General features: G+C 48.9%; 1 protein-coding gene across 1 annotated transcript; it reads left to right on the top strand.

Moving 5' to 3' along the window:
* Positions 1–25,840: 25,840 nt before the first annotated feature.
* Positions 25,841–41,791, top strand: LOC124742866 (eukaryotic translation initiation factor 3 subunit A-like). Its single transcript, XM_047248812.1, has 2 exons — positions 25,841–25,900; positions 38,792–41,791. The coding sequence occupies exons 1-2, from the start codon at positions 25,841–25,843 to the stop codon at positions 41,789–41,791; spliced, it is 3,060 nt and encodes a 1,019-aa protein (XP_047104768.1).
* Positions 41,792–72,089: the final 30,298 nt, after the last annotated feature.

The raw sequence follows: 72,089 nt of genomic DNA, 5'->3' as shown, positions 1-72,089 counted from the left end.
GGAGTGACAGCAGACTAGGCAGATTGGCAGGGTGCTGAGGACAACAGCTGATAAATCAGATGACAAACCAAAGCAGGAACATAAATGGTTAAAAAAGCGCATTCTAGCAGAAAGTGGTGGACAGTAAAAATTTGGGCACAATGTGTAAAAAGTGGTGCGGTAGCGCCACTTAGCAAATGACGATGGCTAAAAAGGCAGTGCCCAGTATGCAGCCGAATTAAAGTGATCTCCTCCCAGCAGGTGGGCCAAGAAGAAATCGTTCAAGGCACTGGGAGAGGCTTAATAAGCCGAAGCTTATTCCCATGAACAGAGGACCATTGGCGGTGCCAAAGGGACACCACCTCCTGACAGACGGCAATGCAGAGATCATTGGAAGGAACATAGGTACATGTGGGCTGAGGCGCGAGGACTGCAACCTTGGTAATAGCATCAGCAGCCTCATTTCCTGGCACATCAACATCACCAGGGACCCACAGAAACATCACACTGGCTCCACCAACAGGAAGCAGTTGACAGTTTTCCTTGACCCGCTGCACTAAGGGATGAGTAGTGGACAGCGCACATAGACTTTGGAGGGCACTTAGAGAGTCTGGGCAAAGGACACAATTGGAAAGGCTATGTTACTGGATGTACTCTCTGGCCTGATACAAGACAGAAGCTCGGCTGTAAATACTGGCAATATAAAAAAAAACCCAAGTGGCAATGACAAAGGCACACACGACCTCAGTCAGAGTCATCAGTTTATATAAAGGAACTATTGCGAAGTTCCATGAGAAAGTTGTGAACTGGAGGTGATAGACCAAGGCTGAAATAGTGTCGAGGTTAACATGGGCTGCTTTGCGAAGTGAAGGTGATGAAGGGTTCACACCAACTGGGAAAGTTGCAGGTAGTCTGAAGTTGAGCCACCAGACCAAGAGGCGAGAGCAGACTCCAGTGGATAACAGAAGTGGGCAAGCCCCATACTGACAAAGAAATCACCAAAGGAGGCATAAAGGAGTTGCCACACATGGTTGACAAATGGCATTCATTCATACCTGCTGACGAGAATGTTATGGCAGAAAGAGAGAGTGGTAGTTCAGCAGGTTCAGCATACAGACTCTCAACCGGGCTGGTGTAAAGGGCACCCATGACTGAACGGATGCCATGATGGTGGATAGTGTTGATTTACTTAATGTTGCTGTTCAATTTTACTTCACCTGCAAAGTGCTGATTGTATAAAGCAGTTTTTGGAGGAGAAGTCATTTACAGTCACACTCAAAGTACTCATTTATCAACTTTATTGTTAAATTTAGATTTCTTACTCTGTATTAGTTAATTTTCTTATAACTGAAAGCTATTACACACTAAAAGAAAGTTCATATTTTTGAAAAATATACTTCTGTATCACAGCAACCTTTGGCAAAGAACATGCTTTGGTCAGAAAAACAGAAGATAAGCAAATTACTGATGTAAACAACTTACCCATGGTAATTTGTGTTAATGACAGTACTTCTCTTCCTGTATAAAAAGAAAAAACAGAATTAATGTAAATCAACTGAATTCATACAGAAATCAACTGAATTCAAAGAGAAAACAACTGAATTCAAACAGAAAACAACAGCTGTTACAAATTGTGATAATTTTCAAAAGAAACAACAACAACAGACAGGAAAAGTTTAAACTTAATTTTTTTCCAGTTTGTATTACAGGAGACCTAACTATTTCTGTACAGATGAGGTGTTGAACAGTGGGCAGATGTTTAATAACTATGTTAACTACAAGTGCTGGAGCTGGTAAAGAGAGTTTTTCGTATGTTCACAGCCTACATCTCAGTTTTATGAAGTGTGCAGACAGAGGAGATGGTGACAAAATTGGTGCACTTACCAAAAATATAATCTGTTACCAATGGAATTAGTGGTTGTAGTGTCCAGTACCAGTTTCTTGCACCACATGTGACAAGGTATATGACACCAAGGTGGCAAGTTAAAATCTTGTAATTGATGATAGATGTACAGAAGGCGATCCTTTTAATGAATGAGCACCACACACCACAGGATAAGTTCATGAGGAAAGATAGACATCTCGATCTACAAAGCATTTGGGTCTGAATCGCAGACAAAATGGCGAACTTAACACAAGGGGAATATGGATGCGGGGCGAAACCCTCAACTAAGAATTACTGCACTACAAGCAGTTTAGGACTTGCAAGCTGTGAGTGTTGTATAGTTTTTGAATGAGCACTTCAAATTTATTTTATGTTATGCAGATTTTTGCAACTTACTCATACTAGTGAGCCCTACTTCTGCAAACAAAGTTTCTCAGTATCTGAATGTTAAGAAACCATGTAAAATTCGATCATTCCAAAGTTATATGCAGTTTCACAAATTACTTTTCTGCTCTATTTCTCAGGTTTCCTCAATGCAATCCATCAACATTGTACTCTTGAATGTTTAGCCAAGTAGTTTGTTTCGTGCACATTTCTCCTTCCCATGCAATGGGTTTAGTCATCATGCGTTCTTGCTGTAAGATAATGACAGGCTGGGTCATCAAAATATCCTGCTCTAAATGTATTGGCCAAACACACAGAAATACACTGTTTTCTCTGCCCATAAATCAATCATTTGCAGCTTCTTGTAATACCAGAGCTCAAGTAGCCTTCCAGAAGACAGCTTATGATAGGGCAGCATTAGCTCGAAATGGCTCTGTGATGATGTGATGCTTTATGCGGAAACATATCCTTCACAGGTGGTAAGAGTCACCTGAACTTCCAAGGGCTACAATGAGCTGCCAGCCAACAAAGCTGTTCCTATTTGCACGACACTCTAATGAGGAATATGAAAAACTGTTTCATTCTTTCACTATGGTACTTCTTGTAGCCAAGTGACTAAAATGCTAAGCATTTGGCTCTAGGAGAATGTAGAATGTATCACATACAATGACTCACAAAGTATCCTCAATAAATTTTCGACTGTCTAATAGGAAGTCCCACTGCTTTTTTGCTTACGTTTTGCAGCAAAACTTCTGCCTGGTAAACATAACTGTACCACTGTCTCTAAAAGCCACACAGTACTGTCTACTCTGTGTCTACAGTGGAGTCCAACAGTTGTCACTTATAAAGAACTTCTGACTATAGGAACTAGCAGTTACACATTTAATGTAGGTGCAGCAGCATGCAGTGCCCATCACGTTTATTGAATGTATGCAGGAAAATTCGACCAATACTTATTTCGAAGTAGAATCTGATGAGAAGGTGCCAGATGCTGCCATCGGCACAGGTTGGGCAGACTGTCATCTGACAGAGCCTGCTTGCACTTCGTCAATGGAACCACACAACAGCAGCTTCAAACAATATTAAGAGTAGCATCATTGTTCACAGCCACAGGAGACACAAAGTATACATGGCTCATTCTCTTGTTCCGAGCATACAGTTTTAAATAACTTAACCTGCAGGGAACAAAAACATAAGCATTAACTCAAACACACACCTGCCTGAGGGAGCAACCAGATGTAGAAGGTGGAGTGGGAGCAGGGAAGCGGATAGAGGGAGATGGGGATGAGAATTAGAGAATATCTAGGCTGGGAGGACAAAGAAGAATTTCACCTTCCCAGTTCAGAAAAGTTGCTGTCAGGAGGACAAATCACAATGGCACACATCGTGAAGCTGTCGCTTAAATCTAGCACATCTCATCTGCTGGCAAACTAAGCAACTAGGCAGTCTGCTACCCTCAGCTGCAGTTTGGCAAGAGCTGCCTGTGCTGATGCACAGCACGTCTGTGATCTTGCCGGCATAGAATGTGGCACAGGGCACAGTGGCTGTGCAGCTGAGTTGGTAGACTGCATGACCACACTCACAGGTGGTCATCCCTCAGATGAGGATAGAGGTGCTCATGACAGTACTGATGTTGGATAGGGAAGGAAATTTATCAGATAGGTCAGGTCCACAGTGGAGTACCACTGTCATAAGCAGTAGTAGTGAGCTTGGCAGAGTACACGATCGAGATGATCCCTCTCAGATGATACTGAGTTGTGAAAGGAAGGGGGAGGGTACTGCTACTCTGTGGCTGGGTATTGGGCATGTGAATAAGGTAGGGAGATGTGTTTCCAGATGAGATATGGGAGGGCAATTTCAGCTGAGGGTCTCAGTGAGGCTATCACATCTGGAGAGGGGCCCTTCATGACCTCAAGCAGGTCACTCAGCCATACGGAAATGACTTCTCAGTACAGAACAGGTGCCAAAGGTCACATAGGGCTACTGACAGTTATCAGTAGATTCAGTACGGATGAGGATACTAACAGAGCACTCTGCCATCTGTGCGGTGGAGTTTGACAGTGAGGAAAGTGGCCTGTTGGGCCGAGAACGACCAGGTGAAACTGATGGGGAGAAGGTGTTGAGTTTCTGTTGGAATGTGGATAGAATGTCCTCACCATCTGGTCAGATCTTGCAGATGTTGTCCGTGAATATAAACAAAGTTCAGGGTTTGGTATTCTGAAAGGCTAAAAAGGATTCCTCTATGCAGTCCATGAAAGTGGTTGGATAAGGAGGGTGTCAAGAAGATAACCCCCAAATGAAAAGTATCTGTGTATGAGGATGCAGTTGGCCATGATGATCAGGAATTTTAATGCTGCACAACAGCTTCCCCTGTTGCTGTGTGGCAGAATTCTGGGGTTAGTCAAACGAGTAGGTCTTCCATGAAACGTATTATCTTATTATTGTCTTTAGCAGTTTAAGTTCAATTCGTGGCAGGAAAAATATGGGAAAATCAACTGAACTAGTCACAACATGCAATATACGTATTTCTCACAGGAATCCTGGAGCACCATTTCAAAAGGATTCTATAGTATCTATGAAATCAACAAGCAAACAGAAATATTGTGTTATAAATATGACTAATAAGAGAAAATGCAATTTACTCTATAGAAATTTAGTTTAGTGTCCGAGAGTTTGTTGCTATAGCCTACCCACTGAGAGCTTAGACAAAAGAAATCCATGTGATTGACCACTAGTCTTTTTTTTGTGGTTTTAGGGCGCACAGCTTCAATGGTCATTAGCGCCCTGACTACGTTAAGAATGCACCGCGAGGCCCAAGTGGACAACAACAACTAAAAGGGAAAACACGATAAAAGACAGACTGACAGGCATAGGATTAAAAAACAGCATCATCAAATGTCCTCAGAGAGGTTTGTCAAATTGATAAAACGAAGAACGCGAGCAGCTGCTCGTGGGTCGTCCGCTAAAATTGCATCTAGAGTACATGGCAGGTTGAGATCTAGAAGCAGTGTGTTAAAATCCGGACAGGACATTAAAATGTGGCGGACCGTCAGCAATTGCCCACATGGGCAGAACGGCGCCGGCTCAGACGTCAGCAGATGGCGATGGCTGAACCGGCAGTGTCCAATGCGTAACCGGGCCAAAACGACGACCTCTTCCCGCCGAGAAGGGCGGGAGGAGGACGTCCAAGCCGCGGGAAGAGGTTTCAAGACCCGAAGCTTGTTGTCTGTAAGTGCAGCTCAATCGGCGTGCCACAGCGATAAAATGCGCCGACAAATGACCCTGCTACAATCTGACGAAGGGACACAACAAGAAGCTGTCCGAGGCTGGAGGACCGCAGCCTTGGCCGCGGCATCTGCAGCTTCGTTCCCAGGGATACCGACATGGCCAGGGACCCACATAAAGCTAACCGGAGAACCGACGTCCACCAGCTGCTGAAGAGAGCGTTGGATCCGGTGCACGAAAGGGTGAACCGGATACGGATCACTGAGGCTCTGGATGGCGCTCAGGGAATCGGAGCAGATGACATAAGCAGAATGGCGGTGGCGGCAGATGTAAAGAGCAGCCTGGTACAGGGCAAAGAGCTCAGCTGTGAAGACCGAACAATGGCCATGGAACTGGTATTTGAAACTTTGTGCCCCGACAATAAAAGAACACCTGACCCCGTCATTGGTCTTTGAGCCATCTGTATAAATGAAGGTCATATTGATGAACTTCGAACGAAGTTCAACAAAACGGGAGTGGTAGACTGAACCGGGGGTAACCTCTTTCGGGAGCGGGTTGAGGTCAAGGTGAACGCAGACCTGAGCCTGGAGCCGAGGTGGCGTGTGACTCTCGCCCACTCGAATGGTTGTAGGGAGTGAAAAATTAAGGTGTTGGAGGTGACGAAAGCGAACTGCAGGGGGTAGCAGGGCAGAGACATACAACCCGTATTGACGGTCGAGAGTCGTCAAAAAAGGAACGATAAGACGGGTGGTCGGGCATTGACAGTAGCCGACATGCATACCGACAAAGCAGTATATCGCGCCGGTAGGTGAGTGGCAATTCGCCAGCGTCAGCATGAAGACTCTACGGGACTCGTATAAAACGCTCCGATCGCAAGTCGTAAACCCCGATGTTGTATGGAGTTGAGGCAGCGTAAGATGGATGGCCGTGCAGAGTATACGAAGCTCCCATAATCCAGCTTGGAGCGGACGATCAACCGATATAGGCGAAGCAGGACGGTTCGATCCGCTCCCCACGACATACCACTGAGAACACGGAAGACATTTAATGAACGGGTACAACGGCCAAATTTGACACATGTGGAGACCAGCTAAGTTTCCTGTCAAATGTAAGACCTAAAAATTTTGTCTCCACGAATGGGAGAGCAATGGGACCGAGTCTTAAGGACGGTGGGAAAAACTCTTTGTAGCGCTAGAAGCTAAAACAGACTGTCTTCTCGGCAGAAAAACAGAAGCTATTGGCGACACTCCAGGAGTAAAGGCGGTCAAGAGAACGCTGAAGACAGCGCTCCAGGACACGTGTACACTGCGCACTGCAATAGATGGTACAATCATCCACGAAAACGGAGCTTGATACATCAGCTGGGAGGCAATCCATTATTGGATTGATCGCTATGGCGAAGAGAGCGACGCTCAAAACTGAGCCCTGTGGCAACCCATTCTCCTGGTGAAAGGTGTCTGACAGGACAGAACCCACACGTACCCTGAACTGTCGATCCATTAAAAAGGAACGAATAAAAAGAGGGAGGCGACCGCGAAGGCCCCATGTATGCATGGTGCGGAGAATGCCCGCCCTCCAACAGGTGTCGTAAGCCTTCTCCAAATCAAAGAACACAGCCGCGGTCGGGCGCCTCCGCAAGAAGTTATTCATAATGATGGTCGACAAGGTAACCAGATGGTCAACAGCAGAGCGGCGCCTACGAAATCCACATTGTACATTGGTAAGTAGGCGTCGAGACTAAGAGCAGCCAAACCAAACGAGAGTTAACCATTCGCTCCAGCACTTCACTGACACAGCTGGTAAGCGAGATGGGTCGATAACTGGAAGGCAAGTGCTTGTCCTTCCCCGGCTTAGGAATAGGGACAACAATGGACTCGCGCCAGCATGCGGGAACATGTCCCTCAATCCTGATGCGATTTTAAGTACGAAGAAGAAAACCTATACCCGCAGGAGAAAGGTTCTTCTGCATCTGAATATGAATATGAATATGAATAGAATCAGGCCCTGAAGCGGAGGACCGTGATCGGCCAAGTGCGTTTTCGAGTTCCCACATGGTGAATGGGGCATTATAACTTTCACGATTCGAGGAGCGGAAGTTAGGTGGCCTAGCGTCCTCTGCCTGTTTGCGGGGGAGGAAGGCAGGGTGGTAATGAGCGGAGCTCGAAACCTCTGTGAAAAAGCGGCCGAAGGCATTGGAGACATCCTCAGGGGCCACAAGGACGTCATTCGCGACCGTCAAGCCAGAAACTGGTGAGTGGACCTTAGTGCCAGATAGCCGGCGCAGGCTACCACAGACAACAGAAGGAGTAAAACTGTTGAAGGTGCTTGTGAAAGCAGCCCAGCTGGCTTTCTTGCTTTCTTTAATAATACGACGACACTGTGCACGTAATCGTTTATAATTGATACAATTCGCCACTGTAGGGTGGCGTTTAAAGGTGCGTAAAGCACGTCGACGAGCACGTAAAGAGTCTCTACATGCTGCGGTCCACCAGGGGGCTGGTACGCGACGTGGAGAAGAAGTAGGGTGAGGGATGGAATATTCAGCAGCAGCGAGAATGACTTCCGTGAGGTGTGCGACATGACGATCGCAGCTTGTGAAGGTTTGATCCTGAAAGGTCGCCCTGGAAGAGAAGAGCCCCCAGTCTGCTTTGGAGATGGTCCAACTAGATGAGCATGGAGAGGGGGTATGCTGCAGGAGATTGATAACACACAGGAAGTGGTCGCTCGAATATGATCAGAAAGTGCATACCACTCAAACCGGCGTGCAAATTGGGGAGTACATATAGAGGTCTAAATGGGAATGGGTTTGAGATGTGTCCGAAAGAAAAGTAGGGGCGCCAGTATTGAGGCAGACAAGATTGAGCTGGTTGAAAAGGTCTGCTAACAGGGAGCCCCTCGGGCAGGATGCTGGATTGCCCCAAAGGGAATGGTGGGCATTGAAGTCGCCAGTTAACAAAAATGGTGCAGGTAGCTGAGCAATAAGTTGCATCATGTCTGCCCTGGTAACAGCAGATGACGGAGTGTAAACGGTACAAATGGAAAATGTAAAATTGAGGAGAGTAATGCGGATGACAACTGCCTGCAGCCGGTGTGCAACGTCTTGGGATCGTAGTAAATATCATCCCGGACCAGCAACATAACCCCTCCATGTGCCGGGATACCTACCACAGGGGGTAGGTCAAAACGCACAGAGGTGTAGTGTGCCAAGGCAATTTGATCACATGGGCGTAGCTTCGTTTCCTGGAGGGCTACGACGAGCGGACGGTGCAAGCGGAGCAGCAACTTCAGGTCCTCTCGGTTGGAGCGAATGCTGCGAATATTCCAGTGAATAAGTGCCGTCGTAAGAAGAAAAGGAAGATGAAAGAAGGGGTCACCTCGATGGCCGCTGAGGGCCTGGCTTCGAGCAAGCACTGCCGCCGCTATCAGTAGGCGGACAGTCATCGTCCATTGGGTCTATAGGGTCATCGGCCATCTTGGGAAGATGGCCGGGAGGGGGAGCTTCCTCCGCCAGAGAACGGCCAGATGTTCGGCTACCAGCAGTGCGGCCAGGCGAAACGGATGACTGCCTGGGGCGGCAACCGCGGGGTGGCGCAGGAGAAGAAATGCGCCGTGGCGGAGAAGGAGAACTGTGCTTCCTATGAGCCTTCTTGGAAGGACGTTTGGTGGAAGTACCGGTCGAAGGCTGCGAGGTCGAGGTACGTAGGAAGTCTGTACGGGACGGTTCCTTCTTGAAGGCCCGTGCATTTGACTTCTGGGCCTTCGTCTTAGCAGAAGCTGATGAAGGGGCTGGTGTCTGTGGGGTGATGGGAGGAAGAGGAGACGTCGACCGCTCGATCTTAGCACTGGCCGAACGGACGACCGTGGTGCTGAAGGTCAGATCGCATGTCTGGGTTGCCACCTCCCTGGTAGTCCGAGGAGAGGCGAGGACAGTACCGTATTTCTCCACTGGGAGCAGCGTGGGCTTCCTACTAGCCAATAGATTGCGAGCAGCTGAGGTGGCCACTTTCTCTTTGACCTGAATTTCTTTTTTTTTTATGTTTGTGGTTTTAGGGCGCAAAACTATGGACATTAGCGCCCAGCCCGTGACGTAGGAAACAGGAAAAAAACGAAATTTAAAATCAGCAGCAAGGGGAACAAAGTCATAAAATTTGAGAAACTAAAGGCAGAAGGAATGCTTAAAAATCCACTACAGAAAGGGGTTGGTTGTCCCAAAAAAAAAAAATCAAATGACTGACGTCATTTCACTGTCACTAATAAACTGTAGAACGCGGTCAGCTGAGCGCGTGTCATCTGCTAAAATAGACGATAGATCAGGCGATAGCTGTAGACGGGAGCGTAACGCATTAAAATAGGGGCATTCAATTACAAGGCGTCTGACCGTCCACAGCTGAGAGCAGTGGGGACAGAGTGGGGGAGGATCACCGCTTAAAAGATGTCGATGGCTAAAAAGACAGTGCCCTATCCGGAGTCTAGCTAAAATTACCTCCTCCCGACGACGCGTTCGGGAGGAAGAAGTCCAAGCGCAAGGAAGGGCTGTCACTTCCCACAATTTATTATGGGGAAGTGTTGACCAATGCGCATGCCATAAATGAGCAACTTGGCGACATAAACTGCTCCGTAGATCGGTAAACGGAAGAGACTGAATAGCTGGCCAAGGAAGAGAGACTGCAGCCTTGGCCGCTATATCGGCCGCCTCATTCCCACAGATACCAGCGTGTCCCGGGAGCCAGAGGAACGCTACTGAGACGCCCCCCAGGTGGAGCAAGCGCAGACAGTCCTGAATCCGGTGGACCAGAGGGTGCACAGGGTAAAGAGCTTGGAGACTTAGGAGAGAGCTGAGAGAATCTGAGCAGATTACGTACTGTATCCGCTGATGGCGGCGGATGTAGTGGACAGCCTGGAGAACAGCGTAAAGCTCCGCAGTATAAACCGAACACTGGTCGGGAAGCTGAAAGTGATTTGGGGTGTCTCAAACAATATGGGCACTCCCTACACCTAACGATGTTTTCGAGCCGTCGGTGTAAATAGATGTGGCATCCGTCATTTGTGCACATAGAGCAGCAAATGCCCGACGGTAGACAAGTGTAGGGGTACCATCCTTGGGAAATTGACATAGGTCTCTGAGCAAGTCGATCCGGGGACGGAGCCAAGGCGGTGCTGGTACCCCAAGTTGTCAAGAAGGTTTTAGGAAAGCGGAAGGAGAGAGAATGGAGCAGTTGACGGAAGCGGACTCCCGGGGGTAGTAGGGAGGAGGAGAGGCCTGCATACCCGACATCAAAGGAGGCGTCGAAAAAAAAGGTCATGGGCTGGATTAGCAGGCATGGAAGACAGATGGCTAGCATAACGACTCAGGACTGCCCGCCGATTGGACAGCGGAGGTTCAGCAGTCTCAGCATAAAGGCTTTCCACAGGGCTGGTGTAAAAAGCTCCAGACACTAAACGTAAACCACGGTGGTGGATAGAGTCGAGACGCCGAAGAATAGACGGCCGAGCAGAGGAGTAGACAATGCTTCCATAATACAATTTCGAGCGCACTAAGGCGCGATAGAGGCGGAGAAGGACCGCTCGGTCCGCTCCCCAGGAGGTACCATTCAGGACACGGAGGGTGTTAAGGAACGCAGACAGCGAGCCGAAAGATAGGAAACGTGGGAGGACCAGCACAGTTTTCTGTCAAACATAAGACCCAAGAATTTAGCGACGTCGGAAAACGGAATGTTGACAGGACCTAGATGTAAGGAGGGCGGAAGAAACGCCTTACGTCACCAAAAATTAACACTAACGGTCTTACTGGGTGAGAAACGGAAGCCGGTTTCGATGCTCCACGAGTGGAGGCGATCGAGACATCCTTGAAGACGTCTTTCAAGCAGGCTGGTCCGTTGAGAGCTGTAGTAGATCGCAAAACCGTCCACAAAGAGGGAGCCCGAGACATCAGGAAGGAGACAATCCATAATTGGATTAATGGCGATGGCAAACAGTAAAACACTCAGCACGGAGCCCTGGGGTAACCCCGTTTTCTTGGAAGAAAGTACGGGAGAGAGTAGTGTTCACCCGCACCCTAAATGTGCGCTCTGCCATAAATTCGCGAAGAAAAAGGGGCAGCCGGCCTCGAAAGCCCCAAGAGAACAGCGTGCGGAGGATGCCTGTCCTCCAACAGGTATCGTATGCTCATAGACACAGCTTGTAAGAGAAATGGGGTGGTAACTAAAAGGAAGGTGTCTTTCGTTCCCGGGTTTGGGTATAGGAACAACAACAGCGTCACGCCAACGCATGGGGACCTGACCTTCGGTCCAGACGCGATTGTAGGTATGAAGAAGGAAGCTTCTGCCCGCTGGAGAAAGGTGTGCCAGCATCTGAAGGAGAATGGCATCTGGCCCCGGAGCAGAGGACCGGGACAGTGCAGGCGCACGTTCGAGTTCCCGCATAGTAAACGGGGCATTATAAGTTTCCAGATTCAGCGAGTGGAATGAAGGTCGCCGAGCCTCTTCTGCCTCTTTCCTGGGGAGGTAGGCAGGGTGGTAATGGGCGGAGCTTGGAACCTCCGCGAAAAAGCGGCCAAAGGCGTTGGAGACAGCCACAGAATCAACAAGGACCTCATTAACTGAGGTCAGGCCAGTTACCGATTGGTTGGTTGGTTGGTTGTTTGAGGTGTAAGGGACCAAACAGCAAGGTCATCAGTCCCTTGTTTCAGATATACTCCATTCTGCTATCGGCACATCTCAGAAAAGTCAGAACAATAAAACGGAAAAAGGGAAAAACGTAAAAGGGCAGTCACGTTGTCATTGTTAAAAAACAAATGAGGGAAGTTGGCAAGAGAAACGAACCCAACTGCTATAATGCACATAGTACGAATGGGAATAGAAAAATTAACCAAGCCTTAAAAAAAAGGGGGGTAATAACAGAGTAAAAGGGGAAGAAAAAAGAATTCTGGTCAGGGAGGTGAATCGGGAATCTCTGAACACTGCTTACAGTCGGAGACACCCACACACTCACCGCCCTGCCCCAACACCAGAGAGAGATTAAAAACCTTGAAACTGAGAATAAAAACCACTCCCGGAGGAAACCGAGAACCAGAGAGACCATCCGGGAATCGTCAGCCAACATCAAAGGTAAAGTGTTGGGGGAGTCTGTACTTAGCACGCAGAGCCAAAAGAAAGGGCATTCAACCAAAATGTGGGCCACAGACTGGAAGGCTCCACAACCACATAGCGGGGGTGACTCATCACGCAAAAGAAAACCATGGGTCAGCCTGGTATGGCCAATGCGGAGACGACACAGTGAGGTCGAGTCATTTTGGGAGAGGTGAAAGGAAGAACGCCATGGGCCTGGTGTCACCTTAATTGCACGAAGTTTATTAGACAGTGGAGTAGCCTCCCAAGAATCGGCCCATGTCTGTTCGAAGTGGGATTTGATGTGAAGCCGTAAATCCGCTGCAGGAGGGGTTACAGAAAACGGGGGGTAAGTAACTGCTCCCCCAGCCAAACGATCAGCGAGCTCATTACCTGGGATTCCCACATGGCCAGGGACCCAAAGGAAGTCAATAGAACAAGCAGCACGGTGAATATCAGCGAGATGGTCATGGATGGCAGAGACCAAGGGATGGCGCGAAAAACACCGGTCAATAGCAAGAAGGCCACTCATCGAGTCCGTACATAACAAAACGCAGTTGTGTTGGGATTGTTTAATAAAGGTAAGGGCCCGGGAAATTGCCATCAATTCCGCAGTAAACACCCCACATGAGGGTGGCAGTAGATGATTTTCCGTTCCAACAAAGGACGTGAAGGCATACCCAACATGATCAGCAGATTTAGAGCCATCAGTGTAAAAAACAACAGCATCCCGAAACTCCCTTAAAATTTGGCGGAAAAAGGAACGGAACACCACCGGGGGGATGGAATCTTTCGGACCGCGGCGGAGATCCATCCGAATTCGAGGCCGAGGAACTAACCAAGGAGGGGTGGAGGGGAGGGAGCGAGGAAGACAGGACAAAGAAGGAAGCCGAAAATCACGGTTAAGAGATGCAAGGCGCAGCCCAACCGGTAAACCCGCCCGAGGGCGGGAGTCAGGCGGGCGACGTCCATGGTCTGGGAATAGGATAGAATAGGAAGGATGAGCGGGAGAAGAACGGATAGTAAGGGCATAAGACACCAGAAGCTGGGACCGCCGAACAGAAAGGGGGGGGGATCCCAGCTTCAACCAGGAGACTATCAACAGGGCTAGTAGGGTAGGCACCGATGGCCAAACTGATACCACGATGGTGGACCGGATCCAGCACATGCAGCGTGGAAGGAGCAGCTGAACCATAAACTTGACAACCATAGTCCAAACGTGACAGAACTAGAGCACGAGGAGGGAACGGTCCGCACCCCAAGAGGAGTGGGCAAGGAAGCGAAGGACATTGAGTTTACGGAAACATCCTACCTTCAGGAGTCTGATATGGGGCAGCCAAGTGAGCTTGTTGTCGAAAAGAAGACCTAGGAAACGAAACTGTGGAACCACAGGCAATCTTTGTGCAGCGAGATAGAGCTCTGGATCAGGGTGGACCGTAGGACGGCGACAGAAGTGGACCACCCGCGATTTTAAAGGAGAGAATTGAAACCCGTGTGAGAGGGTCCATGCAGAGGCACGCCGTATAGCCACCTGGAGCTGCCGTTCTGCAGATGGCATCGAGGAGGAACTAACCCAAATGCAGAAATCATCCACATACAGGGCAGGGGCGACCAAGGGACCGACAGAGGCCACAAGTCCATCGATAGCAATGAGGAAAAGAAGGACACTCAAGACAGAACCCTGTGGGATGCCCGTCTCCTGGGTCCGTGGAGAACTAAAAGCAGTACCAACTCGAACTCTGAATGACCGATGGATCAGGAACTGGCGGATAAAAATCGGAAGTGGGCCCCAAAGACCCCACTGATGAAGGGTTAGTAAGATGTGATGGCGCCAGGCCATGTCATAGGCCTTGCGAAGGTCAAAAAACACTGCAACCAAATGGCGGCGCTGGGAAAAAGCCTGCCGAACTGCTGATTCCAAGTGAAGTAAATGATCGATTGGAGATCGTCCCTCTCGAAAGCCACACTGGTAAGGGGACAATAGATCCCGAGATTCGAGGACCCAAGTGAGGCGACGGGCTACCATCCATTCAAGTAACTTACAAACAACATTGGTCAAACTAATTGGCCGATAGCTGTGAACAGATAGGGGGTTCTTACCAGGCTTAAGGACAGGAACCACAATGCTATCCCTCCACTGAGAAGGGAAGTCACCCTGGAGCCAGATACGGTTAAACACCCGAAGAAGATGTTGCTGTTGTGGAGCACTGAGGTGTTGAAGCAGTTGGTTATGAATGGAATCTGGGCCAGGGGCCGTATCATGAGAAGAAAGTAGAGCAGAAAGAAATACCCATTCACTAAAAGGTTCGTTGTAAGATTCTGGCTCACAAGTGGTGAAACATAAGGTGAGAGCTTCAGCCTGCTGTTTTTGATGAAGGAAAGCAGCTAGATAGGAGGCTGACGCTGATGCCACTGCAAAATGGGTCGCAAGCTGTTCTACGAGAACTAATGGGTCCGTACAAATGTCATCTGGGAGGTGAAGGCCTGGGAGGGTGGACTGCCGATGGCAACCTTGGAGAGAGCGAAGTGTAGCCCATACCCGTGACAGAGGGACAGTGGAACCAAGGGAAGAAACGAATCGTTCCCAACATATCCGCTTGCTCTTTTTTTTTGTGGTTTTCGGGCGCACAACTTCAATGGTCATTAGCGCCCTGACTACGCTAAGAATGCACCGCGAGGCACAAGTGGACAACAACAACTAAAAGGGAAAACACAATAAAAGACTGACAAGCAGAGGATTAAAAAACATCATCAAATGTCCTTAGCGAGGTTTGTCAAATTGATAAAACAAAGAACACGAGCAGTTGCTCGTGGGTCATCCGCTAAAATGGCATCTGAAGTATTAGGCAGGTTAAGATCGAGGCGCAGTGTGTTAAGATCTGGACAGGACATTAAAATGTGTCTAACCGTCAGCAAGTGCCCACATGGGCAGAACGGCGCCAGCGCAGCCGTCAGCAAATGGCGATGGCTGAACCGGCAGTGTCCAATTATTAACCTTGCTAAAACGACCTCCTCCCGCCGAGAAGGGCGTGAGGAGGACGTCCAAGCAACGGGAAGAGGTTTTAAGGCCCGAAGCTTGTTGTCGGTAAGTGCAGCCCAATCGGCATGCCACAGCGACACAACGCGCCGACAAATGACCCTGCTAAAATCGGACGAAGGGACACAACAAGAAGCTGTCCGAGGCTGGAGGACCGCAGCCTTGGCCGCGGCATCTGCAGCTTCGTTCCCAGGGATACCGACATGGCCAGGAACCCACATAAAGCTAACCGGCGTACCGACGTCCACCAGCTGATGAAGAGAGCGTTGGATCCGGTGTACGAAAGGGTGAACCGGGTACGGATCACTGAGGCTCTGGATGGCGCTCAGGGAATCTGAGCAGATGACATAAGCAGAATGTCGGTGGCGGCAGATGTAAAGAACAGCCTGGTAGAGGGCAAAGAGCTCAGCTGTGAAGACCGAACAATGGCCATGGAGCCGGTATTGGAAACTTTGTGCCCCGACAATAATGGAACACCCGACCCCGTCATTGGTCTTAGAGCCATCTGTATAAATGAAAGTCATGTTGTTGAACTTCGAACGAAGTTCCAAAAAACGGGAATGGTAGACCGAACCGGGGGTGACCTCTTTTGGGAGCGAGCTGAGGTCGAGGTGAACGCGGACCTGAGCCTGGAGCCAAGGTGGCGTGCGGCTCTCGCCCACTCGAAAGGTTGCAGGGAGTGAAAAATGAAGGTGTTGAAGGAGGCGACGAAAGCGAACTCCAGGGGGTAGCAAGGCAGAGACATACAACCCGTATTGAAGGTCAAGAGAGTCGTCAAAAAAGGAACGATAAGACGGATGGTCGGGCATTGACAGTAGCCGACAGGAATACCGACAAAGCAGTATATCGCGCCGGTAGGTGAGTGGCAATTCGCCAGCGTCAGCATGAAGACTCTCTACGGGACTGGTATAAAATACTCCGATCCCAAGTCGTAAACCCCGATGTTGTATGGAGATGAGGCGGCGTAAGATGGATGGCCGTGCAGAGGAGTATACGAAGCTCCCATAATCCAGCTTGGAGCGGACGATCGACCGATATAGACGAAGTAGGACGGTTCGATCCGCTCCCCACGACATACCACTGAGAACACGGAGGACATTTAATGAACGGGTACAACGGGCGGCCAAATATGACACATGTGGAGACCAGCTAAGTTTCCTGTCAAAGGTAAGGCCTAAAAATTTGATTGTCTCCACGAGTGGGAGAGCAACGGGACCGAGTCGTAAGGACGGTGGGAGAAACTCTTTGTAGCGACAGAAGTTAATACAGACCGTCTTCTCGGCAGAAAAACGGAAGCCACTGGCGACACTCCAGGAGTAAAGACGGTCAAGAGAACGCTGAAGACAGCACTCCAGGACATGTGGACACTGCGCACTGCAATAGATGGTAAAATCGTCCACGAAAAGGGAGCCTGATACATCAGCTGGGAGGCAATCCATTATTGGATTGATCGCGATGGCGAAGAGAGCGACGCTCAAAACTGAGCCCTGTGGCACCCCATTCTCCTGGCGAAAGGTGTCTGACAGGACAGAACCCACACGTACACGAAACTGTCGATCCATCAAAAAGGAACGAATAAAAAGAGGGAGGCGACCGCGAAAGCCCCATGTATGCATGGTGCGGAGAATGCCCGCCCTCCAACAGGTGTCGTAAGCCCTCTCCAAATCAAAGAACACAGCCGCGGTCGGACGCTTCCGCAAGAAGTTGTTCATAATGAAGGTCGACGAGGTAACCAGATGGTCAACAGCAGAGCGGCGCCTTCGAAATCCACATTGTACATTGGTAAGTAGGCGTCGAGACTCGAGCAGCCAAACCAATCGAGAGTTAACCATTCGCTCCATCACTTTACAGACACAGCTGGTAAGCGAGATAGGTCGATAACTGGAAGGCAAGTGCTTGTCCTTCCCCGGCTTAGGAATCGGGACAACAATAGACTCGCGCCAGCATGCGGGAACATGTCCCTCAATCCAGATGCGATTGTATGTACGAAGAAGAAAACCTTTACCCGCAGGAGAAAGGTTCTTCAGCATCTGAATATGAATAGAATCAGGCCCTGGAGTGGAGGACCGTGATCGGCCAAGTGCGGTTTCGAGTTCCCGCATGGTGAATGGGGCATTATAACTTTCGCAATTCAAGGAGCGGAAGTCGGGTGGCCTAGCCACCTCTGCCTGTTTGCGGGGGAGGAAGGCACGGTGGTAATGAGCGGAGCTCGAAACCTCGGCGAAAAAGCGGCCGAAGGCATTGGAGACAGCCTCAGGGGCCACAAGGACTTCATTCGCGACCTTCAAGCCAGAAACTGGGGAGTGGACCTTAGTGCCAGATAGCCGGCGCAGGCTACCCCAGACAACAGAAGAAGGAGTAGAACTGTTGAAGGTGCTTGTGAAAGCAGCCCAGCTGGCTTTCTTGCTTTCTTTAATAATACGACGACACTGTGCACGTAATCGTTTATAATTGATACAATTCGCCACTGTAGGGTGGCGTTTAAAGGTGCGTAAAGCACGTCGACGAGCACGTAAAGCGTCTCTACATGCTGCGGTCCACCAGGGGACCGGTACGCGACTTGGAGAAGAAGTAGGGTGAGGGATGGAACATTCAGCAGCAGCGAGAATGACTTCCGTGAGGTGTGCGACCTGACGATCGCAGCTTGTGAAGGTTTGATCCTGAAAGGTCGCCCTGGAAGAGAAGAGCCCCCAGTCTGCCTTGGAGATGGTCCAACGAGAGGAGCACGGAGAGGGAGTATGCTGCAGGAGATGGATAACACACGGGAAGTGGTCGCTCGAATATGTATCAGCAAGTGCATACCACTCAAACCGGCGTGCAAGTTGGGGAGTACATATAGAGAGGTCTAAATGGGAATAGGTATGAGATGTGTCGGAAAGAAAAGTAGGGGCGCCAGTATTGAGGCAGACATGATTGAGCTGGTTGAAAATGTCTGCTAACAAGTAGCCGCTCGGGCAGGATGCTGGAGAGCCCCAAAGAGGATGGTGGGCATTGAAGTCTCCAGTTAACAAAAATGGTGCAGGTAGCTGAGCAATAAGTTGCGTCATGTCTGCCCTGGTAACGGCAGATGATGGAGCGTAAACGGTACAAAAGAAAAACGTAAAAGTGGGGAGAGTAATGCGGATGGCAACTGCCTGCAGGCCGGTGTGCAACGTGATGGGATCGTAGTAAATATCATCTCGGACCAGCAACATAACCCCTCCATGAGCGGGGATACCTACCACAGGGGGTAGGTCAAAACGCACAGAGGTGTAGTGTGCCAAGGCAATTTGATCGCATGGGCGTAGCTTCGTTTCCTGGAGGGCTACGACGAGCGGACGATGCAAGCGGAGCAGCAACTTCAAGTCCTCTCGGTTGGAGCGAATGCTGCGAATATTCCAGTGAATAAGTGCCGTCGTAAGAAGAAAAGGAAGATGAAAGAAGGGGTCACCTCGATGGCCGCTGAGGGCCTGGCTTCGAGCGAGCACTGCCGCCGCTAGCAGGAGGCGGACAGTCATCGTCTATTGGGTCTATAGGGTCATCAGCCATCTTGGGAAGATGGCCGGGAGGGGAGCTTCCTCCGCCAGAGAACGGCCAGATGTTCGGCTACCAGCGGTGCGGCCAGGCGAAACGGATGACGGCCTGGGGCGGCAACCGCTCGATGGCGCAGGAGAAGAAAGGCGCTGCGGCGGAGAAGGAGAACTGTGCTTCCTATGCGTCTTTTTAGAAGGACGTTTGGTGGAAGTACCGGTCGAAGGCTGGGAGGTCGAGGGACGGAGGAAGTCTGCACGGGATGGTTCCTTCTTGAAGGCCCGTGCATCTGACTTCGGGGTCTTCGACTGAGCAGAAGCTGAGGAAGTGGCTGGTGTCTGTGGGGTGATGGGAGGAAGAGGAGACGTCGACCGCGCGATCTTAGCACTGGCCGAACGGACGACCGTGGTGCTGAAGGTCAGATCGCATGTGTGTTGCTACCTCCCGGGTAGTCCGAGGAGAGGCGAGGACAGTGCTGTATTTCCCCGCTGGGAGCAGCGTGGGCTTCCTACTAGCCAATAGCTTGCGAGCAGCCGAGGTGGACACTTTCTCTTTGACTCTAATTTCCTGGATACAGCGTTCTTCCTTATAGACAGGACAGTTGCGGGAGGATGTGGCATGGTCACCCTGACAGTTCACACAACGAGGAGACGGAGGTGGACAGTCACCCTCATGGGCATCCCTGCCACAAGTGACACATTTAGCCGCATTGGAGCAAGACTGTCGAGTGTGATTGAAATGCTGACACTGGTAGCAGCGCGTAGGTGTCGGGACATAGGGGAGAACAGAAATAACCTCGTAGCCCGCCTTGATGCGCGATGGCAGCTTAACACTATCGAAGGTTAAGAAAAGTGTCCAGGTCGGTACAAGGTCATTGTTGACCTTTTTCATGACCCGATGGACAGCCGTCACGCCCTGCTAAGCGAGGAAAGATTGAAGCTCCTCGTCAGTCAGTCCGTCGAGAGAGCTACTATAGACTACACCACGAGACGAATTCAAAGTGCGGTGGGCCTCCACCCGGACAGGGAACGTGTACAAGAGTGTGGCCTGAAGCAGTATTTGTGCCTGAAAGGCACTCTCAGTTTCTGGTAATAAGGTACCGTTACGCAACCTGGTACAAGATTTGACAGATCCGGCTATGGCATCTACGCCCTTCTGAATAACGAAAGGGTTGACAGAGGAAAAATCCTTTCCGTCCTCAGATCGAGAAACTACGAGGAACTGTGGGCAGGCGGTAGTACTTTTGTCACTGTTGGCTGGTCACGTTTCCGTTTGTGGGTCGAAGTCGAAAGCGATGGAGTAGAATCCATTGCGGAGGAATCCCCCATGATTGCCAGCGTCTCCGATGGCGCGCTCCTTCCTTGTGGGGACGCTCTCAGAGGGCACTCCCACCTTAGGTGAATGTTTACACCTCAGGTCACACCTCCCGAGAAACAGACGGAGGGACCAATCCGCATGGTCAGAAGGTATCAGCTGAGGCAATCACCCCTCCCCGGGCCTGGCCTTTACCAGGGGGTATGCGCGTGCCTTACATGTCTACCCAGGGCGGGGACTTACGCGTTACCCCGTCACCGGCTACGCGTGCCAACGCGTGGGTCGGCCTTCAGACACGCACAGGGAGGAAGGAAGAAGAGGAAAAAGAAGAGAGAGGGAGAAAGAGGATAGACTGTCTCAAACGCCGAGGCGGAGACCAGAGAAGGCAAGGAGAAGAAGGCAATGAGAAAGCAAGGAGAAGGAGGCAATGAGAAGGCAAGGAGAAGAAGGCAATGAGAAAAAGGCAATGAGAAAAAGGCAATGAGAAAAAGGCAATGAGAAAAAGGCAATGAGAAAAAGGCAATGAGAAAAAGGCAATGAGAAAAAGGCAAGGAGAAGTCAAGGGAAAGCGTAAGGAAGACAGTGAAGTGGAGAAGAGCAAAGAAAGGAACCAACAAAAGGAAGGAAGAAACGAGAAGTGAAAAACCAAAAAGACCACGATTATAGGTCGTGAAACCGTCCGTCTCCGGACGCAGGCGCTAACTACCCCCGTGAGGGGGATGGACTCCTTTTAGTCGCCTCTTACGACAGGCAGGAATACCTCGGGCCTATTCTAATCCCCGGACCCGCAGGGGGGCCGCTTGCTCTGTTTGATTAAATAACGGGCTTTAGCGCGAAGGCGTTTAAAGGTAGTAAGGCTGGCTACGGATGGGTGCCTCTTAAAGTGTTGCAAAGCTCGACGGCGATCACGGATGGCAATGGCCTTACTCCATCACGGGACTTGCCGGCGATGAAATGGTCCAGATGAGCGCGGGACAGCAAGGCTAGCAGCGCGAACAATCGCGTCAGACACGTCATGTAGGACGTCATCAATACAACCTGACAAAGAGGGAGAAAACTCTACCTGTGCAGTGTGTAGAGGCCAATCGGCGCGGTGGAAAGACCAACGAGGTAACCTGTCCATCGGGGAGCGGGGAGGGAGCGTGATAATCAACGGGAAATGGTCACTATCACAAAGGTCGTCGTGTGGCGGCCAGTGTAAGGAAGGGAGGGGAGAGGGAGAAGAAAAAGAAAGGTCAATGGCAGAGAAGGTACCATGACCGGCACTGAAATGAGTAGGGGAGCCATCATTAAGAAGGCACAGGTCGTGGTCTGCAATAAATTGACCTCGTCGAGATGCACTGCCCCACAAAGGATGATGAGCATTAAAATCCCCAAGGAGGAGGAAGGGAGGAGGAAGTTGCTGAAGAAGGGTGGTTAAGGCAGCAGGTGTAAGAGGCCTGTCAGGAGGGAGATAAAGATTGCAAACCGTGACCTCGAAGTCCAGGTGGATCCTAACAGCAACCGCTTCCAATGTAGTTTGGCGAGGAATCCACGTGCTAGCAATGTCTGTACGGACCAACGTACAAACGCCACCAGAAGCCCGCAAGGGTCCGACCCGATTTCGACAGAAAACACGGAAACCACGAGGGTCGGTGAGAGAGCGTCAGTAAAATGAGATTCCTGGAGAACCACACAAGCTGCAGAGTAGGAAGAAAGAAGGGATTTCAATTCCGGAAGGTGACGATAGTAGCCATTACAATTCCATTGGAGAACCACAGAATGATGGTTTAAATGAGGGCTGAACACGCTAAAGCCAGTCATACCGCCGGGTCCCCACCCGTCACCGACAAGGAAGGGGCGACATCCATGAACGACAGGTCAGAATCCGGTTGTGAAGTCGGGGAAGGGACCTCCGGTGACACCAGAGGCTCTTTGTCCCGGGACTTATGTTTCTTCTTTTCAGGCTGAGATCGAGGAGGGCTGTGTGGCATAAAGAAGCCAACTGCAGCAATATCAGGAACAGAATGAGACCGGGCGACCTGGGGGCCAACAGCCCGCGGGTCTCGCGGTCGCCGTGTGGCAGCAGACCTTTGACCTGGAAGGTGCTGGGAAGGGGCATCCCGAGAGAGGCGCCCTTGACCGGCGGACGCCGAAGGAGTGAAACACTCCTCCGGCTGGGGAGGGGGAGCAGCGCCCAGAGGAGAAGGTGTGGGAGCCGCAGGGGAGGGGGAGGAGAGGGGTCCGGGATGGGGGTAAGGAAGGGGGAGGAAGGGGTGAAGATGTAACCAAGGCCTAACTAGATGTCATGGACACAGGGTGCAGTCCTGCACATTTCTTACGGGCCTCTGTGTAGCTTAAACGATCGAGGGACTTATACTCCTGTATCTTTTTTTCTTTCTTATATACTGGGCAATCTGGTGAACGTGGAGAATCACTACCATGATAATTTACACATACAGGAGGGGGAACACAGGGACTCCCCTCATGGAGTGGACGTCCACAGTCACCACAGAGTGGGTCCTGAGAACAGCGAGAAGACATGTGGCCAAAACGCAAGCACTTAAAACACCGCATAGGAGTTGGGATGTACGGCTTCACATCACAGCAATAGACCATAATAACTACCTCAGGAAGGGTATCCCCTTCAAAGGCCAGGATAAAGGCACCAGCATCAATACGGTTATCCTTAGGACCCTTCTGAACACGCCGAACGAATTGAACACACCGCCATCTGAGATTGTCCCGAAGTTCCTCATCAGTTTGAAGGATGAGGTCCCTGTGAAAAAAAATCACACCTTGTACCATATTTAGAGACGTGAGGGGTAATGGACACAGGAATTGTGCCAAGATGTGTACAGGCACGAAGGGCCGCAGATTGGGCAGCTGAAGCAGTTTTTATCAGCAACAAACCCGATCGAATCTTGCTCAGGGAGTCCACTTCGCCGAACTTGTCTGCAATGTGTTCCCCAAAGAAAGGTTTGACACTGGTGAAAGTATTTCCATCAGTCCTGGTGCAAACTAGATAACGGGGGAAAGGTTTTGCCCCTAGACGACGGGCCTGACCCTCTTCCCAGGGGTAAACATGGAAGGGAATGCCGAAGGGGCAAGGGAAGCAGCACTTGAGGAATCAGTACCACGCAGAGAGACGGCTGCAGAAGAATGGCCAGAGTTTTGGACCCGTATGCGTTTCATCTGCATAGAGTCCGCCCTGATACCACCCACTCCAAACAGGGGCACTCCTCACGGGCGCCACCCAGCCACAGCAAGGTCCGTCTGGCACATTGGCCATTGCTGGGAGTTCCGATGCCCCAGGATGACGAGCAACCACTCCAAGGCATGCATGAGGAGGTCACAGCTCAGCTATCAGAAGTGTGATCCCTGTGTGTTCAGGGCGCTCAACCAAAAGGGTACATAGCAACCGCACCACACGGGCTGGCTACCGTGCCGGCAATGCACCCTAGCATCAAACAACGACATGAAAGGAAAGGTGGAATGTACTAGGAGGGCGCACGTCGGAGACACTAGGTAAGGTGCTCCTCCCCTAGTGACTCACACTACGGAGGAGAAATTTTGTAATGGAGGACAAACCCCAGAGGGGGAGCAAGGAATGCCAAAAGGAGGAGACGATTACGCAACAAAGCCGGAATGTAAAACCAACAGAACCATGAGGATAGCGGGGGCCAACATAAGCAAGGACACCAATAGAGGGAGAGGAGAGGGCGAGGGGAAAGGAGCATGGAGGGGAAAGGAGGGGAAGGGAAAGGAAATGCAGCCCGGGAGAGAAAGAAGGCTGCAATGGCTCGGGGCCCCGTGCTCACCACGCACGTATCCACAAAAGATTTGCGGACCCCCTGGGGGGGGGGGGGCCAGTTACCGAGGAGTGGGCCTTAATGCCCGACAGCCGGTGCAGACCACCCCAAATGACAGAAGAGGGATTAAAACTGTTAAAGGAGCTGGTGAAAGAGGCCCAACAAGCATATGTGCTGTCTTTGATGACCCTACAGCATTGCGCTCGGAGTCGTTTGTATCCAATACAATTCGCCAACGTAGGATGGCAGCGAAAGGTGCATAAAGCACGTTGTCGAGCACGTCGTCGAGCACGGATAGCGTCTCTACAAGTCTCATTCCACCAGGGAATGGAAACTATGTGAAGAAGAGGTAGTACGAGGAATGGAAGGTTCGTCAGCATTGACAATAACAACCGTGAGGTATTCGACCTGACTGTCACAACTGAGAAAATCGTGGTCCAGGAAGGTCGCCAGGGAGGAGTAAAGTCCCCAGTCAGCTTTCGGTATGTTCCAGCATGAAGGACGTGGGGATGGGGTGTGGTGCAAGAGACGAACGACACAGGTGAAGTGGTCGCTCGAATAGGTGTCAGAAAGTACATACCACTCGAACCGACAGGCAAGAGTGGTAGAACAGATCGAAAGGTCCATGTGGGAGTAAATATGAGTAGATTCCGAGAGGAAAGTCGTGGCGCCAGTATTGAGACAGACAAGATTGAGATGGTTGAAGACATCCGCCAAGAGGGAGCCTCTTTGACAGGATGCAGGAGAGCCCCAAAGGGGATGATGGGCATTGAAGTCGCCAAACAATAAAAACGGCGGAGGAAGCTGAACAATCAGGTGCATCATGTCAGCCCGACTAACTGCGGATGACGGAGTGTAGATGGTACAAACAGAAAAAGGAAAGGCAAAAAGAGTAATATGGACAGCTATTGGAGTGGGGTGGTCAATGGGATGCGATGGTAATAGACATCGTCCCGAACGAGCAACATGACCCCACCATGAGCTGGAATAACGTCCACAGGGGTGAGGTCATACCGCTCCGAGGTATAGTGGGTAAAGGCAATACGGTCAGTTGGGCACTACTTGGTTTCTTGGAGACCAAGGACGAGCGGACAGTGCAGGCAGAGGAGCAGTTGTAACTCCTCCAGATTAGATCGAATACCTCTTATGTTCCAATGTAACAAGCCCATCGCTGGTCAAAAAAAAGGGGGGAACGATACGGGGAAGACCTGGTCATCTTGACGGCCGGGGAGGGCCATCTTTCGGGGGAACAACGCTACAACCGGCGGGGGGCGGATCCTGTTCCATTGAGTCGTCGCCAGCTGCGGCTGCTGTCATGGGTTGCGTAGGAGGGGCAGCATCATTCGCTGACGAGAGGCCAGCTGAGCACCTGGCAGCAGAGCGTCCCAGCGAAACTGAGGACGGCCGGGAGCAGCGACTCACGGATGGAGTGTCAGACGAAATGCGCCGGGGTGGAGAGGGGGATAGAGACTACTTCTTGGAGGCCTTCTTGGAAGTCCGAGGAGGCACAGGGATGGTGGCCTGGACCCGAAGAAGGTCCTCACACGCGGGGTCCATTTTCATTTTGGAACGCCGGACCTCGGAAGCCGGGGTCCAGAACGTTTCCCCGATGGACACCTGTGAGGAGGATCGCTTCTCAGGCGGCGGGGGCGGGGGAGGGGAGGAGGAGGTAGGGTGGCCCCTGGAGCAGAGAGAGCGGAGGGCGTCGTGGAGGATGATTTGGAAGGGAGGGATTTGGGACACAGGCGTAGACCCTGGATGGAGGGAGGAGGTGGAGGTGGGACAGGATGGGGTGAGGATACTGTGGAAGGAGGGGACACGACTGAGGCAAACGATCTTGTGAACATCATGGGATGGAGGCTGACATACTTCTTCCAGGCCTCAGAATAAGATACGATCCAAAGTTTTTAATTCTTGAGTCTTCTTCTCCATCTGATACATGGGGCAGTCTAAACATCTAGGCGAGTGGGTGCCAGGACAATTGACGCACCGAGGTGGTGGGGTGCATGTATGTTCCTCATGAAGAGGACGTCCACAATCGCCAAAAAGGTGCCCAGCCTCACACCGTGACGACATGTGCCCAAAGCGCAAACACCGAAAGCAGCACATAGGAGGTGGGACGTAAGGTCGCACGTCGCACCGGTAGCACATCACCTTTACCTTCTCCGGGAGAACGTCCCCACGAAGGCGAGGATAACGCCCTGGTGTCGATGAGACGGTCTTTGGGGCTGTGCTGGACTCGCCGGACGAAATGCACGCCTCGGCACTCCAGGTTGGCCCTGAGCTGCTCCTCAGATTGCAGCAGGAGGTCCCGTTGAAAAATAACCATGCGTCCTATTCAGTGCCACATGCGGGACAATGGACATTGGGATGTCCCCTAGTCTGTCGCACACCTGGAGCACTGCCGACTGTGTTGCGGAGATGGTCTTTATAAGAACGGACCCCGAACGCGTTTTACTGAGAGCCTCGATTTCCTCGAAGACGTCCTCGATGTGCTGGACAAAGAACATGGGCTTGGAGGTGGCGAACGTCCCCCCATCTGTCCAAGAACAGACTAAATAGCAGGGGAAGTACTCCATCCCAAGCCGGCGGGCCTGTTCTTCCTCCCAGGGAGTGGCCAAGGGGGAAAGGGCAGGAAAACCAGAACTAGAGACAGTACCTTTCTTGTTAATAGACTCAGCCGCAGAGCGACCTGATACATGTTGACATTTCATCTGCGAAACGTCCACCCGATGCCATCCACTCCGACCAGGGGCTCTCCCCAAGGGCGCCACCCAGCCTCAGCAAGGACCACCTGGCAGGATGACCGTTGCCGGGAGTCCTGATGCCCCAAGGAGACGGGCATCTACTCCTTGGCTGACGTGGGGAGGGTGCAGCTCAGGTATCGGCTGTACAATCCCTGTGTTGTCAGGGGGCTACAACCTAGAGGGTACATGACGACCCCACCACAACGGGCTGGCTACCGTGCCGGATTTCGGGTGCCATGGAAAGTCCAACATGATTGTAAGTGCAGATTTTTTTTTGTGGTTTTAGCGCGCACAACTTAAACAGTCATTAGCGCCCAGACGACGTTAGGAATGCACCGCGAGTCAAGTTTAAAACAGCAACGAAACGGAAATTACGATAAAAGACAGACTGACAGGCATAGGATTAAAAAAAAAGAAAATAGCATAATCAAATGAGAGGGTTGTCAAATTGATAAAATGAAGAACGCGAGCAGCTGCTCGTGGGTCATCCGCTAAAATGGCTTCTACAGTACATGGCAGGCCAAGATCAAGATGCAGGGTGTTAAAATCCGGACAGGACGTTAAAATGTGGCGGACCGTCAGCAATTGCCCACATGGGCAGAACGGCGCCGGCACAGTCGTCAGCAGATGGCGATGGCTGAACCGGCAGTGTCCAATTCGTAACCGGGCCAAAACGACGACCTCCTCCCGCCGAGAAGGGCGTGAGGAGGACGTCCAAGCCACGGGAAGAGGTTTCAGGACCCGAAGCTTGTTGTCTGTAAGTGCAGCCCAATCGGCATGCCACAGCGATAAAATGCGCCGACAAATGACCCTGCAACATTCTGATGAAGGGACACAACAAGAAGCTGTCCTAGGCTGCAGGACCGCAGCCTTGGCCACGGCATCAGCAGCTTCGTTCCCAGGGATACCGACATGGCCAGGAACCAACAAAGCTAACCGGAGAACCGACGTCCACCAGCTGCTGAAGAGAGCATTGGATCTGGTGCACGAAAGGGTGCACCGGGTAGGGATCACTGAGGCTCTGGATAGCGCTCAAGGGAATCGGAGCAGACGACATAAGCAGAATGGCGGTGGCGGCAGATGTAAAGAGCAGCCTGGTAGAGGGCAAAGAGCTCAGCTGTGAAGACCGAACAATGGCCATGGAGCCGATATTTGAAACTTTGTGCCCCGACAATAAAAGAACACCTGACCCCGTCATTGGTCTTTGATCCATCTGTATAATTGAAGGTCATATTAATGAACTTCGAACGAAGTTCGACAAAAAGGGAGTGGTAGACTGAACCGAGGGTAACCTCCTTCGGGAGCGAGCAGAAGTCAAGGTGGACGCTAACATGAGCCTGGAGCCAAGGTGGCGTGTGGCTCTCGCCCACTCGAAAGGTTGCAGGGAGTGAAAAATTAAGGTGTTAAAGGAGGCGACGAAAGCGAACTCCAGGGGGTAGCAGGGCAGAGACATACAACCCGTATTGACGGTCGAGAGAGTCATCAAAAAAGGAACGATAAGACGGGTGGTCGGGCATTTCCAGTAGCCCAGAGGCATACCGACAAAGCAGTATATCGCGCCGGTAGGTGAGTGGCAATTCGCCAGCGTCAGCATGAAGACACTCTACGGGACTAGTATAAAACGCTCCGATCGTAAGTCGTAAGCCCCGATGTTGTATGGAGTTGAGGCGGCGTAAGATGGATGGCCGTGCAGAGTATACGAAGCTCCCATAATCCAGCTTGGAGCGGACGATCGACCGATATAGGCGAAGTAGGACGGTTCGATCCGCTCCCCACGACATACCACACAGAGCACGGACGACATTTAGAGAACGGGTACAATGGGCAGCCAAATATGACATGTGGAGACCAACTAAGTTTCCTGTCAAATGTAAGACCTAAAAATTTTGTTGTCTCCACGAATGGGAGAGCAACGGGACCGGGTCGTAAGGACGGTGGGAGAAACTCTTTGTAGCGCCAGAAGTTAATACAGACCGTCTTCTCGGCAGAAAAACGGAAGCCATTGGCGACACTCCAGGAGTAAAGACGGTCAAGAGAACGCTGAAGACAGCGCTCCAGGAAACACGTAAGCTGCGTGATGCAATAGATGGCAAAATCGTCCACGAAAATGGAGCCTGATACATCAGCTGGGAGGCAATCCATTATTGGATTGATCGCTATGGCGAAGAGAGCGACGCTCAAAACTGAGCCCTGTGGCACCCCATTCTCCTGGCGAAAGGTGTCTGACAGGACAGAACCCACACGTACCCTGAACTGTCGATCCATTAAAAAGGAACGAATAAAAAGAGGGAGGCGACCGCGAAGGCCCCATGTATGCATGGTGCAGAGAATGCCCGCCCTCCAACAGGTGTCGTAAGCCTTCTCCAAATCAAAGAACACAGCCGCGGTCAGGCGCTTCCGCAAGAAGTTATTCATAATGAAGGTCGACAAGGTAACCAGATGGTCAACAGCAGAGCGGCGCCTACGAAATCCACATTGTACATTGGTAAGTAGGCGTCGAGACTCAAGCAGCCAAACCAAACGAGAGTTAACCATTCGCTCCATCACTTTACAGACACAGCTGGTAAGCAAGATGGGTCGATAACTGGAAGGCAAGTGCTTGTCCTTCCCCAGCTTAGGAATAGGGACAACAATGGACTCGCGCCAGCATGCGGGAACATGTCCCTCAATCCTGATGCGATTTTAAGTACGAAGAAGAAAACCTATACCCGCAGGAGAAAGGTTCTTCTGCATCTGAATATGAATAGAATCAGGCCCTGAACCGGACGACCGTGATCGGCCAAGTGCGTTTTCGAGTTCCCGCATGGTGAATGGGGCATTATAACTTTCACAATTCGAGGAGCGGAAGTTAGGTGGCCTAGCGTCCTCTGCCTGTTTGCGGGGGAGGAAGGCAGGGTGGTAATGAGCGAAGCTCGAAACCTCTGTGAAAAAGCGGCCGAAGGCATTGGAGACATCCACAGGGGCCACAAGGACGTCATTTGCGACCGTCAAGCCAGAAACTGGTGAGTGGACCTTAGTGCCAGATAGTCGGCGCAGGCTACCACAGACAACAGAAGGAGTAAAACTGTTGAAGGTGCTTGTGAAAGCAGCCCAGCTGGCTTTCTTGCTTTCTTTAATAATACGACGACACTGTGCACGTAATCGTTTATAATTGATACAATTCGCCACTGTAGGGTGGCGTTTAAAGGTGCGTAAAGCACGTCGACGAGCACGTAAAGAGTCTCTACATGCTGCGGTCCACCAGGGGGCTGGTACGCGACGCGGAGAAGAAGTAGGGTGAGGGATGGAATATTCAACAGCAGCGAGAATAACTTCCGTGAGGTGTGCGACCTGACGATCGCAGCTAGTGAGGGTTTGATCCTGAAAGGTCACCCTGGAAGAGAAGAGCCCCCAGTCTGCTTTGGAGATGATCCAACTAGGTGAGCACGCGGAGGGGGTGTGCTGCAGGAGATGGATAACACACGGGAAGTGGTCGCCCGAATATGTATCAGAATGTGCATACCACTCAAACCGGCGTGCAAGTTGGGTAGTACATATAGAGGTCTAAATGGGAATAGGTGTGAGATGTGTCTGAAAGAAAAGTAGGGGCGCCAGTATTGAGGCAGACAAGATTGAGCTGGTTGAAAAGGTCTGCTAACAGGGAGCCCCTCGGGCAGGATGCCGGAGAGCCGCAAAGGGGATGGTGGGCATTGAAGTCTCCAGTTAACATAAATGGGGCAGGTAGCTGAGCAATAAGCTGCATCATGTCTGCCCAGGTAACGGCAGATGATGATGGAGTGTACATGGTACAAACGCAAAATGTAAAATTGGGGAGAGTAATGCGGATGGCAACAGCCTGCAGGCCAGTGTGCAATGTGATGGGATCATAGTAAATATCATCCCGGACCAGCAACATAACCCCTCCATGAGCCGGAATACCTACCACAGGGGGTAGGTCAAAACGCACAGAGGTGTAGTGTGCCAAGGCAATTTGGTCGCATGGGCGTAGCTTCGTTTCCTGGAGGGCTACGACGAGTGGACGGTGCAAGCGGAGCAGCAACTTCAAGTCCTCTCGGTTGGAGCGAATGCTGCGAATATTCCAGTGAATAAGTGCCATCGTAAGAAGAAAAGGAAGATGAAAGAAGGGGTCACCTCGAAGGCCTCTGAGGGCCTGGCTTCGAGCGAGCACTGCCGCCGCTATCAGTAGGCGGACAGTCATCGTCTATTGGGTCTATAGGGTCATCGGCCATCTTGGGAAGATGGCCGGGAGGGGAGGTTCCTCCGCCAGAGAACGGCCAGATGTTCGGCTACCAGCGGTGCGGCCAGGCGAAACGGATGACGGCTTGGGGCGGCAACCGCTGGGTGGCGCAGGAGAAGAAATGCGCCATGGCGGAGAAGGAGAACTGTGCTTCCTATGAGCCTTCTTGGAAGGACGTTTGGCGGAAGTACCGGTCGAAGGCTAGGAGGTCAAGGTACGTAGGAAGTCTGTACGGGACGATTCCTTCTTGAAGGCCCGTGCATCTGACTTCTGGGCCTTCGTCTTAGCAGAAGCTGATGAAGGGGCTGGTGTCTGTGGGGTGATGGGAGGAAGAGGAGACGTCGACCGCTCGATCTTAGCACTGGCCGAACGGACGACCGTGGTGCTGAAGGTCAGATCGCTTGTCTGGGTTGCCACCTCCCTGGTAGTCCGAGGAGAGGCGAGGACAGTACTGTATTTCCCCGCTGGGAGCAGCGTGGGCTTCCTACTAGCCAATAGCTTGCGAACAGCCGAGGTGGACACTTTCTCTTTGACCTGAATTTCTTGGATACAGCGTTCTTCCTAACAGACAGGACAGTCGCGGGAAGATGTGGCGTGGTCACCCTGACAGTTCACACAACGAGGAGACGGAGGTGGACAGTCACCCTCATGGGCATCCCTGCCACAAGTGACACATTTAGCCGCATTGGAACAAGACTGTCGAGTGTGATTGAAACGCTGACACTGGTAGCAGCGCGTAGGTGTCGGGACATAGGGGCGAACAGAAATAACCTCGTAGCCTGCCTTGATGCGCGATGGCAGCTGAACACTATCGAAGGTCAAGAAAAGTGTCCGGGTCGGTACAAGGTCTTTGTTGACCTTTTTCATGACCCTATGGACAGCCGTCACGCCCTGCTCAGCGAGGAAAGATTGAATCTCCTCGTCAGTCAATCCGTCGAGGGAGCTTGTATAGACTACACCACGAGACGAATTCAAAGTTCGGTGAGCCTCCACCCAGACAGGGAACGTGTACAGGAGTGTGGCCCGAAGCAGTTTTTATGCCTGAAAGGCGCTCTCAGTTTCTAGTAATAATGTACCGTTACGCAACCTGGTACAAGATTTGACAGATCCGGCTATGGCATCTACGCCCTTCTGGATAACGAAAGGGTTAAAGGAGGAAAAATCCTTTCCGTCCTCAGATCGAGAAACGACTAGGAACTGTGGGGCATGTGGTAGTACTTTTGTCACTGGTGGCTGGGCAAGTTTCCGTTTTTGGGCAGAAGTCGAGAGAGAAGAGAAATCCATTGTGGAGGAATCCCCCATGATTGCCAGCGTCTCCGATGGCGTGCTCCTTCCTTATGGGGACCCTCTCAGAGGGCATTCCCACCTTAGGTGAAAGTTTACACCTCAGGTCACACCTCCCGAGAAACAGACGGAGGGACCAATCCGCATGGTCAGAAGGTATCAGCTCAGGCAATCACCCCTCCCTGGGCCTGGCCTTTACCAGGGGGTACGTGCATGCCTTACATGTCTACCCAGCGTGGGGAATTACGGGTTACCCCATTACCGGCTACGCATGCGAACGCATGGGTCTGCCTTCAGGCATGCACAGGGACGAAGGAAAAAGAAGAGAGGGAGAGAATTTTTTTTTGGTAGGGTTTAAGGGCGCTCAACTGCTGAGGTCATTAGCGCCCAGTCACTGGTGTTAGAGCAAATGGAATCTCCTAAAACTCAAGGGAATGGGGGGACACAAGAATTACCTGACAAAGATGCAGATAAAATAAGTAAAAAGGTTAAATGTCTTTGGACAAGACAGTTTAAGTTATAAATCGCAGAATATGAGCAGCTGCTCGAGCGTCATCAGCTAAAACATCCGGTAAAGTAGATGGCAGGGACAGGATAACACGAGATTGACTAAAGCGGGGACACGACAATAAAACATGGTGCACAGTTAATGCCTGACCACAAGGGCACTGCGGGGCTGGATCACCGGAGAACAGGTAGCGGTGGCTAAACCGGCAATGCACAATCCACAACCTGGTCAGAAGGACCTCCTCGCACCGAGATGGTCGGGAGGATGTTGTCCAAGCAGTTGGGAGTGGTTTTACTGCCCGGAGCTTGTTTCCTTGGAGGGATGACCAAGCATACCACCGCAACGACACAATCCTCTTACATACATCCCCACGAACGTCAGATGACGGGACACAATGGGAGGCTGGTCGAGGCAGGAGGAGTGCAGCCTTGGCTGCAGCATCCGCAGCCTTATTCCCAGGCACGCCTACATGTCCGGGAACCCACAGAAAGCTGACAGAACCCCCATTATTAGCGAAAGAATGGAAGGACTGCTGTATCCGTTGAATCAAGGGATGGACCGGATAGGGAGCTCCAAGGCTATGAAGAGCACTGAGGGAGTCAGAGCAGAGTACATACGATGAATGGCGGTGGCGGCGGGCATACTGAACAGCCTGATGGAGAGCAAAAAGCTCGGCCGTAAAGCTGGAACATTGGTCGAGGAGCCGGTATTTAAAGGTGGCGGCCCCGATGACAAAGGCACAGCCGACACCATCATCAGCTTTGGAGCCATCGGTGTAAATAAAGGTGTGACCGGCAAGTCGAGCACGAAGTTCGACAAACCGTGAGCAATACACTGCAGCCGGAGTACCCTCCTTCGGGAGTGAGCTGAGGTCGAGATAAATAGGAACCGGAGCCTGGAGCCAAGGTGGTGTCGGGCTCTCACCCTCTCTGAAGGTGGTAGCGAGGGCAAAATCCAATTGTCGAAGCAGGCGACGGAAGCGGACTCCGGGGGGCAGCAGGGCAGACACATACAACCCGTACTGACGGTCGAGAGAATCAGCGAAGAAGGACTCGTAAGAGGGGTGGTCGGGCATAGACAACAGCAGGCAGGCATACCGACACAGCAGTACGTCGCGCCGGTAGGTCAATGGTAACTCGGCAGCTTCAGCATAAAGACTCTCCAAAGGACTAGTGTAGAAGGCTCCGGTCACAAGATGTATCCCCCGATGGTGGATGGAGTTGAGCCGGCGTAAGAGGGACGGCCGAGTGGACGAGTAGACGAAGCTCCCATAATGCAGCTTCGATCGGACTATGGACCGATACAAGCGAAGCAGGACAGTGCGATCCGCTCCCCAAGATGAACCGCGAAGAACTCTGAGGACATTAAGGGAACGTGTACAACGGGCCGCCAAATAAGAGACATGTGGAGACCAACACAGTTTCCTGTCCAACGTGAGCCCTAGAATCTTAATTGTGTCCACGAATGGGAGAACAACGGGACCGAGATGTAAGGATGGCGGAAGGAACGCTTTATATCGCCAAAAGTTGATACAAACTGTCTTCTCTTCAGAGAACCGGAAGCCATTTGCCACGCTCCATGAGTAGAGGCTGTCTAGACAATGCTGAAGGCAGCGCTCCAGGTAGCATGTTCTCTGGGCACTGCAGTAGATCGTGAAGTCATCGACAAAGAGAGAGCCTGAGACAGTAGGTGGAATGCAATCCATAATTGGATTGATCGCTATGGCAAAAAGGGCTACGCTCAAGACAGAGCCCTGAGGCACTCCATTCTCCTGGAGGAAGACGTCGGACAATACGGAACCCACACCTACCCTAAACTCTCGATCCGTTAAAAAGGAATCAATAAAATGGGGCAGGCGACCGCGTAGGCCCCACCTGTGCGTAGTGCGGAGGATACCTCCTCTCCAACAGGTATCATAAGCCTTCTCAAAGTCTAAGAACATGGCTACCGTTTGGCGCCTTCGCAAAAAGTTGTTCATGATGAACGTCGACAAGGTCACAAGGTGGTCAACAGCGGAGCGGCGGCGACGAAAGCCGCATTGGACATTAGGAAGTAGTCGTCGAGATTCAAGAATCCAGATTAACCGAGCATTAACCATGCGCTCCTTCACCTTACAGACACAGCTTGTAAGAGAAATGGGGCGGTAACTAGAAGGAAGGTGTCTATCCTTCCCGGGTTTGGGTATAGGAACAACAACGGCGTCACGCCAACGCATGGGGACTTGACCTTCGATCCAGACGCGATTGTAGGTATGAAGAAGGAAGCTTTTGCCCGCCGGAGAAAGGTGTGCCAGCATCAGAACGTGAATGGCATCTGGCCCCGGAGCAGAGGACCTAGACAATGCAAGCGCACGTTCGAGTTCCCGCATAGTAAAGGGGGCATTATAAGTTTCCAGATTCAGCGAGTGGAAGGAAGGTCGCCGAGCCTCTTCTGCCTCTTTCCTGGGAAGGAAGGCAGGATGGTAATGGGCGGAGCTTGAAACCTCCGCGAAAAAGCGGCCAAAGGCGTTGGAGACAGCCACAGGATCAACAAGGACCTCATTACCTGAGGTCAGGCCAGGTACCGAGGAGTGGGCCTTAATGCCCGACAGCCGGCGCAGGCTACCCCAAACGACAGAAGAGGGAGTGAAACTGTTAAAGGAGCTGGTAAAAGAGGCCCAACAAGCTTTTTTGCTGTCTTTGATGACTCTACGGCATTGCGCTCGGAGTCGTTTGTATTCTATACAATTCGCCAACGTAGGATGGCGGCGAAAGGTGCGTGAAGCACGTTGTCGAGCACGGATAGCGTCCCTACAAGCCTCGTTCCGCCAGGGGACGGAAACGCGACGTGAAGAAGTAGTACGAGGAATGGGACGTTGGGCAGCATTGGTGATAACAGCCGTGAGGTATTCGACCTAACTGTCACAACTGGGAAAATCGTGGTCGGGAAAGGTCGCCAGGGAGAAGTACAGTCCCCAGTCAGCTTGCAGTATGTTCCACCTCGAAGGACTTGGGGATGGGGTGTGGTGCAGGAGACGAACGACACAGGGGAAGTGGTCGCTCGAATGTGTGTCAGAAAGGACATACCACTCAAACCGACGGGCAAGAGTGGTAGAACAGATCGAGAGGTCCAAGTGGGAGTAGGTATGAGTAGAGTCCGAAAGGAAAGTCGGGGCGCCGGTATTGAGGCAGACAAGATTGAGATGGTTGAAGACATCCGCCAAGAGTGAGCCTCTTGGACAGGACGCAGGAGAGCCCCAAAGGGGATGATGGGCATTGAAGTCGCCAAACAATAAAAACGGCAGGGGAAGCTGAACGATCAGGTGCATCATGTCAGCCCGACTAACAGCAGATGATGGTGGAGTGTAGATGGTACAAACTGAAAAGGTACAAGCAGATAGAGTAATGCTGACAGCTATTGCTTGGAGTGGGGTGGTCAATGGGATGGGATAGTAATAAACATCGTCCCGAACGAGCAACATGACCCCACCATGAGCTGGGATACCGTCCACAGTGGTGAGGTCATACCGCTCCGAGGTATAGTGGGTAAAGGCAATACAGTCAGTCGGGCGCAACTTCGTTTCCTGGAGACCAAGAACGAGCGGACAGTGCAGGCGGAGGAGCAGTTGTAATTCCTCCTGATTAGATCGAATACCTCTTATGTTCCAATGAAACAACGCCATCGCTAGTCAAAAGGTTGGGGGAACGAGACGAGGGAAGAGCTGGTCACCTCGACGGCCGCAGAGGGCCAGGTTGCGAGGGAACTACGCTACAACCGACGGCAGGCGGATCCAGTTCCATCGACTCATCGCCAGCTGCGGCCGCTGTCCCTGGTTGTGTAGGACGGGCCGCATCTTTTCCGACGAAAGGCTGGCGGAGCGCCTGGCAGCAGAGCGTCCCAGCGAAACTGAGGACGGCCGGGAGCAGCGACTCACGGACGGAGCGTCAGACGAAACGCGTCGGGGTGGAGAAGGGGATAGAGACTACTTCTTGGAGGCCTTCTAGGAAGGCCGAGGAGGCACAGGGATGGTGGGCTGGACCCGAAGAAGGTCCTCACGCACGGGGTCCGTTTTGGAACGCCGGACCTCGGAAGCTGGGGTCCAGAACGTTTCCCCGATGGACGCCTGAGAAGAGGATCGCTTCTCAGGTGGCGTGGGGGGGAGGAGGAGGAGGATGGGTGGCCCCTGGGGCAGAGGGGGTGGGGTCTACGGGGGAGGAGAATTTGAAAGGGAGGGATTTGGGAGGGGAGGCAGAGCCCCCTGATGGGCGGAGGAAGCGGAGGGGGACAGGATAGGGGTGAGGATACCGCGGAAGGAGTGGACACAACTGAGGCAAATGAGGTGGTCGTACTACTTCTGGGCCTCAGAATAAGAGAGCCGATCCAAAGTTTTGATTTCTTGTATCTTCTTTTCCTCCTGATATGCGGGGCAGTCTGAGGATCTAGGCGAGTGGACGCCAGGACAATTAACGCACCGAGGTGGTGGGGTGCATGTATGTTCCTCACGAAGAGGACGTCCACAATCGCCACAAAGGGGCTCAACCTCACACCATGATGACATGTGCCCAAAGCGCAAACACCTAAAACAGCGCATAGGAGGCGGGACGTAAGGTCGCACGTCACACCGGTAGCACATCACCTTTACCTTCTCTGGGAGAACGTCCCCCTCGAAGGCGAGGATAAAGGCCCCGGTGTCGATGCGACGGTCTTTGGGGCCGCGCTGGACTCGCCGGACGAAATGCACGCCTCGGCGCTCCAGGTTGGCCTTGAGCTCATCAGATTGCAGCAGGAGGTCCCGTTGAAACATAACCCCATGCGTCCTATTCAGTGCCACATGCGGGACAATGGACATTGGGATGTCCCCTAGTCTGTCGCATGCCTGGAGCACTGCCGACTGTGTGGCGGAGGTGGTCTTTATAAGAACGGACCCCGAATGCATTTTACTGAGAGCCTCGATTTCCCCAAAGACGTCCTCAATGTGCTGAACAAAGAACATGGGCTTGGAGGTGGCGAACGTCCCCCCATCGGTTCGAGAACAGACCAAATAGCGGGGGAAATACTTCGCCCCAAGCCGGCGGGCCTGTCCCTCCTCCCATGGAGTGGCCAAGGGGTAAAGGGCAGGAGAACCAGAACTAGAAACGGTACCTTTTCCTTTGAAAGACTCGGCCGCAGAGCGACCTGATACATGTTGACATTTCATCTGCGAAACGTCCGCCCCGATACCACCCACTCCGACCAGGGGCTCTCCCCATGGGCGCCACCCAGCTGCAGCAAGGGCCACCTGGCAGGATGACCATTGCCGGGAGTCCTGATGCCCCAAGTAGACGGGCATCTACTCCTTGGCCGACGTGGGGAGGGTGCAGCTCAGGTATCGGCAGTACGATCCCTGTGTTGTCAGGGGGCTACAACCTAGAGGGTAAATGTCGGCCCCACCACAACGGGCTGGCTACAGTGCTGGACTTCTGGTGCCATGGAAAGTCCATCATGATCGCTGGTGCCGATGGAGATGCACTATGGGCGTAACTTGGACAACCCATCAGGCGTTTAGGCCCAATTTGAGGAATAGTGGGTATAATTACAACGCCGGTGCAATGCTGAGTGCCAAGGTCTTAGTGCACTTAGGACCAGTGGTACACCGTGTAAGGTGTCCTTCCCCAAAAGGCTCGTACTTCTGTAAAATTTTGAAAAATGGAGGTCAAACCCCAAGGGGGACCATTACATGGAAGGCCGAAACGGTTGAAACTCCTTTTAGTCGCCTCTTACGACAGGCAGGAATACCTCGGATATATTCTTACCACGGACCCGCAGGGGGGGAGAGAGAGGACAGACTGTCTCAAACGCCGAGGCGGAGACCGAAGGAGGCAAGGAGAAGAGGGCAAGGAGAAGAGGGCAAGGAGAAGAGGGCAAGGAGAAGAGGGCAAGGAGAAGAGGGCAAGGAGAAGAGGGCAAGGAGAAGAGGGCAAGGAGAAGAGGGCAAGGAGAAGAGGGCAAGGAGAAGAGGGCAAGGAGAAGAGGGCAAGGAGAAGAGGGCAAGGAGAAGAGGGCAAGGAGAAGAGGGCAAGGAGAAGAGGGCAAGGAGAAGAGGGCAAGGACAAGAGGGCAAGGACAAGAGGGCAAGGACAAGAGGGCAAGGACAAGAGGGCAAGGACAAGAGGGCAAGGACAAGAGGGCAAGGACAAGAGGGCAAGGACAAGAGGGCAAGGACAAGAGGGCAAGGACAAGAGGGCAAGGACAAGAGGGCAAGGACAAGAGGGCAAGGACAAGAGGGCAAGGACAAGAGGGCAAGGACAAGAGGGCAAGGACAAGAGGGCAAGGACAAGAGGGCAAGGACAAGAGGGCAAGGAGAAGAAGGCAAGGAGAAGAAGGCAAGGAGAAGAAGGCAAGGAGAAGAAGGCAAGGAGAAGAAGGCAAGGAGAAGAAGGCAAGGAGAAGAAGGCAAGGAGAAGAAGGCAAGGAGAAGAAGGCAAGGAGAAGAAGGCAAGGAGAAGAAGGCAAGGAGAAGAAGGCAAGGAGAAGAAGGCAAGGAGAAGAAGGCAAGGAGAAGAAGGCAAGGAGAAGAAGGCAAGGAGAAGAAGGCAAGGAGAAGAAGGCAAGGAGAAGAAGGCAAGGAGAAGAAGGCAAGGAGAAGAAGGCAAGGAGAAGAAGGCAAGGAGAAGAAGGCAAGGAGAAGAAGGCAAGGAGAAGAAGGCAAGGAGAAGAAGGCAAGGAGAAGAAGGCAAGGAGAAGAAGGCAAGGAGAAGAAGGCAAGGAGAAGAAGGCAAGGAGAAGAAGGCAAGGAGAAGAAGGCAAGGAGAAGAAGGCAAGGAGAAGAAGGCAAGGAGAAGAAGGCAAGGAGAAGAAGGCAAGGAGAAGAAGGCAAGGAGAAGAAGGCAAGGAGAAGAAGGCAAGGAGAAGAAGGCAAGGAGAAGAAGGCAAGGAGAAGAAGGCAAGGAGAAGAAGGCAAGGAGAAGAAGGCAAGGAGAAGAAGGCAAGGAGAAGAAGGCAAGGAGAAGAAGGCAAGGAGAAGAAGGCAAGGAGAAGAAGGCAAGGAGAAGAAGGCAAGGAGAAGAAGGCAAGGAGAAGAAGGCAAGGAGAAGAAGGCAAGGAGAAGAAGGCAAGGAGAAGAAGGCAAGGAGAAGAAGGCAAGGAGAAGAAGGCAAGGAGAAGAAGGCAAGGAGAAGAAGGCAAGGAGAAGAAGGCAAGGAGAAGAAGGCAAGGAGAAGAAGGCAAGGAGAAGAAGGCAAGGAGAAGAAGGCAAGGAGAAGAAGGCAAGGAGAAGAAGGCAAGGAGAAGAAGGCAAGGAGAAGAAGGCAAGGAGAAGAAGGCAAGGAGAAGAAGGCAAGGAGAAGAAGGCAAGGAGAAGAAGGCAAGGAGAAGAAGGCAAGGAGAAGAAGGCAAGGAGAAGAAGGCAAGGAGAAGAAGGCAAGGAGAAGAAGGCAAGGAGAAGAAGGCAAGGAGAAGAAGGCAAGGAGAAGAAGGCAAGGAGAAGAAGGCAAGGAGAAGAAGGCAAGGAGAAGAAGGCAAGGAGAAGAAGGCAAGGAGAAGAAGGCAAGGAGAAGAAGGCAAGGAGAAGAAGGCAAGGAGAAGAAGGCAAGGAGAAGAAGGCAAGGAGAAGAAGGCAAGGAGAAGAAGGCAAGGAGAAGAAGGCAAGGAGAAGAAGGCAAGGAGAAGAAGGCAAGGAGAAGAAGGCAAGGAGAAGAAGGCAAGGAGAAGAAGGCAAGGAGAAGAAGGCAAGGAGAAGAAGGCAAGGAGAAGAAGGCAAGGAGAAGAAGGCAAGGAGAAGAAGGCAAGGAGAAGAAGGCAAGGAGAAGAAGGCAAGGAGAAGAAGGCAAGGAGAAGAAGGCAAGGAGAAGAAGGCAAGGAGAAGAAGGCAAGGAGAAGAAGGCAAGGAGAAGAAGGCAAGGAGAAGAAGGCAAGGAGAAGAAGGCAAGGAGAAGAAGGCAAGGAGAAGAAGGCAAGGAGAAGAAGGCAAGGAGAAGAAGGCAAGGAGAAGAAGGCAAGGAGAAGAAGGCAAGGAGAAGAAGGCAAGGAGAAGAAGGCAAGGAGAAGAAGGCAAGGAGAAGAAGGCAAGGAGAAGAAGGCAAGGAGAAGAAGGCAAGGAGAAGAAGGCAAGGAGAAGAAGGCAAGGAGAAGAAGGCAAGGAGAAGAAGGCAAGGAGAAGAAGGCAAGGAGAAGAAGGCAAGGAGAAGAAGGCAAGGAGAAGAAGGCAAGGAGAAGAAGGCAAGGAGAAGAAGGCAAGGAGAAGAAGGCAAGGAGAAGAAGGCAAGGAGAAGAAGGCAAGGAGAAGAAGGCAAGGAGAAGAAGGCAAGGAGAAGAAGGCAAGGAGAAGAAGGCAAGGAGAAGAAGGCAAGGAGAAGAAGGCAAGGAGAAGAAGGCAAGGAGAAGAAGGCAAGGAGAAGAAGGCAAGGAGAAGAAGGCAAGGAGAAGAAGGCAAGGAGAAGAAGGCAAGGAGAAGAAGGCAAGGAGAAGAAGGCAAGGAGAAGAAGGCAAGGAGAAGAAGGCAAGGAGAAGAAGGCAAGGAGAAGAAGGCAAGGAGAAGAAGGCAAGGAGAAGAAGGCAAGGAGAAGAAGGCAAGGAGAAGAAGGCAAGGAGAAGAAGGCAAGGAGAAGAAGGCAAGGAGAAGAAGGCAAGGAGAAGAAGGCAAGGAGAAGAAGGCAAGGAGAAGAAGGCAAGGAGAAGAAGGCAAGGAGAAGAAGGCAAGGAGAAGAAGGCAAGGAGAAGAAGGCAAGGAGAAGAAGGCAAGGAGAAGAAGGCAAGGAGAAGAAGGCAAGGAGAAGAAGGCAAGGAGAAGAAGGCAAGGAGAAGAAGGCAAGGAGAAGAAGACAATGAGAAGAAGACAATGAGAAGAAGACAATGAGAAGAAGACAATCAGAAGAAGACAATGAGAAGAAGACAATGAGAAGAAGACAATGAGAAGAAGACAATGAGAAGAAGACAATGAGAAGAAGACAATGAGAAGAAGACAATGAGAAGAAGACAATGAGAAGAAGACAATGAGAAGAAGACAATGAGAAGAAGACAATGAGAAGAAGACAATGAGAAGAAGACAATGAGAAGAAGACAATGAGAAGAAGACAATGAGAAGAAGACAATGAGAAGAAGACAATGAGAAGGCAAGGAGAAGAAGACAATGAGAAGGCAAGGAGAAGAAGACAATGAGAAGGCAAGGAGAAGAAGACAATGAGAAGGCAAGGAGAAGAAGACAATGAGAAGGCAAGGAGAAGAAGACAATGAGAAGGCAAGGAGAAGAAGACAATGAGAAGGCAAGGAGAAGAAGACAATGAGAAGGCAAGGAGAAGAAGACAATGAGAAGGCAAGGAGAAGAAGGCAATGAGAAGGCAAGGAGAAGAAGGCAATGAGAAGGCAAGGAGAAGAAGGCAATGAGAAGGCAAGGAGAAGAAGGCAATGAGAAGGCAAGGAGAAGAAGGCAATGAGAAGGCAAGGAGAAGAAGGCAAAGGAAATAGTAAGGAAGACAGTGAGGTGCAGAAGAGCAAAGAAAGGAACCAACCAAAGGAAGGAAGAAACGAGAAGTGAAAAAGCAAAATGACCGCAAATAGAGGTCGTGGAACCGTCCGTATCCGGACGCAGGCGCTAACTACCCCCTTGAGGGGGAGGTACTCCTTTTAGTCGCCTCTTACGACAGGCAGGAATACCTCCAGCCTCTTCTTACCCAGGACCCGCAGGGGGGGAAGTAAAGCTGTGAGTACCGGCCGTGAGTCGTGCTTCGGTAGGTCAGATGGTAGAGCACTTGCCCGCGAAAGGCAAAGGTTCGAGTCTCTGTCGGGCACACAGTTTTAATCTTCCAGGAAGTTTCAAGTCTTCGATACATTACATAGTTTCAACTAAGCGTTTGATGGAAGTAACCGCCTATTTTCTACATCAGGGCCTAAACACTAACCTCAAAAAATCTCTGATACTGACATTTAAAGTAACTGGTTCTCATAACGTTGAAATAAACAATATTTGTCTTATTCCATCAGCAGAAATAGGTAACATTAAATCTGTGTTCACCTCGACGAAAATCTCCGCTGGGCAAACCACATTACTTCTGTGTGTGAGAAAACCAGCAGTAGCCTGTATCTTACGAACCAGTTAGCATAAATAGTGCCCATCCAAACACTAAAAATTGTGTACTATGGAACATTATCCATTTCTTAATTATGGTATTGAATTATTGGATTGTGTGGCAGACCCGCACCTGAATAGAATGTTAGTGTTATAGAAAGAGCCATTAGGTTAATGGATGGACTGAAGTCCAGAGAGTCCTGTCATGAAACCCTTGTCCAACAAATATCTCACTGTATATTCCTTGTATTTGTATAAACTTATCTTTTTCTGGATTGTAAAAAGAAACTGAAGTGCAGTGATACGCATAATTATGATACTAGATTTAAGCTCAGTATTTCAGGCAGAGGACAAAATAAAAAATATCTGACAATAGAACACTGCTTTCCCCCAAAACTTACCAAGGTTAGAGCAATGTCTACAAAGAAGCCATGGATTACTCGAGGAATAGGGGTATCTTGTAAAACAAAAAGAAAACTGTATCTGTCAATCCGAAACATTTCCAATGTTGATGCTATAGCACATTATAAGAAATACTGCAAAATATTAAAGACTGTAATACGGATGTCAAAGCAAATATATTACAAGGAAAAGATAGTCATATCAGATAACAAAATAAAGACAATATGGGATATAGTGAAGGAGGAGACCGGTAGAACCAGACATGAAGAGGAACAAATAGCATTAAGAGTAAATGATGCATTGGTGACAGATGTGTATAGTGTTGCAGAACTTTTTAACAAACATTTTATAACTGTTACTGAAAAGATGGGGTTGTCAGGTTCGGTAGATGCTGCTATGGATTACCTTAGACCAGACATTTCAAGTAACTTCCATAATATGAATTTGACCCTCACTACCCCAACAGAAATAACGTCCATCATAAAATCTTTAAAATCAAAAACATCTAGTGGGTATGATGAAATATCAACAAAGTTAATTAAAGAATGTGATTCTGAGCTAAGTAACATATTAAGCTATCTGTGTAACCAGTCGTTTATCAGTGGAATATTTCCCGAATGGCTGAAATATGCTGAAGTTAAGCCACTGTTTAAGAAGGGAGATAAAGAAATAGCATCAAATTTCCGTCCAATTTCACTGTTGCCAGCATTCTCAAAAATTTTCGAAAAAGTAATGTACAGTCGTCTTTATAACCATCTTATCTCAAATAACATACTGTCAAAGTCACAGTTTGGATTTCTAAAAGGTTCTGATATTGAGAAGGCTATCTACACTTACAGTGAAAATGTACTTAATTCATTAGACAAAAAATTGCAGGCAACTGGTATATTTTGTGATCTGTCAAAGGCATTTGACTGTGTAAATCACAATATCCTTTTAAGTAAACTAGAATATTATAGTGTAACAGGAAATGCTGCAAAATGGTTCAAATCTTATATCTCTGGCAGGAAACAAAGGGTGTTATTAGGAAAGAGACATGTATCAAGCTATCAGGCATCATCCAACTGGGAACTAATTACATGTGGGGTCCCACAAGGTTCCATTTTGGGGCCCTTACTTTTTCTTGTGTATATCAATGACCTTTCATCAGTAACATTACCAGATGCCAAGTTTGTTTTGTTTGCTGATGATACAAACATTGCAATAAATAGCAAATCAAGTGAAGTCTTAGAAAGATCAGCCAATAAAATATTTGTGGACATTAATCACTGGTTCCTAGCCAATTCTTTGTCACTAAACTTTGAAAAAACACACTACATGCAGTTCAGAACTTGTAAGGGGTGTCCCAAGAGTATATGTCTAACATACGATGACAAGAAGATAGAAGAAGTGGACGGTGTTAAATTCTTGGGATTACAGCTTGATAAATTCAACTGGGAGGAGCACACCACAGAACTGCTGAAGCGTCTTAACAAGTCTCTGTTTGCAATGCGAATTTTGTCAGACATAGGGGATATAAAAATGAAAAAGCTGGCATACTATGCTTACTTTCATTCCATAATGTCATATGGGATTATTTTCTGGGGTAATTCATCAAGCCAAGCTAAAGTTTTCCGGGCACAAAAACGTGCAGTAAGAATTATATGTGGTGTGAACTCAAGAACATCCTGCAGAAGCCTGTTTAGGGAACTAGGGATACTAACTACAGCTTCCCAATATATTTATTCCTTAATGAAATTTGTCATTAAAAATATATCACTTTTTCAAACCAACAGCTCAATTCATGGAATCAATACTAGAAATAAGAATAATCTTCACAAGGATTTAAAGTCACTTAGTCTTGTACAAAAAGGTGTGCATTATTCAGGAACACACATTTTCAATAACTTGCCAGCAGCCATAAAAAGCTTAACAACCAATGAAATTCAGTTTAAGAGAAGCCTAAAGGATTTATTGGTGGCCAACTCCTTCTACTCCATTGATGAATTTCTTAGGAAAACCAACTGATTTGTATATAAGTACAACATAACTTCTGCACAATTTCAGTGCAGTAATGTGTTCACTGAAAATTTGTGTGTGTGTGTGTGTGTGTGTGTGTGTGTGTGTGTGTGTGTGTGTGTGTGTGTAAGTATAATCTAACTTCTGCACCATTTCAGTGCAGTAATGTGTTCATTGTAAATAAGTATTACAGTAGTTGTATTACATGTTTCTTACCTTATAAATAAATAAAAAACTTTTTTATTTTAAATTCAGTGCAATAGTATTTGTAAAATGACTTAGTGTTCATTAAAAAATGACGATCATTCCACTTGGGACCTGTGGAATGGTACATTAGCTTATTTGTTTTAGTTGTAAATATTTGTCATGTATTGTTGTTTTTCTGACATGTTCCACATCCTGGAGGACCTCCTCACTACGGATCAATTGGAATGAAAGTAAATCTAATCTAAAATATTAATGGGCAAATGTGGTTCAACAAGCTGCCACAAGCTTTGAAAACTTGTGCACCATAGCTGTTCCTACGGAAGTTAAAAACCTTATTAAATAAATGTTGATATTCACTCAGTGAATTCTAATCTACTTGTCAGACGTAATGTAATTGATATACTGGGACAAATGCATATACCATTACTATATGTAAGTTCTATCTATAGTAATATGCTCAACCTATGTATGACGTTTACGAAAGACGTCAGCTTGATGGTCTACACGCAAAAAATGTAAATAAATAAGTGCAGTGATACGCCATGACAACACCCGGAGTAATGATAACTACATCATGCAGACGACAAAATTAAAAGTAACCCTACGGTAATGGGCAGATATGATTTAACAAGCTACCTCAGTCTGAAACATTATGAAGCAAACCTCTTCCACGTGCAGCCAGCTTTCCTTGTAAATAAATGTTTATATCAATACACTGAATTCTAACCTAAAGGATCTCTTTCCGAACATTTAATATATTATGAATATTATGATGAATATAGTATGTACCACTACCACATTTCAGTATTATTTATATTAATTTATAACTGAAAGAACGGATGACGATTGCAAAAGCTATCACTTGGTGGCAGTAATTAAAGTAGAAGACGTTACTCCTACACAAAATTGAAAAACGTTTAGTAGAATAATTTGTGAACCATTCCCATTCGAACAGGCTTAAGGCAAGATGACCACTACTGTTCAACTGGTCACTGGAATATATAATGAGCGAATGATACAAGGATTACTCAGCATAAGAAAAAGAACCGCGAGAAATGGCAAGTAAACTGCTTGAGATTCGCTGATGCCCTCTCTCCCCTAGTCAACTATGTTAAAAAACCGGACATGTTAAAATCACTACATGAAACAGAAAACTGGGCTTAGAATATCATTTAAAGAAACAGATTATGCTAACTGGTCCATCAATTGCAAACAAAATTACAATATAACAGGAAATCAAAATTGTTAATCGATTTAAATGTTTAGGTGAAATAACGCATAATCGAAATGAAACCAACAAGGCAAACTAGAACGAAAATCTGAAAAAAGTGAATCACATTACCTAAAACATACCGGTCCAGTACAGAACGCCTACTTGTAATTGCAAAATTGAAACTACATTAAGCAATTCTTCAACCAGAAATAACATACGCAGCTGAAAGCATATTCGATACTAGTAGGCCTAATACAACAAAAATTGATAAAATACTACAGATAGAAAGAAGAATAATTATGACATGCATAAACATACGATAACAAGTAAGCAGGCACTTGAAAAAAGCTTCAATTGGAACAAAATACAAGAAACAGAACTAGTAATGGCCACCATCGAGAACAAACATTCTGATGAGAGCACCAGAAAATGTAATTAGTGAGAATATTAATAGAAGAAATGTAGAATACTACCATCAACATGAAATGAATCACAAAAATTATTGAAGACTTAAGAACTCGAAATTACAGTAGATGGCCTAAAAACAGAACAGGAAACCAAAATATTTCAAGATATGCAAACCAGACTTACAAGCGGAAATCAACAAAGAGATTACAGTAAGTGTGTTCTGGCGTGAATTTTGTCGACCGTCCGCCAGCTAGCTGGAGTACATTACATTTCCGCTCCGCGACCTTTGTTTGCGCAGGTCTACTGTGTTAATCATAAAAATAGACCTGATTACATTACACCATGTATTATTCTGCGTTTGCTGAAATATCGTTGGCTTTCGTTTCACATGGACGGGAAGCCAAGCTGACTCCAGTACACTAAAATACGATAAGGATATGTTTTACGCTGCGCATTACGCGAACATCGATGAATAGGGGCAACAGCTTCACTGGCGCATTTTGACAGCACCAGCTTGCCACTTGTTCCAACTAACCGGCAGTAAAAAGAGAGATGGGGCCCCTCCACGCCCGCACCAACGTGGAGACCAAACCAGTGATGCGAGCAGTTACAGTTGTGACGTAAAAAGAGACAAGCAGGGAAACAATATGGCCTCGAATATCAATTCTTAAAGAGAATTAAATAATATTTGGCAAATCAACAATACCACACGCTTCGCCGAGGTCCAGACAGAAAGCGTAACATCCTCTCGTTATTAGCTATGATAGTATAGGGTAGTGCAAAAATCACTAAACTGTCTTAAAATAAGAAATTAACAGCAAGACTTTGTACAATACGAAGTTTTGACCCGTTAAACTATTACCACGTGTTATAATTACGCCTTGTCAAGTTGCCGTACAATCCAATGACAAACAAAACGAACTACTGAGTTGTTTAACACGTCATAATGTGGTACGTGTTTACTGCTGTAGATGTTTTGCGAATTGTCATAACGAAAGAAGATGCTCTTCAACAACACAAACTTTAGAACTGCACTGAATATACAGAAGCACACCCCTCGAGCTGTGAGTTTTGAATTTAAAGAAGTTAAAGGTATTTTACTGCTGCCACCTTCAGAATTTGAAATAGTGTTCCGGTCAACATTGTCAAAAGCTTTCTCTAAGCCTCCATTCGTCTTTAAAGAATCCGTGTTAGTATTTTGGAACAGTGACTTATTGAACTAATGGTTCGGTATTTCTCACACCTGTCAGCACTTGCTTTCTTTGGGAATGGAATTTTTATATTGTTCTTTAAGTCTGAGGGTATTTCGCTTGTCTCTTACATCTTGTCCACCAGATGGAGGAGCCTGGCCATTGCTATAACTCCAAAGGCTATCAGTAGTTCCAACGGAATGTTGTCTACCCCAGGGGCATTGTTTCTACTTAGGTCTTTTAGTGCTGTCTAATTCTTCGCGCAGTATCACATCCTCCATCTTATCTTAATCTATGACCTCTTCCGTTTCCATAACATTACCGTCAGGTACATCACCGTTGTATAGACCCTCTATACACTTTTTCCACCTCCCGGCTTTCCCTCCTTTGCTTAGAACTTCCTATTTATTCAGGTCTTTCTCATTTCTCCAAAAGTCTCTCTAATGCTTCTGTAGGCAACAACTACCTTACCCCCTAATGACATACGCTTCTACATTCTTACATTTGTCCTCTAGCCATTTCAGTTTAGCCGTTCTGCACTTCTATCGATCTCATTTTGGAGACGTTGGTATGCCTTTTACCTGCTTCATATACTGAATTTTTGTATTTTCTCCTTTCATCATTTAAATTCAATGTATCTTGTGTTACCCAAGAGTTCCTACTAGCCCCCATCGTTTTACTTGCTTGGTCCTCTTCTGCCTTCACTATTTCACCTCTGAAAGCTATCCATTCACCTTCTCCTGCCGTATTGCTTTCCTCTGTTCTTGTCAATCGTTCCCTAATACTACCTCTGAAACACTTTGCAACCTCTAGTTCTTTCCGTTTATCCACGTCCCATCACCATAAATATCTACGTTTCTACAGTTTCTTCAGTTTTAGCCTACAGTTCATAGTCAAGTTGCGGTAAGAGTCCACATCTGCCCCTGGAAATGTATTACAATTTGAAACCTGGTTCCCAAATCTGTCTTATTATTATATAATCAATCTAAAAAATTCTGGTGTCTCCAGTTATCTTCCATGTGTACAACCTTCTTTCATGATTCTTAAACCAAGTGTTAATGTTTAAGTTACGTTCTGTGCAAAATTCTATCAGGCGACTTCCTCTTTCATTCCTTACCCCAGTCCATAATCACCTACTACTATTCCTTCTCTTCCTTCTCGTACTGTCTAATTCCAGTCCCCCATGACTATTCAGTTTTCGTCTCCCTGAACAACTTGAATAATTTCTTTTATCATATCATACATTTCTTCAATCTCATCCTCATCTGCAGATCTAGTTGGCATATGTTGGTTGCTTGGTTAATTGGGATTGAAGGGACCAAACAACATGGATATCAGTCCTTTGTTTCCGAAGTGGTCCATTCGGGTGGATTTGCATTTCTGACAAGTCATAACGATAAAAGGTAAAAATCTAAAAAAACGTAAAAGTGCAGTAGTTTTGTCAATGGTGAAAACAAAAGTCAGCAAGTGGGCAACCCCAAGGCTATACTAGAGGCAGGAAATATTCCACCTGTGATGCAGTACAGGCAAGACCGCCTCACATTCAAAGGCGTTGAACCACTAGAATGTAAAATTGTGTATTGTAAAAGGAGACTAACCAAATCTAAAAAGCGATAAAAACAAAGCAAGAGGGAGAGAAAAGAGGATCTTGGCCAGGGAGGAGAGTCAGGAATCTCCTAACACAGCTTACAGTGGGAGACATCCCAACCCTCACCACCTTGCCCCTACTACAAAGGGAGATTAAAAACCTTACAACTCGATACAAAAACCACTTTCACGGAGGAAACTGAGCCAGTTCAACCATCTGGGAATCGTCTGCCAGTATTCAAGGTAAAGTGAGAGGACGTCCATACTTGGTACAGAGAGCCAAAAGAAGGGGGACATTCCACCGAAATGTGGGCTACCGACTGGAAGGCCCCAGAACTGCAAAGTGGGGGTAGCTCATTACGCAAAAGAAAACCATGGATCAACCTTGTATAGCTGGTGTGGAGACGACACAGGTTGGTAGAGTCCTTTTGGGAAACGGGGAAAGAAAAACACCACAGGACAGGTGTCACCTTAATCGCACTAAGTTTGTCAGACAGGGAGGTAGTGTCCCAAGAGTTGGCACATGATTGTACAAAAGTAGGATTTGATATGAAGCCGTAAACCCGCCGCCGGAGGGGTTACAGGGAAGGGGGGGTAAGTGACTGCTCTCCCAGCCAAACGATCACCAAGCTCTATACCTGGGATACCCACATGGCCAGGGACCCGAAGGAAGTCAGTGGAACAAGCAGCATGGTGAAGATCAGCGAGACAGTCATGGTTGGCCAAGACCAAGGGATGGCGGGAGAAATACTGATCAACAGCCTGAAGGCGACTGAGTGTGTACACAACAAAACATGGTTGAGTCAGGTCTGTTTAATAAAGGTAAGGGCGTGGGAAGTTATCACTTCTGCAGTAAACACCCCACATACAGTTGGCAGATGATTTTCCATGCCAACAGAGGACGTGAAGGAATATCCCACACGACCAGCAGACAGAGCCATCGGTGTAAAAAAACTGCATCCCGGAACTCCCGTAAAATTCGGCCGAAAAAGCAACGGAACACGATCGGGGAACGGCATCTTTCGGACCTCAGCAGAGATCCGTCCGAATCCGGGGCCAAGGAACTAACCAAGCGGGGTTGTTCAGGAGGGAACTTGCGAGACAGGACAAAGAAGGAAGCTGGAAATCATGGCGAGGAGATGCAAGGTAGAGCCAACCAGTAAACTCACCCTACGGTAGGAAATAGGTGGGTGACGTCCTTGGTCTGGGAACAAGATAGAATAGGAAGGATGAGTGGGAGAACAGACAGCGATTGCATAAGAAACCAGAAGCTGCGACCGCTGAACAGAAGGGGGGGGGGGGGGAGGGAGGGATTAAAGCTTCAACCAGGAGACTATCAACAGGGTAGTAGGGAAGGCACCAATGACCAAATGGATACCATGATGGTGGACCACATCCAGGAAGTGTAGTGTGGAAGGAGCAGCCAAACCATAAACTTGACAATTATAGTCCAAATAAGATAGCACTAGAGCCTGATAAAGGCGGAGAAGAGTGGAACGATCCTCATCCGAAGAGTTGAGGGCAAGGAAGCGAAGGACATTGAGTTTACGGAAACATCCTATCTGATATGAGGCATCCCAGTGAGCTTATTGTCCAATTTAGCCAACGGGCTACCATCTGTTCAAATAACTTAATCAGACTAATTTGCCGATAGCTTTCGATAAACAGGGCGTTCTTACCAGGCTTAGGGATGGGAACCGCGATGCTCTCCCTCCATTGAGAAGGGAAGTCACCCTGGAGTCAAATATGGTTAAGCACTCAGATATTTAAGCCATTGGTTATGAATGATGTCTGGGCCAGGGGCCTTATCATGAGAAAAACAAAGTGCAGAGAAGGGTTCCCATTCAGTAAAAGGCTCATTGGCTGGCAGGCAGGCAGGCAAGGGGTAGAACGTAAGGCTGAACCTTCAGTCCACTGTTTCTGGTGAAGGAAAGCAGCTGGGTAGCAGGTTCATGCCGATGCAAAATGGTTCGCAAGATGTTACACGAAAATCAGTGGGTCCATGCGAAGGCTGCTGATGGCAACCTTGGAGAGCGCGAAGCGTAGCCCATACCTGTGACATAGGGACAGTAGAACAGAGGCAAGAAACAAAGCTTTCCTAATACACCCGTTTGCTTCATTTGATTAAGTAATGGGCTTTGGCGAGAATGCGTTTAAAGGTATTAAGATTGGAAGCGGATTGGTGCCACTTAATGTGTTGCAAAGCTCGACGGCGATCACGGATGGCAATGTCAATAGCCGTTCTCCACCGACTTACTGGCTGCTGAATGGTCCAGATAAACGTGGGACAGCAAGACTGGCAGCACGAACAATCGCATCTGATGGGTCATGTAGGACGTCATTAATAAACCCGACAAACAGGGAGAAAAAACGACCTGTGCAGTATATACAGGGTGGTCCACTGATCGTAGCCGGGCCAAATATCTCACAAAATGAGCGTCAAACTAAGGAACTACAAAGAACGAAACATATCTAACTTGAAGGGGGAAACCAGATGGCGCTATGGTTGGCAGGCTAGATGTCGCTGCCATAGGTCAAACGGATATCAACTGCGTTTCTTTAGATAGGAAACCCCACTTTTTATTACATATTCTTGTAGTAGGTAAAGAAACCTGTTTTAGTTCCACCACTTCTTTTCGTTTTGTGATAGATGGCGCTGTAATTGTCACCAACACATGGCTCACAATTTTAGACGAACAGTTGGTAACAGGTACGTTTTTTAAATTAAAATACAGAATGTCGATAAGTTTGAACATTTTATTTCGATTGTTCCTATGTGATACGTGTACGTTTGTGAACTTATTTCTGAGAACCCATGCTGTTACAGCGTGATTATCTGTAAATACCACATCAATGCAATAAATGCTCAAAATGATGTCAGTCAATCTCAATTCATGTGGCAGTACGTGTAACGACATTCCTTTCAATAGCGAGTAGTTCGCCTTCCGTAATGTTCGCACATGCATTGACAACGGGCTGACGCATGTTGTCAGGCGTTGTTGGTGGAACTTTCCCCACAGAAAGAAATCCGGGGACTAAGATCCGGTGAACGTGCGGGCCATGGTATGGTGCTTCGACGACCAATCCACCTGTCATAATATACGTTATTCAATACCGCTTCAACCGCAGGCGATCTATGTGCCGGGCATCCATCATATTGGAAGTACATCGCCATTCTGTCGTCCAGTGGAACATCTTTTAGTAACATCGGTAGGACATTACGTAGGAAATCAGCATACGTTGCACTATATAGATTGCCATCGATAAAATGGGGGCCAATTATCCTTCCTCCCATAATGCCGAGCCATACATTAACCTGCCAAGGTCGCTGATGTTCCACTTGTCACTGCCATCGTGGATTTTCCGTTGCCCAATAGAGCATATTATGCCGGTTTACGTTACCGCTGTTGGTGAACGACGCTTCGTCGCTAAATAGAACGCGTGCAAAAAATCTGTCATCGTCCTGTAATTTCTCTTGTGCCCACTGGCAGAACTGTCCACGGCGTTCGAAGTCGTCGCCATGCAATTCCTGGTGCATAGAAATATGGTACGGGTGCAATCGATGTTGATGTAGCATACTCGACACAGACGCTTTTGAGATTCCCCATTCTCGCGCAATTTGTTTGCTACTGATGTGCGGATTAGCCGCGGCAGCAGCTAAAACACTTGGGCTTCATTATTCGTTGCAGGTCGTGGTTGACGTTTCAAATGTGGCTGAACACTTCCTGTTTCCTTAAATAACTTAACTATCCGGCGAACGGTCCGGACACTTTGATGTCGTCCAGGATACCGAGCAGCATATATAGCACACGCCCGTTGGGTATTTTGATCACAATAGCCATACAGCAACACTATATCTACCTTTTCCGCAATTGGTAAACAGTTCATTTTAACACGGGTAATCTATCACGAAGCAAATACCGCCCGCACTGGCGGAATGTTACGTGATATCACGTACTTATACGTTTGTGACTGATAGAGCGCCGTCTATCACAAAGCGAAAAACGTGGTCCAACTGAAACATTCATATTTCTTTACGTACTACACGAATATATAGTAAAAATGGGGTTCCTATTTTTAAAAAAAACGCAGTTGATATCAGTTTGACCTATGGCAGTGCCATCTAGCAGGCCAAAAGTAGCGCCATCTGGCTTCCCCCTTCAAGCTACACGAGTTTCGTTCGATGCTTATTTCGTGAGATATTTGGCCCAGTCACTATCATTGGACCACTCTGTAGAGGCCAATCGGCGCGTTGTAAAGACCAACGAGGTAACCTGGGGAGCGAGAGGGGAGCGAGAGGGGAGCGAGAGGGGAGCGAGAGGGGAGCGAGAGGGGAGCGAGAGGGGAGCGAGAGGGGAGCGAGAGGGGAGCGAGAGGGGAGCGAGAGGGGAGCGAGAGGGGAGCGAGAGGGGAGCGAGAGGGGAGCGAGAGGGGAGCGAGAGGGGAGCGAGAGGGGAGCGAGAGGGGAGCGAGAGGGGAGCGAGAGGGGAGCGAGAGGGGAGCGAGAGGGGAGCGAGAGGGGAGCGAGAGGGGAGCGAGAGGGGAGCGAGAGGGGAGCGAGAGGGGAGCGAGAGGGGAGCGAGAGGGGAGCGAGAGGGGAGCGAGAGGGGAGCGAGAGGGGAGCGAGAGGGGAGCGAGAGGGGAGCGAGAGGGGAGCGAGAGGGGAGCGAGAGGGGAGCGAGAGGGGAGCGAGAGGGGAGCGAGAGAATCAACGTGAAGTGGTCACTTTCGGAAAGGTCATCTTTTTTTTGTGGTTTCAGGGCGCAAAACTTCTATGGTCATTAGCGCCCAGCTCGTGACGTAGAAAACAGGAAAAAAACGAAATTTAAAATCAGCAGCAATGGGAACAAAGTCATAAAATTTGAGAAACTAAAGGCAGAAGGAATGCTTAAAAATCCACTATAGAAAGTGGTTGGTTGTCCCCCAAAAAAAGCTTCAAATGACTGACGTCATTTCACTGTAACTAATACACTGTAGAACGCGGTCAGCTGAGCGCGTGTCATCTGCTAAAATCGACGATAGATCAGGCGATAGCTGTAGACGGGAGCGTAACGGAGTAAAATAGAGGCATTCAATTAAAAGGTGTCTGACCGTCCACAGCTGAGAGCAGTGGGGACAGAGTGGGGGAGGATCACCGCTTAAAAGATGTCGATGACTAAATAGACACTGCCCTACCCAGAGTCTAGCTAAAATTACCTCCTCCCGACGACGCATTCGGGAGGAAGAGGTCGGAGCGCAGGGAAGGGCTTTCACTTCCCGCAATTTATTATGGGGAAGTGTTGACCAATGCGCATGCCATAAATGAGCAACTTGGCGACATAAACCGCTCCGTAGATCGGTAAACGGAAGAGACTGAATAGCTGCCCGAGGAAGAGAGACTGCAGCCTTGGCCGCTATATCAGCCGCCTCATTTCCACAGATACCAGCGTGTCCCGGAAGCCAGAGGAACGCCACTGAGACGCCCCCCAGGTGGAGCAAGCGCAGACAGTCCTGAATCCGGTGGACCAGACAGTGCACAGGGTAAAGAGCTTGGAGACTTAGGAGAGAGCTGAGAGAATCTGAGCAGATTACGTACTGTATCCGCTGATGGCGGCGGATGTAGTGGACAGCCTGGAGAACAACGTAAAGCTCCGCAGTATAAACCGAACACTGGTCGGGAAGCCGAAAGTGATTTGGGGTGACGCCAACAATATAGGCACTCCCTACACCTAACGATGTTTTCGAGCCATCGGTGTAAATAAATGTGGCTTCCGTCATTTGTGCACATAGAGCAGCAAATGCCCGACGGTAAACAAGTGTAGGGGTACCATCCTTGGGAAATTGACATAGGTCTCTGAGCAAGTCGATCCGGGGACGGAGCCAAGGCGGTGCTGTACCCCAAGTTGTCAAGAACGTTTTAGGAAAGCGGAAGGAAAGAGAATGGAGCAGTTGACGGAAGCGGACTCCCGGGGGTAGTAGGGAGGAGGAGCGGCCTGCATACCCGACATCAAAGGAGGCGTCGAAAAAAAGGTAAAGGGCTGGATTAGCAGGCATGGAAGACAGATGGCTAGCATAACGACTCAGAAGGACTGCCCGCCGATTGGACAGCGGAGGTTCAGCAGTCTCAGCATAAAGGCTTTCCACAGGGCTGGTGTAAAAAGCTCCAGACACTAAACGTAATCCACGGTGGTGGATAGAGTCAAGACGCCGAAGAATAGACGGCCGGGCAGAGGAGTAGACTATGCTTCCATAATCCAATTTCGAACGCACTAAGGCGCGATAGAGGCGGAGAAGGACCACTCGGTCCGCTCCCCAGGAGGTACCATTCAGGACACGGAGGGTGTTAAGGGAACGCAGACAGCGAGCCGAAAGATAGGAAACGTGAGAGGACCAGCACAGTTTTCTGTCAAACATAAGACCCAAGAATTTAGCGACGTCGGAAAACGGAAGGTTGACAGGACCCAGATGTAAGGTGGGCGGAAGAAACTCCTTACGTCGCCAAAAATTAACACAAACGGTCTTACTGGGTGAGAAACGGAAGCCGGTTTCGATGCTCCACGAGTGGAGGCGATCGAGACATCCTTGAAGACGTCTTTCAAGAAGGCTGGTCCGTTGAGAGCTGTAGTAGATCACAAAATCGTCCACAAAGAGGGAGCCCGAGACATCAGGGAGGAGACAATCCATAATTGGATTAATGGCGATGGCAAACAGTACAACACTCAGCACGGAGCCCTGGGGTACCCCGTTTTCTTGGGAGAAAGTACGGGAGAGAGTTGTGTTCACCCGCACCCCATATGTGCGCTCTGCCATAAATTCGCGAAGAAAAAGGGGCAGCCGGCCTCGAAAGCCCCAAGAGAACAGTGTGCGGAGGATGCCTGTCCTCCAACAGGTATCGTATGCTCTCTCCAGATCAAAAAATATTGCTACTTTTTGGCGTTTCCGGAGAAAATTATTCATGATATAAGTGGAGAGAGCAACAAGATGGTCAACTACAGTACGATGCCTTCGGAATCCGCACTGGGCAGGTGTTAAAAGACTGCGGGATTCCAGCCACCAAGCTAAACGGTAATTTACCATACGCTCCAAAACCTTACAGACACTACTCGTGAGAGAAATGGAGCGACAGCTAGAGGGGAGATGTTTGTCCTTTCCAGATTTCGGAACGGGAACGACAATAGCTTCCCGCCATCGCCTGGGAAAGGTACTGTCGGTCCAAATTCGATTATAAAGGCGAAGGAGGTAACGCAGGCTATGGGTTGATAAATGCAGCAACATTTGGACATGGATACCATCCGGTCCTGGGGCGGAGGAGCGAGAAGAAGAGAGTGCATGTTGGAGTTCGCGCATGGAGAAAACAGTATTGTAGCTTTCGCGATTTTGAGAGGAGAAAGCAAGATGTCGCACTTCCGCTGCACGTTTCTTCGGGAGAAACGCTGGTGGGTAATTTGAAGAGCTCGAAATCTCAGCAAAGTGCTGACCCAATGAGTTAGAAATTGCGACGGGGTCCACTAAGGTATCATGCGCGACAGTGAGCCCAGAGACTGGGAAGAAACTAGGCGCGCCTGAGAACCGTCGAAGCCGACTCCAAACTTCCTAGGAGGGAGTAAAGGTGTTAAATGAGCTAATAAAGAATTTCCAGCTTGCCTTCTTGCTATCGCGGATGACGCGACGGCATCGCGCACGGAGCTGCTTATATCGGATACAGTTGGCCAAAGCTGGATGGTGACGGAAAATGCGAAGAGCACGTCGCCGCTCACGTATTGCGTCACGGCATGCCTCGTTCCACCAAGGAACTGGGGGGCGCCGGGGCAATTCTGAGGTGCGTGGTATTGAACGTTCCGCAGCTGTGAGAATAACGTCGGTAAAATGAGTGACCTCATCGTCGACGCTGGGAAAGCGACGGTTATCGAATGTTGCTAGAGACGAAAAAAGTGTCCAATCGGCTTGGGCAAACTTCCAGCGTCGCGAGCGCATATATGGCAGTTGAGGCTGCAGTCTAAGAACACATGGAAAGTGGTCACTCGAGTGTGTATCATGAAGGGCGAACCATTCGAAGCGCCGAGCTAGCGGAACAGTACCGACTGCAAGGTCCAAATGAGATAAATTTGCCGTGGAGGCAGACAAAAATGTGGGGACCCCAGTGTTGAGGCAGACTAGATCCGCTTGGTGGAAGACGTCTAGCAATAATGAGCCATGTGGACAAGGATGTGGAGATCCCCAAAGCGGGTGGTGGGCATTGAAGTCCCCAACCAGCAAATAGGGGGGTGGAAGCTGATCAAGAAGATGAAGGAGATCAGCTCGTGCCATTGGTGTAGACGATGGAATGTATACCGTAGAAAGAGAGAACGTGTATCCAGAAAGGGAAAGACGGACGGCGACAGCTTGGAAGGAACTGTTTAAGGGGATTGGGTGATAATGGAGAGTATCATGGAGCAGAATCATGAGTCCTCCATGGGCTGGAGTGCCTTCAACAGAGGGGAGGTCATATTGGAGAGACTGAAAATGAGGTAGAACAAAGCGGTCATGGGGACGCAGCTTTGTTTCCTGAAGACGGAAGATGACCGGCGAGTAGGATCGTAAGAGGATCGACAATGCATCCCGATTGGCGCGAATGCCGCGGATATTCCAGTGGATAATGGACAAAGGGTGCTGTCAACTCAACGACTGCTCAGAGCTTGCGACCGACATCATGGAATGGCATTCAGTCGAAGGCAGAAGATCCTGATCCATAGGTTTGTCAGGAGCAGCTCCTGCCACAAACGATTGGCCAGTTGACCGGCCACCAGCAGTGCGCCTCGGCGACACAGAAGATGGCCGAGGGCGATTTCCGCCAGGTGGTGCTGTAGATGGGACACACCTTGGCGGAGAAGGAGAGGAACTGTGTTTCTTCGTAGCCTTCTTGGAGGTATGATGTTTAGATGAAGGAGGAACCGATGGTTGTGAAGTTGCAGTACATAAAAACTCTTCACGGGAATGCTCTTTTTTCGAAGACTTGGCGTCTGACTTTTGGGCTCGAGATTTAGCAGAACCCGACGAAGGGTGAGCCATAGAGTGGGCAGGCGAAAGAGGTGAGGTTGAACGGGCGATCTTTGCGCTGGCCGATCTGACGACCATGGTACTAAATGTGAGGTCGCAAGTCTGCGTGGCCACCTCCTTTGTTGGCCGAGGAGAAGCAAGGACAGTGCTGTATTTTCCTTTCTGAGGCACGGTGGGCTGTCAACTGGCGAGTAACTTTCGAGCAGCAAAGGTCGACACCTTTTCCTTCACTCTTATTTCCTGGATGGGCTTTTCATCCTTAACAACGGGGCAATCTCGAGAGGAAGCAGCGTGGTCACCCATAAGTTGATGCAGTGAGGGGATGGAGGTGGACAAGCACCCTCATGGGCATCCTTGCCACACGTAACACATTTGGCCGGATTGGAACAGGACTGGCTGGTGTGATTGGACCGCTGACATCGATAGCAACGCGTAGAGCTTGGGACATAAGAGCGAACGGAAATTATCTCATAGCCTGCTTTGATTTTTGATGGGAGTTGAACTTTGTCAAATGTCAAGAAGACAGTGCGGGTTGGAATGATGTTCGAGTCAACCCTTTTCATAACCCGATGAACAGCGGTGACGCCCTGGTCAGACAGGTAGTGCTGAATTTCTTCGTCAGACAATCCATCGAGGGAGCGTGTATAAACGACTCCACGCGAGGAATTTAAGGTACGGTGCGGTTCCACCCGGACAGGGAAGGTGTGGAGCAGAGAAGTACGCAGCAATTTTTGAGCCTGGAGGGCACTGTGTGTTTCTAACAACAGGGTGCCGTTCCGTAATCTGGAACAAGACTTTACAGGACCCGCAATTACGTCGACACCTTTCTGAATAATGAAAGCGTTGACCGTGGAAAAGTCGTGACCTTCGTCAGACCGAGAAACAACAAGGAACTGTGGCAACGATGGAAGAACAGTCTGTGGCTGAGACTCAGTGAACTTACGTTTGTGAGCAGACATAGTGGAAGGTGAGGAAACCATTGCGGAAGAATCCCCCATGATTACCGGCGTCTCCGATGGCGCGCTCCTCCCTTGTGGGGGCCCTCACCGAGGGCACACCCGCCTTAGGTGATTGTTCACACCTCAGGTCACGCCTCCCGACAAACGGACGGAGGGACCAATCGGCACTTTCGGAAGGTATCAGCTCGGGTAATCACCCTTCCCTGGGCCTGGCCCTTACCAGGGGGTACGTACATGTCCTACCTGTCTACCCGGGGCGGGGAATTACGCGTTACCCCGTCACCGGCTACGCATGGAAGTGCGTGGGTCGGCCTTCAGACACACACAGGGAGGAAAAAAGAGAAAGGGAAAGGAAAGGAAAGAAAAGGGGGTCTCAAACGCCGCAGCGGAGAAAGGGGCAAGGAGAAGAGGGAAGGAAAAGAGAAGGACAGAGGAAGGATGAGGACTTGCAAGTGTATAAGCAAGGAATTTGGAACAGTTTCGAGCGTCCGTCTCCGGACGTAGGCACAAACCATACTCCCAGAGGGGGAGAAAGGGAAGGAAAGAGACAGAGGTGAGGGGGGGGCGAAGATGGGGGACGGGGAGGGATGTGGAAAGGGAAGGGAAGGTATGCAGCCCGGAAAGGAAGGAGGGCCACATTAGCTCGGGGTCCCGTGCTCGCTAAGCACGTGTCCACAAAAGAGTTGTGGACCCCATGGGGGGAGGTCATCGTGTGACGACCAGTGTAATGAAGGGAAGAGAAAGAAAGATTAATGGCAGAAAAGGTACCATGACTGGCATTGATGGGTAGGGGAGCCATCATTAAGAAGGCACAAGTCGTGGTCTATGAGGAGACCCCGACTGGATGAAAATGCACTGCCAACAAGGGATGATGAACATTAACATCCCCACGGAGGAGGGATGGTTCAAATGGCTCTGAGCACTATGGGACTTAACATCTGAGGTCTTCAGTCCCCTAGAACTTAGAACTACGTAAACCTAACTAACCAAAGGACATCACACACACATCCATGTCCGAGGCAGGATTCGAACCTGCGACCATAGCGGTCATGTGGTTCCAGACAAGCGCCTAGAACCACTCGGACACACCGGCTGGCCCAGGAGGAACTTGCTGAAGAAGCAATTAGGGCAGCAGGTCTAAGAGTCCTGTCAGGAGGGAGATAAAAATTGCAAACTGTGACTTCAGAGTCACGCCAGTTATCTTTCTCCTGTTAACGACATCCTCCTGTCTAGTCCCCACCTGGAGATCCAAATGGGGCACTATTTTATCTCTCGGATATTTTACCCACGAGAACGCCATCATTTAACCATACAGTAAAGCTGCATGCCCTTGGGGAAAATTATGGCTCTAGCTACCCCTTCTTTTCAGCTGTTCAAAGTCCCAGCACAGCAATGCTATTTTGACAGATGCTGCAAGGCCAGTTCCGACTATCATGTAGACTGTTGTCCCTGCAACTACTGTAAAGGCTACTGCTCCTATTCAGTAACCACACGTTTCTCTGGCCTGTCCACAGATACTCCTTTGTAGCTGCACCTACAGTACAGCTGTCGGTATCACTGAGGCACGCAAGCCTCCCCATCAACTTCAGCGTCCACGGTTCACGAGGGTGGGGGCTGTAACATGGTAACAAAATATTTAATCCTGAAGTATGACCCACTTCCAACAGCATACCACCACCAGTGTAGATGTTTTAGAGCGAAGGACGTAGCCAGGATTTTGTCCAAAGGGAGGTCCAATTTGTTAAATAGGACCTCATAAAGGCTCATGTTTTTCTTTTAATTTGAAAGCACATTTATTTTTTAATTCTATGTGCATGGTTTGTTTTCGGGTGACCTTATACAAATAGCATTTGGTATGCAAAAGAGAGTTTCCCAAATACATAGTTAAATGTTTCTTTATTTGGCAATGGGATTACTTTGTAGCTGCCAACGAATTAAAATTTTAATATAATGTAGTGCCTCTTTCCGCAGCTCAGCTCATTCTTCCGAAACGAGCTTCACTAACGCAGAGCAGACAATCTTAACGTTGGGATGATTAACGTATGAAGTTGAACTGGTTCAAACCTCTTTATAAAATAGCTGTCTCTTTCCTACTAAAATCTCGCATTTAAATTTACTACTTATCTGAAACCAAGTCATAATTCCTTCAGTATATCATAACAAGCAAGGTTCCTCAGTTCAGTCTCAGATTTTACTTACGTAACTTTCATTTGATTGAAATTCTTCGGTTTCCTTAAGTGATCAAAAACTTGGTTTAAACAGGCAGCTTGGAACTATGGCTACCAAAATTTATAAACGAAAAGGGGACCGGCGATCAGGTGCTGAAGACCACGCGATAGTCGACCGATCGCTGTGTCATCCTCGATAATCGGGACGCGTATGGGGTCAGCACACCCCCCTCCCGGCCGTTGACGTTACGACCTTAGAGGCGCTGCCTCTCGATCATGTAGCGTCTCAAATGTAACCACGAGGCTGTGAGCACCCCCGTCCAGTCCTCCCACGGAGGAAAAATCTCTGGCAGCACCATAAATCGGACCTGGGTCCTCCACGTAAGGGTCTGTCGCACCAGCCACTCGCCTTCGGAAACAGACTTTTTATTTATAAAACGAAACGAAATATACAAAAATCGTGAGCTACAGTTTTGGAATCGTAACCCTGATTCAAGCCTTGATTACAACTAGACTTTTAATCACTAAGACCTCATAAATGGTGTATTTATTCACGGTAACACACTAATACAAGGTCTGTTCAAAAAAATTCCGGAACATTCGTAATTTCGCGCCAATAGTGCGTTGCAGTGAAGTGGGGTTGGCATCTCTGCACACGCCTGTATTTAATGCGCAACTGCCAGGACTATCACACCAACGCTAGGAAAGCCCCTGGGCCTGATGGCATTCAAAACCGTGTCCTCCAGGAGTTCACGGATAAAGCCGTAGAATACCTTACACACTTAACGAATGCAGTCCTGAAACACTAACACTTCCCTGGCTTTTGGAAGGCGGCCAAAGTCCTGATGTTCAGGAAGCCAGGGAAAGACCACTCCCTCCCACAAAATTACAGAACCATGAGTCTGCTGTGTTCCCTCAGCAAGATTGTTGAGAAGGTAATATTAAAACGTATCACTAGGCATTGCATCACCAGTGACACCCTAAGACCGGAGCAATTCGGCTTTAGGAATCGCCACTCGACAACAACTCCTCCGCGTAGTCTAACATATAGGACACGGCTACAACATGAACAAAGCCACAGGGGCCGTGTTCCTGGACATCGAAAAGGCTTTCGACTGTCTCTGGCACAACGGGCTCATACGCAAACTAAGCGAAGCTGGTTTCCCGGACGGACTCTCACGTCTAACACACTCATATCTCACGAACAGGTGTTTCAACATTAACGTGCAGGATAAACAACACAACATGGTATCCAAGCTGGAATACCCCAAGGAAGCGTCCTAGGGCCCATCTTGTTTAACCTGTACATTAATGACTTCCCAGCAAGCAAAACACGACGTTAGCCATCTACGCGGATGACACCGCCATCCTTGTGCAAGATTGGAAACCGTCGAATATCAATTCACGAATACAGACAGCACTCAGAACAGCTGAGCCTTGGTTGGAGCCATGGCGTATTAAAGTAAACGTCGCAAGTGCGAAGCAGATCTGTTCACACGCAGACCGAAACTACTGCACAAACACTGTAGACCGATAACACTACATACACGCCCAACACGTTTCCGAGAGATAGTCGGATACCTAGGTGTCTGGCTGGACCGGAAACTTACATGGGGGGGCGGGGGTACCATATCGAGTACGTTGCCAACCGAGAGCACGCGCGGCCCGAACAGCTGTACCCAATGCTCAACAGGGAAAGCACACTGAATAGGAGGGTGTCGAGGTCCATATGCATGACACTGATTAGACCTCTGATGACGTATGCAGCTCCCGTCTGGGGATATGCAGCTCCTACACGACTGCGCCGCCTGCAGATCATACAGAACAAAGTGCTACACATTAGCAACGCTCCACGCTACACACGCACTGTGGATCTTCACCATGAATACCGCCTTGATACCCTCAAGGAAGTAGTCAAAAAACACGCCACACGACTATACAGGAACTCGAGACACTAACAATCCTTTCATCCTCACTCTGGGAAAATACGATCACAACCATAGGTGGAAGTACAAGAGGCCATAGACACTGCTAGCGAGGGCATAGCCACCTATGGTAAACTAACATATGCAAACAAGCGACAACCGTCGGCATGCCCCTGCATATCAGCAACACTGACTGGTAATTACCAGCTGCTACTAGAGCCGACCAACAGGCTACAGCAGGGACACTGACGAGCTCGCCCACTGACGCACAAACAAACCGCCAACATTACCTTACACTGTGCTTCCGATATATGACCTATCGGACACAAAAACGATAATAAACTTAACTATTGCAGGTTGCTGACGCTGAACGCGGACTCTGCACCAGCACCGAGCGCCAGTCCCCAAGCAGCACAACCGCACAACGTCAAGGTGTCGACATGCATGACACCCACCTATCGCAGGCAGCAAGACATCCGCTACTGCTCTTCCCACCCGACCTAACTATCGCAGAGGTTTTTTTTTTTTCTCCCTTGGCCGCTGCCTTAGCACTTTTTTTCCTCTGCCCTTCAAACCGCTACCCTTCCTTCGATTTCAACCCAATCTGTCTCCAGATGAGCGCGTATTAATGGTTAACCTTAACCAGACGTACGCGAACATCGCAGTACCCACATCCTGCGACACCTCACTTTAGTGAAAACTAACCCTTATGCGGAGATGGCAGTAGACCTATTGTGTTGGTCGTCATGCCCGTGTAGGCGTGGAGGGGGCGCCACCTCTATTAAAAAGAAATTAAAAAAGGAAGACTTTCATTGTTTTATGTCAGTTATTGTTCAGTGCTGTACTGAAGAGAACGCTGTGTCGCACAGCTTGCGAAGTTCGTGATGGCAGAGTTAGAGGAGCAACGCGTCTGTACTACATTTTGGGTGAAACTCGAGAAAACCTTTACAGACACACCAAACGTTGCAGGAAGCCTACGGTGATGAGTGCTTAAGACGCAATACATGCTGTGAATGATTCACACGGTTTAAAAATGGCCGGAGGGAAGATAAATCTGACACGATCACGACGGACTCTGACGTCTACCGACGACGCTCACTTCAGGAACATCGACGAAACTGTGATTGTCAGTCGAAGACAGACTGCCTGAGAGATTGCAGAGGACTGTAATATTTCACTTTGGTCATGTCAAGAAATCCTGACACAGCACCTAGGAATGCATCGTGTTTCCAACAAGTTCATCCCACGGTTCACGATTCAAGGCCAGAAAGACCTTCACCTTGCAATGTATGAAGAGCTTATAATCGCGCGAATGAGAACGAGATGTTCCTTAAGAGTATCTTAACTGGTGATGAGACGTGGGTCTACGGTTATGATGTTGTGACCAAGGTTCAATCTTCACAATGTATCGGAAAAGATTCTCCAATAATAAAAAAAATTATCGTCAGGTCAAATATCAAAGCCATGCTCCTAGTTTTCTCTGACACTGAAGGATTAGTTCGTCACCAATTCGTGCCACGGGGCCACACTGTTAATCAGTGGTACTATCGGGACGTTGCGAAGCCTGCGTGAAAATGTGAGGAGGAAACGGCTTGAAATGTAGCGAGACAGTTCACGATTCTTGTATTACGATAACGCACCCGCACATTCATCCCCGTTACTGCCTGACTGTTGCACACAAAATGATACCACGGTGCTGCCTCAGCCTCCGTACTCTGCAGACCACGCCCTTCCGGTCCTTTATTTCTAAAGCTGAAAACCCCGTTGCAAGGACGAAGATTTGCAACGACAGAGTTAAAAGAAAATTCGTGGACTGCGCTTCGCGCGATCCGACAAGTAGTTTCCGGAAGTGGAATCTATGTAGGGAGCGGTGTATCAATGGTGGACGGGAGTATTTCGAAGGAGACCATGTACAGTAAGTAAAACGTAAGTGTGGCAAAATTCTGCCGACAACGTCCCGCAATTTCTTTAAGAGATCTAGTACAGTCATCGATGATCAGAAACTCCTCTACGTTGTACAACCCACAGGCCAACAATAGAGCAGACATTAACTCTTTTGAAAAAATGTGGAACCTAGGAAAGCCTAGAATTGCACAATTTGTAGCGAATTAAGTTTTAAAATATTACCTGCACATGTTTAAATAAAAAACGACAGTTGACTCCAGCTACATTTGAAAGTCCGTCCTTCACGTTCGTAAACCGTCAGTCTATCCACTCAGCCATTGAGACGGGGGTGAAACGCTTGTCGATGTAGTAACTTACTGACGAGGAGTTCTTATATGTCAACCGTTTCTACGTGACCGAATAATGATTTTCGAAGAAACGTATGATACGTTAAACTGCAGTGAATCTCGTGATGTACTGTATCCTATTATACTGCTTAAGGAATGAAGAGAAAAGGCAGGCTTTCGGGACAAAAGTATACGAACTATAAGGAACTGGACACATGGAACAACATTCTCGTAGAATGAAACAAGTGAGAGCCCTGAGCAAACTACTGTTGGAAAAAAAGCAAAAACGAAGTTCATTTATCGTACCTCCAAAAGCGTTATTCTAGATTTAAAACAATAACAATGCTTGACAACTTACAAATTTCAAATACGTTCATCACGTTTTCCATTCTTCAAGCAAATTCCTCGAAATACTATAATCGCTCACGACAGAAAACAGGAAACCCTTCAACGACGAGAAGGGAAATAACACGTGGTCCCAGTGTACCACCACGCCATCTGGCCTCTTAGCAAGCGACCACAGGAACGTCAGAATTTGAAAGCCAATCGAAAAGACGTTCTACTCGCTTGTCAGTAGTGAAGGGCCGTACACAGCACTAACCGACCGACCGACCGACATGGAGGTGTGGGGTGGACAGAGCCCCACCACCACACAATAATTCAATAACAGGGGAGCTTTAAGGACAGAGTTGCTGGAGAAATTTAAAGACTGCATATGCTTTGTGGTAAATGTCGTGCGACAAGTACAGCGACACAGGTGCAAGAAATGAGACACTGTCAGTTTTATTAACGAATCGCTAATAGTTTTGTAAGGCACATAGAATAAAACTACGACGGTCTTCAGTATTTCTCTTTTAATGTTTTATTTCAGATACTTATCGCACACGAATTCTAAAAACAGAAATATCGACATTCAATGGACGTTAATTCATAAAACATACTTGCTTCATTGTAATAAGTTTTAAAACGTCCAACCTATATCCATGTTCTCTGCTACGAGTAGGGAAGTGCTGGATTTTTTTTTACAATTCGGACAGTTGCTTTTCTTATATATCTGTTGTATTCATTAGATGATGCACGCCACCTCCATGTGTTTTCTTCGAATAATCAGAAATTAGTTTAACTGAAAGATCATCTATTATACTACAAACAACATTCAACGACCGAAATTAGTGTAACTTAGGGTAACGAAGATTAAGTGAAAGCGGACAACCCACACTACACAGTGCAACAGTGCATCTCGCCGGTAGGGCCCGTTTTCAAATGTGTCTACTTTCTTGGCTTGCAGTGCGATTTGACTTCGAGATACAGAAGTATTTAATTTTAATTTTCAACTATTCTTCAAATGAATGTAGCCATGACCAGGAGATCTGAGCTGTGTCACCAACTGGGCGGCCAATAGGAATTTAAAAAAAAAAAAAATTGAATTTCAAAGCCCCTTTCCCCCTTGCGACGCCCTTGTGATAACGTTTACATGAATGTTTTATTTATTTTCCATAACCATGATTTTATTCCTCCATGAGCTATAAATCACAGGGCAGGTTTCAGAAAACGAGTTAATAATTGTGGGGGATGCAACAGCAGTGAATTTGAGGCCCTCAACTTCTGCCAGTAACTACGAATCGTAATGCAGTTGACAGCCTTTCCTCGCAGCTTACAGCTCCTCTCATGCATGGTTCATCCCGTATAAGATAATTACGAAACTCGTCGACTCCCAGCAATTTAAGTAAGAACGCAGATGCAGTTAAAAATACTCACAGTACCATCTTTGTACATATTCAAAGGTGTACTGTATACAAGAGCGCACTTTAGTAGTTTACGTTTGTATTCAGATTTACGTAACTACAATAAATATAGAAGTGATAATCTGCACGTAGAAGTAATAATCTGCATGTAGAAAGACCCAGAAATACCAAAACTCGTAAACATTTGAACCATTAGGGAATAAAGCTGTGTAATTCTGTCAATTTGCATCAACGGAATTGAAGACGAGAGAAAATTTAATAGTTTCCAGAAATGACCGTTAAACGTTTTTATAACATACATGAACTTCAATCCTGGTGGCACTAACACTTATTTTCTTCATCATTCTGTCATGCTACTATTCCTAATTTTATATTTTGTTAACTGCAAATGACGTGATAACTTTCTCAAAGTGCACTGCATGTATACAAGTCGTCAGAGCATGTGTGAAGCCAATGCAATGGTTCTTTCTGATTTTTAATATATTGTAAAATGTTAATTTTATTATAGTTATGTATCTAACTGGTGTGCATATGCTGAATGGTATGACAGTTCCCTTATCACTTACGTGATGCAAAGGATACGAATAACCCAAACTAAAACTTGACCCATTTGGCAGCTAAAACGAAGCACACACTGTACCAGAAACCAACACACTGAACTCTTCAAATCAGTCATGCAACCTTACTTATATAACACGAAGTCCACTGTACGATATCGAAAAGTCTCCCACATAACTAATATCAAAAACAACCTATCCAAAGATGGTAAACCAGAATACACGACACCTACCAACCACAATAAAACAAAGTAAAAATAAACAGTGCAACCATTGCTGATTAAAAAATTTCAACAATCTAACAAATCTGAACAGGGGAACAAAAAATATAAATTCATTTTGCTATTAATTTTCAAAGAAATTATTCGGAATGAGCACTTTACTCAGCAATTGGTTTACTTGTTCAAGAACTTAATAGCACTGCAAAATACGATTTACAAGAAACATAACGGAGTTCACTTACTGTGGCTGTCGTGCCTGAAATTTTGTATCTCCTCTGCAGAAAAAAAAGACTTTAGTGCTGAGGCAAAAAACTGACAAAAATAGCAAAACCACGCACACCAAAATGAAACATATACACGAAGAGCAACTCTCTCTCGCACACACACACACGCCAAAAAAGAAACCAGCACACACTAGAGCTACTTGACACACACTAGAGCTACTTGACACACACTAGAGCTACTTGACACGCACTAGAGCTACTTGACACGCACTAGAGCTACTTGACACGCACTAGAGCTACTTGACACGCACTAGAGCTACTTGACACGCACTAGAGCTACTTGACACGCACTAGAGCTACTTGACACGCACTAGAGCTACTTGACACGCACTAGAGCTACTTGACACGCACTAGAGCTACTTGACACACACTAGAGCTACTTGACACACACTAGAGCTACTTGACACACACTAGAGCTACTTGACACACACTAGAGCTACTTGACACACACTAGAGCTACTTGACACACACTAGAGCTACTTGACACACACTAGAGCTACTTGACACACACTAGAGCTACTTGACACACACTAGAGCTACTTGACACACACTAGAGCTACTTGACACACACTAGAGCTACTTGACACACACTAGAGCTACTTGACACACACTAGAGCTACTTGACACGCACTAGAGCTACTTGACACGCACTAGAGCTACTTGACACGCACTAGAGCTACTTGACACGCACTAGAGCTACTTGACACGCACTAGAGCTACTTGACACGCACTAGAGCTACTTGACACGCACTAGAGCTACTTGACACGCACTAGAGCTACTTGACACGCACTAGAGCTACTTGACACACACTAGAGCTACTTGACACACACTAGAGCTACTTGACACGCACTAGAGCTACTTGACACGCACTAGAGCTACTTGACACGCACTAGAGCTACTTGACACGCACTAGAGCTACTTGACACACACTAGAGCTACTTGACACGCACTAGAGCTACTTGACACGCACTAGAGCTACTTGACACGCACTAGAGCTACTTGACACACACTAGAGCTACTTGACACACACTAGAGCTACTTGACACACACTAGAGCTACTTGACACACACTAGAGCTACTTGACACACACTAGAGCTACTTGACACACACTAGAGCTACTTGACACACACTAGAGCTACTTGACACACACTAGAGCTACTTGACACACACTAGAGCTACTTGACACACACTAGAGCTACTTGACACACACTAGAGCTACTTGACACACACTAGAGCTACTTGACACACACTAGAGCTACTTGACACGCACTAGAGCTACTTGACACGCACTAGAGCTACTTGACACGCACTAGAGCTACTTGACACGCACTAGAGCTACTTGACACACACTAGAGCTACTTGACACACACTAGAGCTACTTGACACACACTAGAGCTACTTGACACACACTAGAGCTACTTGACACACACTAGAGCTACTTGACACACACTAGAGCTACTTGACACACACTAGAGCTACTTGACACACACTAGAGCTACTTGACACACACTAGAGCTACTTGACACACACTAGAGCTACTTGACACACACTAGAGCTACTTGACACGCACTAGAGCTACTTGACACGCACTAGAGCTACTTGACACGCACTAGAGCTACTTGACACGCACTAGAGCTACTTGACACGCACTAGAGCTACTTGACACGCACTAGAGCTACTTGACACGCACTAGAGCTACTTGACACACACTAGAGCTACTTGACACACACTAGAGCTACTTGACACACACTAGAGCTACTTGACACGCACTAGAGCTACTTGACACGCACTAGAGCTACTTGACACGCACTAGAGCTACTTGACACACACTAGAGCTACTTGACACACACTAGAGCTACTTGACACACACTAGAGCTACAGTACTGATACCACCCTGACACCACAACAACTAACACCCAACTACTGTACTGCCACAAAAACTGCTGTATCGACGCAGCAACTGTACTGAGACAACTACAACACTATTCACACAATAACAGCACACACTGATCCACTATATTCTTCAGAAATCGCGCAAACGTTAACGGTCACTGTCAGGAAACGGAATGACTCACAACCCTTTGTTTCGTAGGTCGCGGCAGTGAGCCAGACCACGTGACTCGCCAGCGGCGCCTCTCATGGCGCTTCACGGCCCTACATACGCACCAAGCGGCCGACCATCTAATTGGAGCTATGTCGGTAGACTGCCCGACCGACCGACGAACGTGCAGCGCCAGGATGTCGGGCGCGTAGCGCCAGCCAACAGCCACCCCCCTGGCTCTCTGACACAGCGGCCGCGCATAGCTGAGTGGTCAGCGCGGCAGAATGCCACACGAAAGGGCGCGAGTTCGATTCCTGGCTGGTACAGGAGAATTTTCTGCTCACCGACTGGGTGTTGTGTTGTCCTCATCATTTCATCTCCATCTCCGACGCGCAAGTCGTCCAATGTGGAGTCGAATGCAATAAGCGGTTGCCCTCGGCGGCCGAGCTTCCCCGAATGGGGGACACCAGGCCCACGATGCCGTACGCTCGTTTTCTTTAACCCGATTCAGCGAACGTGTCGTGTGTAGCGCTTTCGTGGCAACCGCTCGCGTTTCGTCACTGCGCGCAAGATTAAATACTGCTCTGATATACATGACAGGGTGCGTGGCGGACGAAACTTTAAGGGCGGAGTTTTTAGAGGAATTTAAAGGATTCAGATGTTAGTGGAACACATCGTGAGAGGAGTATAGCAATAGAGATGCAAGAAAAGAAGCACTTGTTCCATTTCTTAAGGAATCCGTCTGGTTTCGTATGGCACATAGAAAGATGTAAAGTCTGTCGGCCTTCTGTATTTCTGGTTTCAGGTTTCATTTCCGATACTAATGAAATCTAAAAACTGAAATATCGACATTTCATGGACGTTAATTCATAAACTCTACTTGCTTCACTGTTGTAGGTGATAAAAAGT

The sequence above is a fragment of the Schistocerca piceifrons genome, unplaced genomic scaffold, assembly GCF_021461385.2.
Source record: "Schistocerca piceifrons isolate TAMUIC-IGC-003096 unplaced genomic scaffold, iqSchPice1.1 HiC_scaffold_2340, whole genome shotgun sequence".
Lineage (NCBI taxonomy): Eukaryota > Metazoa > Arthropoda > Insecta > Orthoptera > Acrididae > Schistocerca > Schistocerca piceifrons.
This window is presented reverse-complemented; position numbering and strand designations above follow the sequence as displayed.

Bases quoted from the DNA above. Each gene is read 5' to 3' on its own strand.
- LOC124742866 (XM_047248812.1), top strand. From the start codon at position 25,841: ATGGACACCTGTGAGGAGGATCGCTTCTCAGGCGGCGGGGGCGGGGGA. The intron at 25,901-38,791 runs GTAGGGTGGCCC...ACGGACCCGCAG, and splicing joins GCGGGGGAGGGGAGGAGGAG to GGGGGGAGAGAGAGGACAGA.